General features: G+C 41.1%; 1 long non-coding RNA gene across 2 annotated transcripts; it reads left to right on the top strand.

Moving 5' to 3' along the window:
- The first annotated feature begins 34,633 nt into the window (after positions 1-34,633).
- Positions 34,634-61,174, top strand: LOC134356810 (uncharacterized). 2 transcript variants are annotated; one of them, XR_010020436.1, is made up of 4 exons: positions 34,634-35,059; positions 47,539-47,673; positions 49,799-49,857; positions 59,132-61,174. It is a non-coding gene; the product is annotated as an uncharacterized LOC134356810 (long non-coding RNA). The 2 variants fall into 2 exon arrangements; XR_010020435.1 differs by lacking the exon at positions 49,799-49,857.
- The last annotated feature ends 10,915 nt before the right edge of the window (positions 61,175-72,089 follow it).

The raw sequence follows: 72,089 nt of genomic DNA, 5'->3' as shown, positions 1-72,089 counted from the left end.
AGTTCTTCTGGTTCAACCTCTTCTTGTAAGTTCAGCAGGGCTTCAAAACTGTTGCAAACCTCTATGCTGAAAGAGATTGGTATGTCTGAGTTTGGCATATCTGACTGGTGGTTTTGCTCGTTTTACGTTCTTAACCCTGAGGTTCACCTTGGCCAACAGCAGTTGATGATCAGTATCACAGTCAGCTCACGGATATGTCCTGCATTTCAGAGTATTTGATTTCCATCTTTTATTGGTGAGGATATAGTCAATCTGGTTCCTGGTTTTACCATCAGGAGCTGTCCATGTGTATCTGCGCCGAGGGTGTTGATCAAACACTGTGTTCATTATACAGAGGTGGTTTTCTTGACAGAATTCAACTAGCCATGTGCCCATGTCCCCTGTTCATTTGGTGTTCCTAAACCGTTGTTTCTCATGACTTCCTTATTCAAAGATGTTTGACTTACTTTTGCATTGATATCACCTAAAATGAGCACAGCATCAGTTTTCGGAGTATCATCAATGAGACCTTTCAGGTTGTAGTGTCCCTCAAGCTCTCTTCCTCTGTATCGCTAGTTGGTCAGTAGTTGACAATGAGTGTGATTGGGGAAGGCTTGCATTGTATGCGGATGGACATTAGTTGTTCGTTCAATGGGTTGAGCCTAATACTGCTTTAGCTATTTCTTGATTCAAGATGAACACAACACCTGCTCTTCCTCCTTTTTCAGATCCGGAGTAGTACATTGTGTATCTGTTCTTTGTTGTAAAATGATCTCTGTCAGACCATCTGATCCCTGTTATTCCAATGATATCGCAGCCGATTCTGCCGGTTTCATCGATGAACAGGTGAAATTTCCCTGTGCTTCTTAGAGTGCGAACATTCCAAGTGCCAATATTGATATAATGTTTGTTAAGTCCGAGGGTCTTCGTTCCAGCACTGGTTGTGTCAGATTCCGGGGTTCCTGGAAGAGGATTTCCCCCAGAGCCGTCATTATGACCAGAGGTACTTGAAGTGCCGTCAGCCTCTTCCCCAGTAGCATTGTTACCATGATACAGCCTGCGGGGCCCACTGCCCACGGAATGGTTTTTGTCACTCATTGGTCCTGTCATAGAGTGAAAGTGGTTGTCTTGGAGGAAAGAGGATTCTGTGAGTGCCCCCCCCCACGTCCTTCTCACAGCGCAGTGGTTGCTCACTGACCAAATTGCACAGCCGTTGATGCCATTATGGCATTCTTCCGCCTGCGCAGTTGACATTATTGCCGTTGACCTGCTGAGTTCCTCCGCTAATGCTGTCATCCAACACCCTGCTGCCGGTGTCTTCACCGTAACCCTGGTAAGGGAGGCTGACAGGTGCTAGTCCTTGCCCAAGGGACACCTGGGAGTACCAGCGACAGTTAAGAGGCACTCCATCATCCTCATAGCCCTTGTGGACCCCTGTGCCTGGTGCAGTTTTACGTCTTGCCCAGGACAGTGCATAAAATTACATGTTTAATTGCATTGCACTTCATTAGTGAAGTATGAGTTATGTCTAATCTGTTAATTGGTGGATTTGATTTGTACTTGTACTGTTTATTTTTTCTATGTAATAGATACCTTTTATGTATAATAACTCACTGGACTATCAATGTCAGTGAATTCAGTGAAGGTCTATTAGATGTAGGAGTTGTATCAGAAAAGAGTAATCCAAATGTGTCATCAAACTAGATGTTAGCCTGTTAAATATTGACTGATCTTCCTTGCCCCTTCCAGCAAAGCCTGCCATTTACTGTTGTTCTCAAAGTGTTTTCCATTTGTTTTTATTGTAACTGTGTTCACTTTTATCGCTGTTTTCCTTCTAATGTTTTATCAGGAATTGGCTCAAATTCAGTTTCTTTTTGTCTCTCCCCACGTTTAGTATTGCTGCTATCTGCTGCTTTTATTTTAGATTACCAGTATTTCACTCTCTCCAGCTTTGCTACTTCTTGAGCTATAAGCACAATTTTACCTGATAAAACATTTGCCATTTACTTGTCCTTAAATTCTGCACTTAATATTGAAATTAAGCAAATTAAGTATTTTCACTTGTACAAAATTTATTAAACATCTCATAGCCAATGAAGTCCCTAGTTATTTTTAGATCTGATTTGTTCTATTCAGTTTGCTATAGTCACTATAATATTGTTAGGAAAGCAATATATAGCCAAAGTTGTTGAGGAAGATTGGTCTCACCAAATTGAATGCAATTTTCTAGGAGTCAACAGAATGTTTGAGTTTAGATGGAAATTATCATGGCTAAAGTTCCCACAGCACGTCATCAAGACCATCTTGAGACCAGACATGCTCCTGGTCTGAGAGGCAGCAAAATGCATCGACCTGCTGGAGGTGATAGTGTGGTGAGAGGAGCATCTGGAAGAGGCCCATGAGAGGAAGCTTGTCAGATACAAGGAACTGGTCAGCAACTGTCTGAGGCAGGGATGCAAGGCAAAGTGCATGCCTGTTGAAGTGGGCTGCCGGGGCTTCGCTGGAGAGTCTCTTCATAGAGCCCTCATTGCATTGGGCATCGCTGGCACAGGGAAGCAGAGAGCCATTGCCAACATCACCAAGGCAGCAGAGAAAGCCTCAAGATGGCTCTGGATGAAGAGAGCAAGTCCATGGGGATCTGCAGCACATGCTCCTGAACACATTGTGGCTTGATCAACCACGGCTGGATCACCTGGGTGAGGTGTCTGATACTGAAAGACCAAAAAGCCCCCAGCGACCCCAGGTTACATCACTGGTTACGTGTTCAGAGCTTTGTGAGGTGTATTCTTCAAATTAAAAAAGTAAAAGCCCATGGATCCAAGAATAAGTGTCAGATGGGACCAAAAGTGTTTAACTGACCAGGATCAGTGACATTTCATAGTTTGGAAAGTTGTTGGTGGAGTGAATCTGCACGTATAATTGCTGGCCCATTGTTTTTCATGATGTATTTCACAGATTTGGGATTGAATGTAGAAGACAGGATTGCAGTTACAAAGAAAGCATAAATTTGCTATCCCATTTCTTTTAGGCATGAAGTCAATGAGGAGGCCAGGAGAGCCTATCATATTTCCACAGTTTGTGCATGAGTATTTGGTTGGTTGCTTCACTGTATGTGGCCAGGAGAGTTGAAAAAGAGAGGGGGGAAACTGAAAAGTGGCTAGTGATTTGGTTGTTGTGGAATCAAGGAAAAAATTAAGAAAAATAAAGCATTTAGCATTAGGGACACTGAAGGATACAACCAGGAAAGTTGATGGAGGAAAGGTAGTGTATGTTCTGTACGTGGACTTTAGAAAGTCCATTGACGAGGAACCACATGGGTCAAGAAGCTTCTGTCACTTGGCATTCAGGATGAAGAAGTAAATTGAATTTAAGATTGGGGTTGCTTGAGAAGGCAGGTGGTTGCCTTTCTGACTAGAGGCTTGTGACTACTGAGGTACTGCAGGGATTGGTACTGGGTCAGTTGTTTATCTGACCCAGCACCAATCCCTGCAGTACCTCAGTAGTCTGGGTGATAATATGGTAAACTGGATCAGCAAATTTGTGGATAACACCAAGATTAGGGGTGTAGTGAACTGAATTGTATAGACTTTATTACTTACATACTTCATATACATGAGGAGCAAAAATCTTTATGTTACGTCTCCATCTAAATGTGCAATTTATAGCAATTTGTAATAGATAGTATGTACAACAGGACAGTCAATATAACATAGAAATACCATTGTATCAGCTTGAATTAATCAGTCTGATGGCCCACTGGAAGAAGCTGTCTGGGAGCCTGTTGGTCCTGGCTTTTATGCTGTGGTACTGTTTCCCAGATGACCTTTAAACCTTTCAGCGGGATCTGGACTAGCAGGGAAAAAGGACTGAAAAGTGGCAGATGGAATTTAATGCAGACAGGTGTGAGGTGATACACTTTGGAAGGGCAAACCAGGGTAGGACTTAGTGAATAGTAGGGAACTGAGGAGTGAGGTAGAACAGAGGGATTTGGGAGTACAGATACATATTTCTTTGAAAGTAGCGGCACAGGTAGATAGGGTCATAAAGAGAGCTTTTGCACATAGATCTTCAGAAATCAAAGTATTGATTTCAGGAGTTGGGGTGTTATGTTGAAACATAGAAACATCGAAAATAGGTGCAGGAGTAGGCCATTCGGCCCTTCCAGCCTGCACCGCCATTCAGTACGATCATGGCTGATTATCCAACTCAGAACCCTGTACCTGCCTTCTTTCCATACCCCCTGATCCCTTTAGCCACAAGGGCCATATCTAACTCCCTCTTAAATATAGCTAATGAACTGGCCTCAACTATTTCCTGTGGCAGAGAATTGCACAGATTCACCACTCTCTGTGTGAAGAAATTTTTCCTCATCTTGGTCCTAAAAGGCTTCCCCTTTATCCTCAAACTGTGACTCCTCGTTCTGGACTTCCCCAACATTGGGAACAATCTTCCTGCATCTAGCCTGTCCAATCCCTTTAGAATTTTATACGTTTCAATCAGATCCCCCCTCAATCTTCTAAATTCCAGAGAGTACAAGCCTAGTTGATCCAGTCTTCCATCATATGAAAGTCCTGCCATCCCAGGAATCAATCTAGTGAACCTTCTTTGTACTCCCTCTAAGGCAAGAATGTCTTTCCTCAGATTAGGGGACCAAAACTGCACACCATACTCCAGGTATTGAAGATGTTGGTGAGACAAAATTTGAAGTATTGTATGCAGTTTTGGTTACCTACTCACAGGAAATATCAATAAGATTGGCAGAGTATAGAGAGCATTTACAAGGATGTTGCCAGGACTGGAGAACCTAAGTTATAGGGAAAGACTATAGGGACTTTATTTCCTCGAGTATAGAAGATTGAGAAGAGATTTGATAGAGGTATACAAAATTATAAGGGGTTTTGATAGGGTAAATGCAAGCAGGCTTTTTCCACTGAGGTTGGGTGAGACTAGAACTAGAGATCATGGGTTAAAGTTGAAAGGTGGAATGTTTAAGGGGAATATGGGAGGATCCTCTTCACTCAGAGGGTGGTATGAGTGTAGGATGAGCTGCCAGAGGAAGTGGTGGGTGCTAGTTTAATTTCAGCATTTCGGAGATGTTTGGATAAGTACATGGATGTGAGGAGTCTGGAGGGCTGTGGTCCAGCTGCAGGCCGATGGGATTCGGCAGACTAGATGGGCCGGAAGGTCTGACTGTGTGCTGTAGTGTTCCATGATTCTGTGAAACTGGGCAAATGAGGCACATTCATGCCTCTGTCTACCACAACTAATCCGAAGGAATGATGGAAACAGTCTTATCCTCACATATTGAGTCCAACACCTGTTCAGACAACTTACTGGAGCTACTAAAATAGTCTGATCTACCATCCAGTCAGGCATCTTTCATTTTGCGTTGCAGCATAAACTATTAATCTCCAGAAATGACTCTCATTATACCAGCCCCATTTATTCCAATGAAATAGATGCAACATGGCGAAAAGCTGTATCCAACCCACTGCCCCAGTCTAGCGCTGGAGTTACCTGCCCAGCCACACTAATTTCTTATGACACAGAGGGGCAACCATCCTGACCTCCCATACCTGAGAGACTCTGATACAGTGGAGAAGATCAGTGATGATGATTGGGCTGTAGGTTGAAGATCCTGTGGCCAAACTGCTAGGACTACCATCCTGACCTTTTGACATTCTGCTGCTTTCAAAGGCTTTTAGATAGCTTTAAAAATATCTCTGATAATCAGTGGCATTTAAAACAATTCAAATGGTCTTAAATATGCACCTTGTTACTTGTTAATTTACTGGTGGTAATATTACTTTATGTGTTATGTATATTAATTATAACTACCGTATTGTGCACCGTAGTCCTGAGGAACATATGGCGGTATACAAGTGTGCGGTTGAAAGCTAATAAATGGAACTTTAAATTTTTCAGAAAATATTATAAATTTGTTATTCAGGAATGACAAATTTAATTAAAATACCTCAAAATCCAAGACAATAATTAAAAATGTTAAGAATGAGGAAAAATACCCCACTTGCACTATTTTTTATCTTGCGGTCAATGTGCCTACCCAAATTCCAGCTCCTCAGCTCGGCATTTTACTGCTTCGTCGCTGGGTTCAATGCTGAATCCAATGGTGGAACGTGAGGTCAGATGTAGCAGCATTGAAGATTCAGCTCAATGCAAACTTAATTGAACAAATCAGATTTAAAATAACTAGCAATAATTCTAATAATTTTGATTGTGTACTTGAAGAGGTTCAATTCATGAGAGACATTTATCAGTCTGAATGTATTTTAATCTCGGAAATTATTCCCCAATTAAAATTACATGCAACCAATATTTTTCATATCTCTAAACCTGTATCTGAGCAACATTTCTTTGAAGCATTTTTCTGAGTTGCAAGACTCAAGTCACATTGATTAATGAAATGAAAAAAAAGGTTGTTTGTGTTTCATTTCAGCTCACAGCATTTACTAGCTTGGTTTGACATCTCTCCAGAAATCATTCACCACTTTTCCAAAGCACTGTTTAAAACAATTGTCTCTCTTGAGGTTTGTGGAGCAATTACTGGATAAAGCACCGTGTTTTTGGAACTGAAAGCGATATCTGAGAAAAGCATGCAAAGGCCTCTTAATGGGGCCAATTCTGAGTTGAAAAGTTTCTTTCCAAGTGCTGCTTTGTTTCAGTCTGTGTGTATTTCAAGAAAATATATGATAAACCCACAAGAAAACTGATCACGTATCAGGTTGCATTAATTAAACAAAACATTATTATAATTGATTGCATTCATAGTTTTGGTAATAAAGTAAGATGGCACCATTAAGTAGCAATTGTTTGCATGCAGTTTTGATGAGAATCATCAAATATTCCTATTTAGGACTACTGCAGTTGAAATCCGTGGGTACTTCAGTAAGCAACTTTGTACCTGTCAACTGGCACAGTGTCCCTGCTTTCATTTTCTTAAAGGAGAACTTTAATTTAAGTTTAAAAAATATCTATTGATATTCAAAATCAATGAACCTCAGACAGCAGACTCAGGTCACAAGTGAAATTTCCCTTTAAGAAAACGGACATGGGAATGCCAAGTCAGTCTACAGGTACAAATGAAATGCAGAGGCCTAGACTTCCACTCCCAAATATCTAATTGGTAAATGTACAGTCTCTGGAAAATAAAATTGAAAACTTCAGAGCAAGATTGCTGTACTGAGGAACATCAGGGACTGTTATGTACTTTGCTTCATGGAAATATGGCTATCCTCTGCCATTTTGGACACAGCGCTGAAGCTCGATGGCTGTACCATTCTTTGCAATGATAGGACAGCTCAGTTGTTTAGAATCAGAGGAGGTGGAGTATGCTTTATGATTAACTCATTATGGTACACTAACGTGACACTTCTGTCTAAGTCCTGCTCTCCTGACCTGGAATATCTAGTGATCAAATGTCATACAGCTTATCTGCTGAGGAGGTTTTCCACCATCATCATGAGGCCAGTGCCAGCAGGCACTGGAGGAGCTGAGCAATGTAATCAGAAGGTCTTCCCTATCATTGCAGGTGATTTCAACCAGGCCAGCTTGAAGAAGTCGCTGAACTACTACCATGAGCGTATCACCTATGGAAACAGAGGAGCCAATGCACTTGATCACTATAACATCATCATCAAGAATACTTACCATGCAATCCTACACCAACACTTCGAAAAATCTGATAACTCCCAGTGTACAGGCAGTGACTAAAAGGCCACAGCACCAATGGTGAGGACTAAGAAGGTTTGGTCAAGGGAGGCAGAGGAGTGCTTACAAGACTACTTTGAGTCAGTGGACTGGACAATATTCAGGGATTTACCTTTGAGTCTGAATGAGAATGCCACAGTTATCACCGATTTTATCCAGGCCTGTATGGATAAGTCAGTGCCTTTCAGAACATAGCAGACATATCCAAATGAAAAGCCATGGTTGAGCCAGGAAATTCGTAATCTGTGGAGGGCTAGATCTGTGAAATTCGACTGGTGATCCAGAACTACACAAGAAGTCCAGATATGGCCTATGGAAGGCCATATTGAGGGTGATAAAGCAATTCTGATTGAGGATAGAGATGGAGTCGGATGCACATCAGCTCTGGCGATGTTTGCAGACCATTACCTCCTACAAAGTGAAACCTACTATCATCAGTGGCTGTGATGCTTCACTCCCAGATGAGATCGATTCCTTCTACACACATGTTGAAAGGGAGAATAAAACCATACCTGTGCGAATCCATGCAGCATTTGGTGACCCTATGATCTCTGTATTAGAGGCCGACGCCAAAACATTTTTCAAAAGGGTGAACTCTTGCAAGGCGTCAGGCCCTGATGGAGTACCTGGTATGGCTCTGAAAACCTGTGCCAACCATTTCATGGGAGTGTTCAAGGACATCTTCAGTCTCTTACTGCTGTAGTCAGAGGATCCACCTGTGTCAAAAAGGTGACAATCATACCAGTGCCCAGGAAGAGCAGAGTGAGCTGCCTCAATGCCCATTACCCAGTAGTACTCACATCTGCTGTGGTGAAGTGCTTTGAGAGGTTGGTCATGGCTAGAGTCAACTCCTGCCTTAGCAGGAACCTGCATCCACTGCAGTTTGCCTTTTGCCACAATAGGTCTACAGCAGATGCAGCCTCACTGGCTCTCCACTCGGCCTTGGATCACCTGGACAGAAGCAATAACTACATCAGGCTGCTACTTACTGAGTACAGCTCCACATAATCATACTCTCTGTTCTAGCCAACACGCTAAAAATCTGGACCTTTGTACCTCCTGCTGCAACTGGATCCTTGACTTACTGACTGGGAAACCATAGTCTTTGGAAATAACATCTCTTCGCTGAGGATCAACACTGGCACACCTCAAGGGTGTGTGCTTAATTCATTGTTCTACTCTCTGTACACCCATGAATGTGCGGCTAAGCACAGCCCTGTGTGACATCAATAAACTTGCCAAAGACTCAGTTGTTACTGGCAGAATTTCAGATGGTGATGAGGAGGCATGCAAGAGTGAAACAGATCAATTGGTTGAGTGGTGTCGTAGCAACAACCTTGTGCTCAATGTCAGTAAGATCGAGGAATTCATTGTGGACATAAGGAAGGGTATGACAAGGGAACACGCACCAGCCCTCATAGAAAGATCAGAAGTGGAAAGAGTGAGCAGTTTCTGGGTGTCAGCATCTCTGAAAATCTAAAGAAATACACACAAAATGGTGGAAGAACTCAACAGGTCAGGCAGCATCTACGGAAAAGAGTAAAGAGTCGGTGTTTTGGAAAAAGGTTAGATTAGATTCAACTTTATTGTCATTGTGCCGAGTACAGATACAAAGCCAATGAAGTGCATCTAGCATCTGACCAGAAATGCAAAGAATAGTGTTATTTACAAAATAACTGCAAATAAAAAAGTGCTACAGCACACAAATATAAAAGTACTGAGACAGTACAATATCGATGCAATACTGCTTAGCACTGTGATGAGAGGTTCAGCAGTGTCACAGCCTCAGGGAAGAAGCTCTTCCTGTGCCTGCTGGTGCGGGAGCGGAGGCTCCTGTAGCGCCTATCGGATGGGGGGAGAGTAAAAAGTCCATGGTTAGGGTTAGGAAAAAAGATCCTTTTTCAGGACTGAGAGGCAAGTGGGGGTGGCGGGGGGGGAATGCCTGAAATCCCCTCTCAGTCCTGAAGAAGGATCTTGACCCGAAACGTCGACTATTTACTCTTTTCAATAGATGCTGCCTGACATACTGAGTTCCTCCAGCATTTTGCGTGTGTTGCTTTGGATTTCCAGCATCTGCAGGTTTTCGAGGATCTCCAAGAATCTACCCTTGGGCCCAACATATTGACACAATTACAAAGAAGGCATTAGAGCAGCTATATTTCATTATGAGTTTGAGGATACTCGGTATGTCATCAGACACTCTCAAATTTCTACACACGTACCGTGGAGAGCATTCTAACTGGTTAGATCACCATCAGGTGTGAAGGGGCCAATGCACAGGATCAGGAAAAAGTTGTAGACTCAGCCAGCTTCATCATGGGCACTAGCCTTCGCAGCATTCAGGACACCTTCAAAAGACCAATGCCTCAAAAAAGACAGCATCCATCATTAAGGACCTCCATCTCTCAGTTCATGCTATTTTTTCATTGCTGCTGTGAAGGAGGTGGTACAAGAGCCTGAAGACACACACTCAACATTTCAGGGACGACTTCTTCGCCTCTGCCATGAAATTTCTAAATGGACAATGAACCTATGACTGCTTCCTCAGTATTTTACCCCCCCATCTTTTTGCACCACTTATTTAATTTTCTTTTTTTTAAATATATGCTTCTAATTGTAATTTATAGTTTTTATTATGTATTGCAATGTACTGCTGCCACAAATCAACAAATTTAATGATGTATGCGAATGATATTAAACCCGATCTTGATTCTAAACTCTTACCAGTAATAAAATTTCAATTTCCATGTCCCATCCCTTTCTGAAGCAAAGGATGAATGACGCAAATCTCTCATACTTTTTATGATATGGATGGAGGTCATTCAACCCATTAAGTTTACACCAGCTCGTAGAAAATTCCCATTGGTCCCATTCCCCCACTTATCTCGCTATAAACTGTTTCAAAAGGGATTAAACTCCCACTGGTTCTCCTGCCACGTCCCCTATGCTACGGATAATTGATACCAAACAAGGTAGGAGGTGGGAGAAATCTATGTAGTCACATGGAAGATATGCAAACCCATGTATACAGCACCTGAGATCAGGCTCAAAACCAAGTCTCTGCAGTCGTACACAGGGACACTAACTACTACACCTCATGTTCTAAAGCTCAGCAAGGAGAACTTCTGTCACAAATCCTCAAACTTATCTGGGAAAGGGATGGTATGTAGTTACAACAGAGAATTAGCATTATAGTAACTACAGAGGTGTTTCCTGCCACTTGTCACAAGGAAGATTGCCAGAGTCATTTTCATCCACCTCTTCCCAGCATTTGAAGAGCTATTGCATGGAGTCCAACTGGAAGTATTCTAAAATGGGTCAGCAAATTGCCATGATACACAAAAAAAAAACATATACAGTGGAATCCAGTTAATTGGGCCATCAGTTAACTGGGACAGCTCCTGAAGATCAATAACTAATTGAGAAAATAGCTGGGATTCCCTTCATTTCTTTGGGATACAGTGCTGCTTAACTGGGGTAGGAGACTATTGCTGAACAGTTTCTAATGATCATCAAATGAAAGCACTTCTGTGGCCATTAGACACTACACTATGCTTTGAGCAAACAAATTTTAAATAGCGTCACCTGCATGTGCTTGTTTTCAAAAAGCAGTGATTTTTGTCACTGATAGTTGGTGAGAAATAAGCAGTAGCCAATTCAGAATTGTTTTGCTCACTGTGATTTCAAGCAATAGACAATAGACAATAGGTGCAAAAGTAGACCATTCGGCCCTTCGAGTCTGCACCGCCATTCTGAGATCATGGCTGATCATCTACTATCAATACCCGGTTCCTGCCTTGTCCGCATAACCCTTGATTCCCCTATCCACAAGATACCTATCTAGGCATTCAGGCTTGGAGATGCCAGAAACAGCTAGGAGTGAAAATGAAACAATTTCACTTCTTCAACAAGTTAGGAACAATAAAGAATTTGAAGGTATTGACAATCATCTCGAATTTTATAATGAAAGTGAAGATTTGGAGGATGCAATCACCTAAAGGTTTGTGTGAAGGTCCAATTATGAAGATAGCATGCAGTGCCTCTTCTTCCTTATGAGTTTTTGAAGATTCAGTTTGACATCTAAAACTTTGACAAACTTCTGTAGACATATGGTGGACAGTATATTAACTGGCATCACAGCCTGGTATGGTAATACCAATGCCCTTGATGGAAAATCTTACACAAAGTAGTGGATTCAGCCCAGTCCATCATTGGCAAAGCTCTCCCCACCACTGAGCACATCTACACAAGCTGTGCTTTCTTCTCACTGCTGCCATCAGGAAGAAGGTACAGGAACCTTAGGACTCACACCACCAGGTTCAGGAACAGTCATTGTCCCTCAGCTATCAGGCTCTTGAACGAAAGGGTATAACTTCACTTGCCCCATCACTGAAATGTTCCCACAACCTATGAGGTCACTCTCAATGACTCTACATCTCATGTTATTGATATTTATTATTATTATTATTTCTTTCTTTTTGTATTTGCAGTTGGACAATGGCTGAACACCCAAGCTGATTTTATTATGGTTACTGTTCTATTGTGGATTTATTGAGTATGCCTGCAAGAAAATGAATCTCAGCTTTGATAATGGTGACATATAAATTTACTTTGAACTCAGGGACTATGCTGGTTTTGTTTATTTACATTTAATCTAAAGAACATGTTAGCATACAGGTACACGGGATGAATTTCTCCATCGATAACCATTAGGCACTAATACACAGTTTTATAGTACTGTAGCAGTATTGATAGTGTTCTAATTTGTTCTGTATTTCATTCAAATAAATAATTTGTTACACAGTTAAATGGTAGTTTGCTTTTTATACAATTTTAACTATTTCCATCAAACTTCAGCTAATTGGAGCAGCCACTTAATTGGGCCAAAATATACTGGTCTCAGTGTGTCTGAATTAACTGGAATCTACTGTAATCATTTCCATAATGGCTTCTGGTCTTCAGGATATTGCGAAAAATAAAAAATGATGAAAAAGTTGGTACAAATTACCAAGTAAAGAGAAAACAGAAGTGTCAAAGGCAGGAAATAAATGTTAAGAAATTGGACCAAGTATCACAAGTTCAGAAAAAAATTATGAAAGTTCATATATATCACCAACATACTGAGATTCATTTTCTTGCAGGCATTTACAAGAATATAAAGAAGTAGAATAGAATTTATGGAAAAATAATACATAACAATGACAAGACAACCAATGAGCAAAAGAGGACACATTGTGCCAATAATACGTAAACAAATAAATAAATAATACTGACAACATGAGTTGTAGAGTCCTTGAGAGTGAGCCTATAGGCTGTGGAAAAAGAAGAAAGGCAAATAAAACCGTAAGACAAACACAGATCATAAGGAGAGAAGAGAGAGTTTAAGTACTTACAGTTCCAGTGTGCACCACCCCTGGAGTAAAAGGTCACTCACTTCGGCTCCCTTGTTGCTTTTGCTTGGGTAAGGAGAGCGGGATTGCTTTCAATATTATGATCAATTTGCAGAAGGAGTGCAAGCTACATGGTTCAGCACACAACATAGTTTGATACCAGCTCTGTATATTTGGACTGAAACTAATACTGGGTGTTAACCTACATGCCTGGGTATGTGTTTACCATCAGGAATGATTTTCTCTAAGGCCATTTAGGAGGTGATCAATGACAAACAGGTTAGTTGCTGATTTCTGTTGTCTTTTGTTTCAATTCAATTAGAGTTCAATGCTTCTAAAATTCGCTGACAGTTGTTTAAAGAGCCAGTTGTTGGTTTTGTCTCATTCAAAACTTCTTTAATAAACTTTTGCTCTCAGTTATGGGTGCACGTGGGTTGGTGTAGCATTCTGGTTAGAAAGTGGTTGATATTATATTTACAGTATGGGAATGAAAGTTACTCAAATATACTTTTACTGAAATTTTCCTTGGGCTGTAGACTGACAGACGATGAAGGGTAGGCAAGTGTCTAGAAGAGGGAGGAGGAAAGGGAGCAGAAGGGATTTCACCAGGAACTCACTCAGGGTGTTGTAAGAATAGTTTTGTATTTGCACCTCAGCAAGCAACCACATAAATAACAACGATACTTCTTTAAGAACATTTGTCCTGGAAAATGCCATATCTCATTACGGCATCCTCATTCGCAGAGGCATTCTGGCCATGAATTTTATATGTATTAGATTCCTATCAGGCAGGAGCAATGGGTATCTGCAACATATTGTCATTCATGACCTAAAAAGGTGGAATACCTTTGTTTTATTTTTTTCAGAGGGTAGTAAGAAAAGTATTCACACAATAGGTCAGGGATTGCACGCGGCAGGGTGCTATTGATTTCATTTACGTCACTTTGAAGGCATCTCATCATAATTCAAAATTAAACCATTATTGGAAGAGATTTAAGTCCCTTAATGCCCAACTAATGCTTATGGATACTCAACCCTTCTGCAGGAACACGATTAATTCTAGAAGAATGTGCCCTCTCTTTTAAGAAAGATGAATTGAATCTGAATTGCCTATTTAAGGTGAAAGCAGAAAGTAGAGATGCAGAGTAGAGAGCAGAGAGGGAATTGCACTGCAGAACGTCAAGACAATCTGATCATAAATCTACTTTAAAAGCTATTATTGGGTGAATCATAAAAACAAGATACCAAAACATTAGTGTATTATACTTTAACTTTTCTTATCACAGAAAAAGATTAATTACTCCAATTAGTTATTAATTAAGATTATACTGATTATTGATTACCAGATTTCCTTTTCCATCAGATACTGAATGCACTATCTAATTAAAACTGGGAAAGTAATGGCCAAATCATTGAATTATAAAGGTACGAACAGATTTTTGAGTACAATTGCTAGATATACCTTGACCACATCAAAACTTCTCAGGTAAACCTACCTTCCATTGCAGAACATCCCTGGAAGTTTGGAAAACTTTAACTAGTGCAGCCTCTGTACAATATACCTCATTTGCTGCACCTCAGCTACAAGCGCTATGCCACCTTTGACAGGAATTCTCATGGTCCCCAAGTGTCCCTCCTTATGACCTTTCTTAACCTGTCAACTCCATCCATTCGGCCTTTTTTCCATAACTTGAACCCAGATAGGACTGAAAAGGAATCAACCATAATAAGAAAAAGAATCACACCTTTACTTTGATCCCCCATTATTACTGCTGTCCCATTATTCATTAGTAATTTTACATTCTTGAAAAACAGTTTTATAATTGAGAAATCTTTTGGTTCAAGCTCTTAAAATCACAGCATTTCATGCTGAACATGCTTACCCTCTACAGTACCATAGTTTATTTATGTTGAATGGAATTTGTCAATATTGTCTTTAATTCTTTAACGTCTGCCGTACGATGCTGAGGATGTTCTACGAGTCTGTAGTGGCCAGTGCTATCATGTTTGCTGTTGTGTGCTGGGGCAGCAGGCTGAGGGTAGCAGACACCAACAGAATCAACAAACTCATTCGTAAGGCCAGTGATGTTGTGGGGATGGAACTGGACTCTCTCACGGTGGTGTCTGAAAAGAGGATGCTGTCTAAGTTGCATGCTATCTTGGTCAATGTCTCCCATCCACTACATAATGTACTGGTTGGGCACAGGAGTACATTCAGCCAGAGACTCATCCCACCGAGATGCAGCACAGAGCGTCATAGGAAGTCATTCCTGCCTGTGGCCATCAAACTTTACAACTCCTCCGTTGGAGGGTCAGACACCCTGAGCCAATAGGCTGGTCCTGGACTTATTTCATAATTTACTGGCATAATTTACATATTACTATTTAACTATTTATGGTTCTATTACTATTTATTATTTATGGTGCAACTGTAACGAAAACCAATTTCCCCCCGGGATCAATAAAGTATGACTATGACTATGACTAATACATGTTGATTAGACTGTAGAGTAATCATATTATTCAAATTACAGAAAAAGTTTGTGGTGTATTTATTATTATTGAATAATTTCCATGATTATGAAACTATTTAACTCTACGATGAGTACCCTGAATTCCTTGGTGACGTAGGGAAGTCTCTGAGCACAGGAGACAAGACAAAGGAAACAGAGTAGTGTGAAAGGATAAGTTCGGACCTAGCTTGAAGCCATGTTGGCTGGTGGGAATTTGTGAGGAAAGGGCCAACCACCTCACAATTTAACTGCCCCCACTCACCATTAAAATTACTGTCAAACTCCAGCTTTCTTAAACTTATCAAATGCCTGTTCTAAAAGGTGGCAAAAGAATAATGGCTGATGAGGTGTGGTGTGCAGAGTGGACTGAACAAGAGCAACTCATACCGGAGGAGCCTTAAGTATTTTTTGCAGATTTGCTAACAGTACAGCTATTTTTCTCAGCTGCACTAGAAAGTAAAGAGCTGTAAAAATATGTTTCTCTTCAAGCCATACTACTTTTGCCTAAAGAAAACTGCACAGGTTTCCTTGATCTTTAAAACCTCAATCATGGCAGTTCAGTGTGTGGATAGTGAGTAGTGCAAGATTACGCAATTGGATCACAATTTGTCTCTTTTAAGAAAAACTCCTGCACAATTCAGGCACAAAGTGAATTTTACTAGTTGTCTCTGTTCTGTAACATGCCAAGAACAACATATACCAAAACAGCCCTCCAAATTGACGTGTTATATTATCCATTAAATAATGCCTTTTCAAATAAAATCCCATCTTTTCTGTCCTTAACAATTGTCATAAAGATGAGATCACAACTTCCATCACAAGTATGGGTTTTAATCTCTGGCGCCTGAAAGTACAAGGAGTTTTAGAACTGCTGGCTCCAGCTCTGTTGTTCAGTGTACTTGACTAATGAGAAACATTGAGGGACAGTTAATGCTTGATAACATTTTATTGAATTCAGCTAATATGCAAATATAAAAATAAACAGCAGCTTCTTGGAATGTGGATAAGCAGATGAAAGAGAAAACATTGTTACCAAAGGCTTAGTATTAAACATATCTCATTCCCTATTAAATAGCAATTGGGTGGAATAAAATAACACATTGGTAATGTTTTTGAATAATGTGAATCCATGAGTCTTCAACTGTTAAACTTACTTTATAATTATAACCAAAAACAAAGTTGCTAATTTTTAGTACCAAAGTGTATGTCTACTTTGAAGAAATCCTGAAGGACTTATTCAATGTAACATTTATTTAAAGAGGCTGGCAGTGCAGCCCTGTCTGATGTAAGTGTCACACTTTCATGCATTTAAAGGTGACCTGCTTGAAAGGGTTATAATTTCAGGTAAGATTAATTGCTGTTTACAGTGAACATTATGGTAATAACGATCAACGGATGTGACTGAATTGTTTAAAACTATGTAAATCAGTAAGTATTTAAACCATTCAAGATGCCATCAATTATACAACCTTAACTAGCATCTCATCCATCTGTGGACCAGTGAGGAAAATGTCACAATGACACATGGTTTTGAAGGCTTACACAACAGGAATGAAACCAAATTATAACAAAGCTGAGGGATGTATTTAATTTCTACCTCTGGTGTACAAAAGACAAACAAGCCTAATGCTGTCAGCAGGAAACATGCATGTGTTCAACATACAAAGACTAAGTTCTTTTTTGCAGTTGTAGAGTCTGATTTGTCATTCTGTCAATTGTGGAAAACCTTTGCTTGTTCTATGACATTCTGTTTACTTTTGTGTTCTGGGTCACAATTGCTATTCATTTGCTGTCAGAGGTCCTTCTTAAGAATAGTACTGGAATCAATCCTGCTGGCATTGCATAGGATGCACTTGGCAGGACACAACTTCCTTAGCTATGTGCAGATGACATTTTCACAGCGGTACCTAATCTATGCCAACAACCCATTAGAGGACAGATTTTATTTTTTTTTTAACCAAGAGCTCTTATAGAACAGGAATGTGCCCAGTAGGTCACTGATAATATACTGATACAATGCTACAGAGAAAGTTCTAATCTTGCTGCCTCACTGTTAGATATTATCTATCTCCATTACATTATTTTTCTCAACAGAAGGTACTGAGTATTAAACAGCCTTTTCAAAAAGTTACTCTAATTTTAGAAATGCACTGAAACACACAAGCAGAATTAATTTGTTAAACTTTTTACATCTCCACATCCGATTATTCTGTCCTTTCTTGGTGGCTTTCTGGATAGGTCATTATTTATGCCCTGCAGCTGAAATCTCATTTTTCCATAGTTATCTTGGAGTTTGAAAATGAAAACCTTATTTAGATAATAGATTAACCAGTTTAAGACAGCTTTGTGTTTGTTGAAAATTTATTAGAAATCTGTTAAATCTGGTGAAGCTGATGACAAAGGTAATGTGAAGCATTGGGACTAAAATAGGATTTAAATTTGAACAGAAATAGTTTGCTGTTCAGGTTCTTTCAAACTGCATTGAGGGTCAAGCTGATCTCAATGCTGTCAATTTGATTTTGCAACAATTGCTCCTTCATCATTTTTACTTCAAATATGTGGATTTGAGATTCAAATCTTTTCAGATGCGAGGATAATATTATTGTAAACCAGCTGGCTGAGTTTCACCATGCTAAGAAATACCTTGAATTTGAGTAGAAATGATTGCTGGACAAACAAGCACCTCCTGCAAACAGAGGCAAACATACTAGAGGTAAACTGTCCCTGGGGTTTTACCATTTACTTGAGAAATGAACAACTAATGCGAAGCATCTTTTAAAGAGGGGTAAATTATCTGCATGACTTGAAGTGGGGGAGAAAAGGCGGGGGAGAGCACCAGAGGGAGGCGATGGGCAGGCAAGGAGATAAGGTGAGAGAGGGAAAAAAAGGGATGGGGAATGGTGAAGGAGAGGCGGGTGGGCAATTAACAGAAATTCAAGAAATCGATGTTCATGCCATTAAGTTGGAGGCTACCCAGACGGAATATAGGGTGTTGCTCCTTCAATCTGAGTGTGGCCTCATCACAACAGTAGAGGAGGCCATGGATTGACACGTCGGAATGGGAATGGGAAGCGGAATGAAAATGGGTGAGTACCAGGTGTTCCCGCTTTTTCCGGCAGATGGAGCATGGGTGCTCGGCGAAGAAGTCTCCCAATCTACGTCAGGTCTCACTGACATACAGGAGGCACTCTGGGACCACTGGGCAGTGTATATGACCCCAACAGACTCACAGATACGTGTTGCCTTATCTGGATGGACTGTATGGGGCCCTAGATGGTAGTGAAAGAGGACGTGTAGGAGAAGGTGCAGCACTTGTTCTGCTTGCAAGGAGGGAGATCAGTGGGCAGGGATGAATGGACAAGGGAATCGCATAGGGAGTGATCCCTGTGGAAAGCAGGAAGTGGGGTGGAGGGCGGGGATGGAGGGAAAGATGTGCTTGGTGGTGTGATCCAGTTGGAGACAGCGTAAGTTACGAAGAATTATGTGCTGGACGCAGAGGCTGGTGAGGTGGTATGTGAGGACAAGAGGAACACTATCCCTGGTGGGATGGTGGGAAGATAGGTTGAGGACAGATGTTTGTGAATTAGTAGAGATGCAATTAAGGGCAGCATTGATGGTGGAGGAAGGGAAGCCCCTTTCCTTGAAGAAGGAGGACATCTCCTTAGTTCTAGAATGAAAAGTCTCATCCTGAGAACAGATTCGGCAGAGACAGAGGAATTGAGAGAATGGGATGGCATTTTTACAAGTAACAGGGTGGGAACAGGTATAGTCCAGGTAGCTGTGAGAGTCAGTGGATTTATAATAGATGTCAGTAGATATACTGTCTTCGGAGATAGAGACAGAGATTGAGAAAGGAGAGAGAGAGATGTCAGAAATAGATCAAGTAAATTTGAGGGAAGAGTAGAAGTTGGAGGCAAAGATGATGAAGTCAGTGAACTCCCCGTGGGTGCAGGAAGCAGCGCCAATGCGGTTATTGATGTAATGTAGGAAACGTTGGGGAGTGATACCAGTGTAAGATTTCAATATAGACTGTTTCACATTGCCAGCCAAAAGGCAGGTGTAGCTGGGACCCATGCGAGTGCCCATGGCTACATCTTTTGTTTAAAGGAAGTGGGAGGGGCCAAAGGAGAAATTATTAAGAGTAAGGAGGACAAGCTCCACCAGGCGGAGGATAGCGGTGGTGGAGGGGAAATGGTTTGGTCTGATGTCCAGAAAGAAACGGAGAGCTTTGAAGCCTTCCTAGTGGGTGAAAGAGGGACTGGACATCCATAGTGAAAATAAGATGATGGGGGCCAGGAAACTTGAAATCATTGTAAAGGTCAAGAGCTTGTGAAGTGTCACTGATATAAGTAGGAAGGGACTGAACCGGGGGAATAAAGCTAAGTTGAGATATGTAGATGTAAGTTCAGTGGGGAAGGAACAAGCAAAAACAATGGGTCTACCTGGACAAGCGGGTTTGTGGGTGATGGGTAGAAGGTAGAAAGGGAAGTGTGGGGTGAGGGCAACCCAGTAGTCACCCATTTTCATTCCACTTCCCATTCCCATGCCAACATTTCAGTCCTACTGTCGTGCTGAGGCCACACTCAGATTGGAGGAGCAACATCATATATTCCATCTGGGTAGCCCTCAATCTGATGGCATGCCCATCAATTTCTTGAACTTCCAATAATGCCCCCCACTTCACCATTCTTCATTCCCATTTTTCCTCTCTCACCTTATCTCCTTACTTGCCCATCACCTCCCTCTGGTGCTCCTCCCCCTTTTCTCTCTTCCATGGCCTTTGGTCCTCTTCTATCAGATTCCCTCTTCTCCAGCCCTGTATCTCCTCCATGTATCAACATCCTAGCTCTTTACTTCATCCCACCCTTGATTTCACCTGTCACCTTCCTCCCCTCCCCCCAGCTTCTTACTCTGACCCCTCATCTTTTTTTCTCCAGTCCTGATGAAGGGTCTCAGCCTGAAATGTCAATTGTACTCTTTTCCATAAATGCTGCCTGGCCTGCTGAGTTCCCCCAGCATTTTGTATGTGTTGCTTGAAATTTCACTAAGACAAATAGAAAATTATTTTTCAGCTGTGCAACTGAAAAGGATTTGCAAGCTTCTTTCAGCAGTATCAGACAGGGAAGTTGTTATTTTCCAGTTTTCTGTCACAGTGCCCTTGCCATCAAATTCCCAAGGATTATTTCCATATATGCCTGAAAAAATTAGGAAAAGGTAAAGGCATATGATTTAAGTCTATAACAGTGGAGAAAAAAATCCTCTTATGCATTCCTCACACAGTCTCCAAGCTCTTTTGTGCTTTTAACACTTTTCAGCAGGTTTGTGGAAAAGGAGGGAGTGCAGAAGCACCTTCAGTCTTGGGAACTGCTCTCAGGAACTGGAGATTATGGCAGTAGAGCCAATGATAAAAGAAACACAAAGCTGAGAGAGGTTAAATAAACTTTTTTGGTAGAACATACAAAACAAGTATATCAGTCATTTTTGCCTTTAATCTTCTTCACTTTGTTAATTTATGGACTGCCTAAATCTTCATCCCCTTTGAGAAGGTGGTGCTAAACTGTCTTCTTTCTGGTGACGATAATCCCACAATGCTGGTGACTAGAGGGTTCTAATTTAGACCCAGCAGCAATAAAGAAACATGAACACCTTTCCATATTAGGAAGGTGCATGGGGCTGAAGACCTACACTCAATGATTTAGGAACAGCATCTTCCCCTTCGTCATCAGATTTGCAAACAGTCCCTGAATCCATGAACACCTATTCCTTATATTTGTTCTACTTATTTTTATAATTTATAGTAATTTTAATGACATTGCACTCTACGGCTGCTTCGATCTACAGGCTGATGAGTTGATCTAGTGCTTTGCTGTCTCCGAGATGGACCCACGAGGCTCCAACCAAGGCCTGTGGCATGGAGGCCAGGAGGTCTGCAGATGGGGTGTGGATCATTGAGGCAGGTGCAGAGGGCGAGCAAGTGTTCAGCGTTGCCTACCAGTGTCTCGCTTACTGCTTCTGCGGAAGGTGTCTGCTTGTAATGGTCTCTCACTCCCCTGCTCCTGAGGAAAAGTCCTTGCAATTGAGTGATCTGTCTCACTCCCCTGATGCTGTTGGCTGTAGCAAGTTTTGATCGATGTGGATTGTAGATTTGGACTCTCAGGTTTATGATGTGTTCTAGTTCTGGCCACTCTTTTTTTTTGCTACTACCTTTGGGAGATTTTTGAATCAGGGCAGCCTGCAGAAAATGAACACTGAGATGAACGGTACTGAAAAATGCCTTTTGATTTTGTATTTTATATTCTCTACTTTTGCTTGTTATTTTCGTTGCCTTTTGCATGATTTAGTTTGCTCAGGTGGGGGGAGGGAGTTCGATGGCTTTCTTTGGGCAGATTGGTTCTATGGTTCTTCTTTGCTTCATGACTGTCTATGGGCAAGGCAAATTTCAGGGTTGTATATTGTGTACGTACTTTGATAATAATTTAATTTTGAACTTTGGACTTTGAAATTAACAAATTTGACATTATATAAGTCAGTTTTAATAAACTGTTTCTGATTTTGATTCTGAACTTGAAGAGAAATCCGTGGGTGATGGTGCTCCCAAGACTCAATGACTGTGGTCCAGCAGTAATTACATCCACTGTGATGAAGTGTTATGAGAGGACGGTCATGACGCAGATCAACTCCTGCCTGGGGAGTGACCGAGATCCTCTCCAATTTGCCTCCTATCTCAACATGTCAACAGCACTCAGCTCTGGGATAACTAGATAATGAAGGTGCACGTGTCAGGATGCTTTTCACTGACCGTCCAGTGTCAAACGCTATTATCTCCTTGAAACTCATCATTAAGTGTGACGGTGGATAAGTGTGTATGGAACCAGAGGAGATAGCAGAGGTACTTAATGAATACTTTGCTTCAGTATTCACTGCAGAAAAGGATCTTGGCGATTGTAGGGATGACTTACAGCAGACTGAAAAGCCTGAGCATATAGACATTAAGAAAGAGGATGTGTTGGAGCTTTTGGAAAGCAACAAGTTGGATGTCATCTGGACTGGACGAGATGTACCCCAGACTACTGCGGGAGATGAGGGAGGAGATTGCTGAGCCTCTGGCAATGATGTTTGCATCATCAGTGGGGACAGGAGAGGTTCTGGAGGATTGGAGGGTTGCAGATGTTTTTCCCTTATTCAAGAAAGGGAGTAGGGATAGCCCAGGAAATTACAGACTGGTGAGTCTTACTTCAGTAGTGGGCAAGTTGTTGGAGAAGATCGTGAGAGGCAGGATTTATGAACATTTGGAGAGGCATAATATGATTAGGAATAGCATGGCTTTGTCAAAGGCAGGTCATGCCTTACGAGTCTGATTGAATTTCTTGAGGATGTGACTAAACACATTGATGGAGGTAGAGCAGTAGATGTAGTGTATATTGATTTCAGCAAGGCATTTAACAAGATACCCCATGCAAGGCTTATTGAGAAAGTAAGGAGGCATGGGATCCAAGGGGACATTGCTTTGTGGATCCAGAACTGGCTTGCCCACAGAAGGCAAAGAGTGGTTGTAGACGGGTCATATTCTGCATGGAGTTTAGTGACCAGTGGTGTGCCTCAGGGATCTGTTCTGGGGTCCCTACTCATCATGATTTTTATAAATGACCTGGATGAGGAAGTGGAGAGATGGATTAGTAAATTTGCTGATGACACAGGGGTTGGAGGTGTTGTGGATAGTCTGGAAGGCTGTCAGAGGTTACAGCAGGACATTGATAGGATGCAAAACTGGACTGAGAAGTTACAGATGGAGTTCAACCCAGATAAGTGTGAGATGGTTCATTTTGGTAGGTCAAGTATGATGGCAGAATATAGTATTAATGGTAAGACTCTTGGCAGTGTGGAGGATCGGAGGGATCTTGGGGTCCGAGTCCACAGGACACTTCTAGCTGCTGTGCATGTTGACTCTGTGGTTAAGAACGCACACGATGCATTGGTTTTACCAACCGTGGGATTGAGCTTAAGAGCCGAGAGATAATGTTACAGCTATAAAGACTCTGGTCAGACCCCACTTGGAGTAATGTGCTCAGTTCTGGTCACTTCACTACAGGAAGAATGTGGTGCAGAGGAGATTTACAAGAATGGGGAGAATGTCTTATGAGAATAGATTGAGTGAACTTGGTCTTTTCTCCTTGGAGCGATGGAGGATGAGAGGTGACCTGATAGAGGTGTATAAGATGATGAGAGGCATTGATCATGTGGATAGTCACAGCTTTTTCCCAGGGCTGAAATGTCTAACACGAACAGACACAGTTTTAAGGTGCTTGGAAGTAGGTACAGAGGAGCTGTCAAGGGTAAGTTTTGTACACAGAGAGTGGTGAGTGTGTGGAATGGGCTGCTGGTGACAGTGGTGGAGGCAGATACGATAGGGTCTTTTAAGTGACTCCTGGATAGGTACATGGAGCTTAGAAAAATAGACAGCTATGGGTAATTCTAAGTAATTTCCAAAGTACGTTTGGCACAGCATTGTGGGCTGAAGGGCCTGTATTGTGCTGTAAGTTTTCTATGTTTCTATGTGTACTGCCCCCGCAGTACGGATATACAAATCTACGCAGTGAGTTAAACACCTTCTGAAAAATCACCCGAGTCAGAAGCTTCCTTCATATTCTTAATGAGATTTTACTTGTGAAATGATAATTGCTTTTTCAAGGATCGATAAAAGTGGATGTCTTTCAACCGTGTGCTTCAAGTTGAAATCTAAGTTAACCTGTGCAGGTGAAGATGTAAGAAACAGGTTTCGTACTGGAAGTGATGTTAATACAAAATGACCTGTGCCTCTAGAGGCCAGAACACTCCCTGTATATCAAATTAACTACTGAAACTAAAAGTCAAATGATCATTTCATTAAATTTTTGACAAAAGAAGGGTAGTCTTAGAGACTAGTCTTGAACACGGTCTTACTATACAGCCTTCAGCCATTCTTGTTTTGAAAATGTTGGCCTTGATGACACACTTGCTTGTGCTATTTTCTAATGAACAGAGAGGTGAAAATGCTGGTTACCTGGAAAGATAGCTGGGTGAGTTACCTTTGAAGTGAGTGGTGCCCTCTTAATACATCATCGAACTCACAGTAGCCCTTCAGTCAAGAAAGGGGAGAGTAACTTTGGATTGGAAGAAGTCCCTGCTTTGTGAGGCACTGCACTTCCTCTGCATTTACCTTTCTTTGAACAACAAGGAGAATTCTAACCTTTTCCCGATTAAGTTGCTCTGCACTGAGAGGTTGCTTACAAATGTGCCAGGCATTGCAAACTGTCATTGGCTACTCCTGTAAAGGAATTAACATTATGTGAGAGCTGGACAATTGCTCTGGTCGGCAACTTCCAGCTTGAAAAATGCTGTAAGTGTGCACTGCCAATTTGGAATGGTGATAATTGAGTGATAATAGTCAAAACTTGATATATTTCTACATCTGCCTTAGGGTGTGATAAATCAAAAACTTCCTGCTGAATATGTTCTTTTTGGGAATCTGATGGAGGCGCTAACTTAGCATAATTGTTCTTAAAGAGTCTCCCATGAACTATGTGTAATGATCTTATATTTCTGCTTTCCTTCTCAATGTGCGACTAAGGGACATAAATTGATGAAGGGCCTTCTCTCTATTGTTTCGTAGGAGTTGTCATAGAGAGTAGAAAGGAAAGGGGGCTTCCCAACTCTTTGACTCATCTTTCTTCATGATTCGAAGGAAGACTTCATCTTCACTGGAAGATGCCAGCTTACAATCATCTTCCGAGTGACAGAAGATCAGCTTGCCTAAATTTGGTATGACAGGGCACTTGACCTGACTTCCAGGGCTTGGAAGCTAACGTTGTCATGTACAGCAATTAATTGTGTCTCCAATGCACTGGCGATGCTTTTAAAGATGAGTTAACTTTTCACTCTACTGCCCTCGCAGTGCATGTGTAAAAAAACTAGGCAGGGGTTTAAACACCTTCTCAAAACTCACCTGAGCCAGAAGTTTTCTTCAGGGTTCAAAAAGATATTTCTGTTTCAAGGGAAAATAAAGAGTGGACGGAGATAAATGTCTTTCCACCGTGTGCTTCAAGTCGAAATCCAAATTAACCCATGCAGGAAAAGGTGTAAAAAGAAGCTTATGTACAGAAAGTGACATTCTGCAAAACAGCCTGCCCCTCTAGAGACCAGAACACTATGATTGTTTGGCTAAGAATATTTCCATTGCTGTATTTAATTTGCAATGATACCACTGTCTTTGGCCGAATTAATGATGGTGTATATCAGCATGTAAGAGGGAGACTGAAAATCTGGTTGAACAGAGCTACAACAACAACCTTTCACCTAATGTCAGCAAAACCAAAGAGCTGATTATTGAATACAGGAGGAAGGAGCTGGAGGTCCCCGAACCAATCCTCATGAGGGGATCAGAGGTGAAGAGGGTCAGTCGCTTTCAATTCCTTGGCATTAACATATATAAGAGGAACTGCCCTGGGACCAGCATTTAAGTACCATTCCAAAGAAGGCACAACAGTGCCCGTATTTTCTTGAAGTTTGCATAGATTTGGCATGTCATCAAAAAAATTTGACAAACTTCTAAAGAAGCACAGTGGAGAGTATATCAATTGGCCTGGTATGGAAGCGCCAATGCCCAGGAATGAAACAAAAACCACCAGAAAACAACCGATACAGCCCAGCCCATCAGGAAAAGCCCCAGTCATTGAGTACACTTACATGGAGCACTGCCACAAGGAAGCAGTATTCATCTTCAAAGACCCCAGCACCCTAGTCGTGCTCTTTTCATGTACTGCAGCTGTAGGCCACACGCTACCAGGTTCGGGAACTAGAAGTTTACTTTCAAGGGCTCTTTACAAGACATGTTTGTTCTCTGTGTTCTCTGTATTTTTTTATTTATACAATTTGTTTTACACACTGGTTGGTTGTGAGTCTTTGTTTGGTTTTTCGTAGATTTGATTGTATTCCTTTATTTTTCCTGTACGTACCTGTAAGATAATGAATCTCAAGGTAGTATATGGTAACAAATGTCTACTTTGATAATAAATTAACTTGATCTTTGAAAATCAGCTTGCCTTGTCCTCTCTAGTGGTAACATTCACACTTCAAAATCAGAGTCAGTTTCCAGGTTTAATATCACTGGCATATGTCATGTAATTTTTTGTTTTGTAGCAGAGGTACATTACAATACATAATAAAAGCTGTAAATTACAATAAGAAGTCTATATAAAAAAATTAAATTAAGTAAGTAGTGCAAAAACAGAGGGAAAAGTACTGAGGTAGTGTTCATGGGTTCATTGTCCAATCAGATTTCTGATGGCAGAGGAGAAGAAGTTGTTAATAAGATGTTGAGTATGTGTCTTCAGGCTTCTGTACCTCTTCCTTGATGGTATGTGTTAAGTTTTGTAATTCCAAAACATAAAACTAATTGAAAGAAAAACACAGAGCTGGGGATAACTCAGGTACTTTTTGTTTTTCATTTAGTGAGGCGTGCACTAATGACCTGGTGGTCTAATAACGTATGCCATTCATGTACGTTTATATATAACCCATAATTATGTAAACAGCGAAAAATGCTTAATCAAACAATATATTTACAATATTACTCAAATATTACTGAAATATTAAATACCTAACACACCTCCCTGATTAGCTATAAACACCAACTCAATATAGAATGCATCCCAATTCAAATATGTAGTGTATTCCCTAGTGGAAGTTTTCTTACTCTTGTTGAATAACGTCTTTCCCTGCGAGAGAGGGGGGTGGGAATCACTCTGCCAGAATAGTGCAGGTCGTTCCCAGTGAGGGAAAGATGCTGCTCTTGGCCTCACTGGATGCGTTGGCATCTGGAACAGTCCAATCTGCTGATCCATCCCAGGCCACCTGACAAAGCTTGGAGCCAATGCTTTCATTTTGACGTAATGACTGGTATGTAGTTTCTCCAACACTATAGCTCTCAGCCTTGATGGTATAACAACTCTAAATCCCCACTTAAGACAACCCTCCATCAAGGGCAAGTTCAATCTGGCGCCGATAGGAAAAAGGGGGAATCCAAGTTTCTACTTCATTTCACCTATTGTGGGTTGCCACGTAGACCTGAGGCAGTGTGGTGTCTTTTCTGGTTTCCCTTTGGATTATCTATGCCATAATAGGGAGATTTTAAATTTGTATTAGGGGGAATATGTTAAGAGGAGTGTCCTTTTTTGTAAATTTTTCAGGTATTTCCTTTCCAAGGGTAAATGTGACGATCCATCGGCATTTCTGTGATTAGTCGTACTCTTGAATTCGATCTTGTAGTTGTGTCCTCCAAGAAACAAGGTCATCTCTGCATCTGTGTTCCTGCTGTTAGTGGAACACCCTTCTGTGGATTGAAAATGGGCACTAGTGGTTGATGATCAGCAATGAGAGTAAACTGTCTCTTAAACAATTACTGGTTTAAATGTTTTACACCCCAAACTAGACTCAAAGTCTCTGGGTCAATCTGTGTGTATTGTTTCTCGGCAACGGTAAGGGAACGTGATACAAAGGCTCTGGGGTGCTCACATCCATCACTCATAGCACGCGGCATGACTGTACCTATACCATAAGGCAAGGCGTGACAGACAAACTTCACTGGATGATGTGGGTCATAATGTGTAATTACAATGTCTGATGTCACCATATCCTTTATCTTTTGGAAAGCTACTTTACACTGCTTTGCCCATTGCCATTTCTTCCCAATCTGTAGTAATGAGTCCAAGCGGTGGAGCACAGTAGCCACATTTAGCAGGAACCTTTTATAGTAATTAACAAATCCTAGAAAGGACCACAACTGTGACATGCCCTTTGGCCTTAGGGCATCCACCACTGCATGAATATCCTCAGCACACTTGTGTAAATCTTGTGCGTCATTGGGGTGACCACAATAAGAAATGCTTGGTTTAAAGAATTCACACTTGTTGCGTTTAGCCCATAATCTTCTGATTTTTATTTTGAGATTTTGGAAATGTTCCTTGTCATCCTTACTGGTAGCAATGATGGCATCCAGGTAACACTGTGTACCTTACAACACCAAGTCTATAGCTTTCTGCCAGAGTACAGGAGCAGATGCTGCTCCAAACATTAGCCTATTATAGCGATAAATCCCTTCATGAGTGTTTATGGTGAGAAACACTTTGGACTCTTCTTCCATCTTCTTCTATCGGTCAGCCTCAGCGAAGGCCACTTTGCTGAAGTGTTTTCCTCCAGAAAGATTCGCAAAGACGTCCACTATACAGGGCAGAGGGTTTTGATCTACTTTCAGTACTGGGTGGGTGATGATCTTAAGATCACCACAGATCCTGACCAATCCATTCTTCTTGGCTACTGAGACCGTTGGAATTGCCCATAGGCTCCACTCAACTTTGCAAAGAATTCCTTCGGCCTCTATGTGATCTAGCTCACTGGCTACTTTGTCATGGATGGTATAAGGAACTGGACGGGCTTTGTAAAACTTGAGTGTGGCATTTTCATTTAACACTACTGTACCCTTGGTACGTTTGGGCTTTCCAATGCTATTCTTAACCACCACTGTGACATCATTTTGTACCATTGTTAACTTGCTTTCAGTTGACTCTATTGCATGGGATGTGGCATGCAAATTGTGGATGGATCTCCAATTAAATTGTGGTTGTCTCAGCCAATCATGTCTTCACAATGCTGACTCTCCTGTTTTTACCACATACAAGTCCAATGTGGCTTGTTGACTGTTGTATTTCACTGTTACAAGTGTCATTCCCAGTTTTCTCCAGTATAAGTTCTTAGTTGGATATCTGCAGGCTTCAGTTCAGTGTCTTTGAAATGCCATTCAAACTCATTTTCTGGAATGACTGAAACAGCCGAGCCAATGCCCAATTCCATTTTATTTAATTTCTAAGCAGACTAAACAATCTCTGTACATCACTAAGCCCATTACTAAACTTGCAATGCTCAGACAATTTCTTCATTTCAGCCACATAAATTGAAGTGGACTCCACTGCCTTTTGATCCCACTTATGAAACTGAAAGCGTTCTGCAATCAGCAGTGGTTTTGGTTCTAAATGTCTCTGCTTTACATTTTGGCTGGTTTGGTTGAAGCAGTCAAACTTCCAAGCAAACCATATGCTTTTCTACCTTATACACTCAGTCACCCTGGAACTCGCTTTTCATTGGCTATTTCACTTGCTTCAAAATACTGCTTAATTTGTTCAGGGTACTTACTCCAGTTATGTTGTGGGCAATCAAAGACTTTCCAATGTAGCTTGCCATTTCTGCTTTTCTAAGTTTATGATTAATATCACAAGGAATTTACTGTTCATGAACCCATGAATTTAATTGGTTTACTCCTTTTTTTTTAACTCAACTGTCTTTCTCTGCCCCTTCCAAAGAAAAAAAATATGCTGCATGTATTTTTAACTCAAATGTTGCTTTCTCTGCTTCTGAAGAAAAAAACATTCTGCATTTCTTTTTGATTCAAATGTCTCACTAGATAGTCATCTCAGATTCATTTTAAAACTTCTTCATCACCACTGTTATATTTGTAACTCCAAAACTCCAAAACCATGTCTATGCCCACCTGGACAAGCCAGCGAGCACTGTGAGGGTCATGTTTTTTGACTTCTCCAGTGCATCCAACACAATCTGCCCTGCCCTGCTGGGGGAGAAGCTGACAGCGATGCAGGTGGATGCTTTCCTGGTGTCATGGATTCTTGATTACCTGACTGGCAGACCACAGTACGTGTGCTTGCAACACTGTGTGTCCAACAGAGTGATCAGCAGCACTGGGGCTCCACAGGGGACTGTCTTGTCTCCCTTTCTCTTCACCATTTACACCTCGGCCTTCAACTACTGCAGAGAATCTGGTCATCTTCAGAAGTTTTCTGATGACTCTGCCATAGTTGGATGCATCAGCAAGGGAGATGAGGCTGAGTACAGGGCTACGGTAGGAAACTTTGTCACATGGTGTGAGCAGAATTATCTGCAGCTTAATGTGAAAAAGACTAAGGAGCTGGTGGTGGACCTGAGGAGGGCTAAGGCACCGGTGACTCCTGTTTCCATCAAGGGGGTCAGTGTGGACATGGTGGAGGATTACAAATACCTGGGGATACGAATTAACAATAAACTGGACTGGTCAAAGAACACTGAGGCTGTCTACAAGAAGGGTCAGAGCCGTCTCTATTTCCTGAGGAGACTGAGGTCCTTTAACATCTGTCGGACGATGCTGAGGATGTTCTACAAGTCTGTGGTGGCCAGTGTGATCATGTTTGCTGTTGTGTGCTGGGGCAGCAGGCTGAGGGTAGCAGACACCAACAGAATCAACAAACTCATTCGTAAAACCAGTGATGTTGTGGGGATGGAACTGGACTCTCTGACGGTGGTGTCTGAAAAGAGGATGCTGTCCAAGTTGCATGCCATCTTAGACAATGTCTCCCATCCACTACATAATGTACTGGTTGGGCACAGGAGTACATTCAGCCAGAGACTCATTCCACCGAGATGCAACACAGAGCGTCATAGGAAGTCATTCTTGCCTGTGGCCATCAAACTTTACAACTCCTCCCTTGGAGGGTCAGACACCCTGAGCCAATAGGCTGGTCCTGGACTTATTTCCTGGCATGATTTACATTATACTATTTAATTATTTATGGCTTTATTATTATTTAATTATTTATGGTGCAACTGTAACAAAAATCAATTTCCCCCGGGATCAATAAAATATGACTATAACTATGACTTTGATTATGGCTATAAAACTAATTGAAAGAAAAACACTATGCTGGGGATAACTCATGTATGTTTAGGTTTTAACTTTAGTGACACATGCACTGAAGACATAGTTGGACGTATGCCATTCATGTACTTTTACATATAGCCACATAATAAGTTATGTGAACAACAAAGAATGCTTAATCAAACACTATATTTATAATATTACTCAAGTATTACTGAAATATTAAATACACAATGGTAGTTAAGAGAGAAGGGCACAACCTGGGTGATGGGGTCCTTAATGATGGATGTTGTCTGTTTGAAGCATCGCCTTTTGAAGGTGTCCTGGATGCTGGGGAGCCTAGTGTCAATGATGGAGCTGGCTGAGTGTACATCTTTCTGCAGCTTTTTTATGATCCTGAGCAGTGGCCCCTCCATACCAGACAATAATGCAACCAGTTAAAATGCTCTCCACCGTAGAAATTTGTGTATGTCTTTGATGACATACCAATTCTCCTCAAATTCCTAATGAAATATTGCTGCTGTCATGCCTTCTTTGTACGTAATATATTCAATATGTTGAGCCCAGGATAGAACCTCAGAAATTTTGACACCCAGCAACTTGAAACTGCTCACCTATTTCACTTCTGATCCCTTGATGAGGACCAATGTGTGTTCCCTCAAATTCCCTTTCTTGAAGTCCACAATCACAGTGAGGTTGCATCTGCTGTTGATTTATTGTGGCAATAGGCAAATTGCAGTGGGTCCAGGTTCTTGCTCAGGCAGAAATTGATTCTAGCCATGGACTAAAGGTTAACCTTAAGGGAGTCCTTGTGCAGGATACCCTTAAGGTTAACCTCCAGGTTGAGTCGCTGGTGAAGAAGGCGAATGCAATGTTGGCATTCATTTCTAGAGAATAGAGTATAGGAGCAGGGATGTGATGTTGAGGCTCTATAATGCACTGGTAAGACCTCACTTGGAGTACTGCGTGCAGTTTTGGGCTCCTTATTTAAGAAAGAATGTGCTGATGTTGGAAGGGTTCAGGGAAGATTGACTAGAATGATTCCAGGAATGAGAGGGTTAACATATGAGGAATGTTTGACTGCTGTTGGACTGTAGTCCTTGGAGTTTAGAAGAATGAGGGGGGACCTTGTAGAAACATTTTGAATGTTGAAAGGCATGGACAGAGTGGATGTGGCAAAGTCGTTTTCCCATGGTGGGGGAGTCTAGTACGAGAGGGCATGATTTAAGGATTGAAGGGCGCCCATTCAGAACAGAGATGCGAAGAAAATTTTCAGCCAGAGGGTCGTGAATCTGTGGAATTTCTTGCCATGGGCGGCAGTGGAGGTCAAGTCATTGGGTGTATTTAAGGCAGAGATTGATAGGTATCTGAGTAGCCAGGGCATCAAAGGTTATGGTGAGAAGGCGGGGGAGTGGGACTAAATGGGAGATTGGATCAGCTCATGATAGAATGGTGGAGTGGGCCGAATGGCCAACTTCTGCTCCTCTGTCTTATGGTCTTATGGTCTAAAGGACTTCATCACAGTAGGTGTGAGTGATAGTCATTGAGGCAGCTCACCCGGCTCTTCTTGGGCACTGGTATGATTGTCACCCTTTTGAAGCAGGTAGGAACCTCGAACTGCAGCAGTGAAAGATTTCTGATGTCCTTGAACACTCCCGGCTGTTGGTTGGCACAGGCTTTCAGAGCCCGATCACATACTCCATCAGGTTCTGACCCCTTATAGGGGTTAACCCTCTTGAAATATGTTTTGATCTCAGCCTCCATGACAGAGGTCACAGGGTCATCAAATACTGCAGGAGTTTGCACAGGTGTAGTTTTATTCTACCTTTCAAAGCGTGCATAAAAAGTATTAAGCTCAGCTGGGAGTGAAGCATCACAGACAGTCATGATGGTAGGTTTTGCTTTGTAAGTTGGCTGCAATGCTGATGTGCATCCCATTCCGTCTCTAACCTCAATCTACTTTCTGTAGGTTCTAACTGGACCTCTTATATATTACTGAATTAGTGGTCTTGAAGGCCACAGATCTAGCCCTCACTAGACTACAAATCCTCTGGTTCATCCATGGCGCATACATACTAGCATACTAAAAATATCAAGATTCTTTGCTTTTAATGAGATTGAAATTATGCCCAATCACAAGAGTGAATGCATGCATAAAAAAGAGAATATTACATATGGAAAAAAAAGGACTAAACCTAAAGTTTCTTCATATTTTCTTGTATCATAATCTTTTAAGGCATTCAGTAATCAGGCATTTTATATATTGATTTATTAGCGCTGTGAATTTTATTTAAACCATAGAGAGAATTCTACTTGTTCTGAACTACCCTGACCATTTCTGTGCTTCTGTTGTTTAGTCATGTGCTCTGCTCCATGACTTTTGCCCTAGATGTATTGTGAGTCAGGCTCCTAATTCATCTTCTCACAAGAATTTTAAATGGATCAAAGGAAATAATATATTTGGAGATGTGGAAACTATATATCCTTGTGTGAGCTCATTATACGAGTTCTTTTTATACTGTGACACTGAGATGTCATTTATGATTGCAAATGTGTCAGCTTAGTTTTGAAAGGTGAATAGAAAGTGCAGGGAGATTTTATTAGCTATTGAAAAGTGACTAGAGATTCTCCCAATTCTTTTTTCTACAGCTACACCATAATCTCTCTGAGGCAATAATTATGACTGATCATTTGCAATGGTGAAATATGTTCTACAGGTTCTATTAAAATGGCTTTCAGATGCATATATCTTGCCATAAGAAGGTGATCATAAATTTTGCAAAAGCAGTGAGGTGGAATAAATAATATTTAAGTTACTTTATTTATAATCGTCAAAATGCAACTTCCTCATTTGCATGCACAAAATGTCTTAGCAACTTGCATAGGAATATATTTATCATTGATTTTGCAAAGTAACTTGTATAAGAATATATATCTCATTAAGTTTGCAGTAGGGTATATTTTCACTAGGTCTTTTGCAATGAGAATAAGAATTGGAAAAGTCTTAATAGTCAACATTAATGAAGGTGGAATCAAAGAAAATATCGCTATAACTATATGAACTGTGCATTATTGCAATAGTTCAAAATCAGCAAAACTTTGCCTTTTTAAATGTATGTTTTTTTTCTTTCTTCTTCTATATCCTGTTATCTATTCTTCTGTATCTTATCTGATTCTGTTTTGACTATGTGTGTGATCTGTCTCAGTATTTTGTGGAGCAGCAGGAGAGAACACATTCTGGCAGAATAAATTTAGAGCTGTAGTTGGTCAGGAAGAGAGAACTGGTTAGGACAAAGGCTAGAGCTGGTTGGGGGAGGCTCTCCAAGGGGGCATAGAACATCTACTTGAGTAGGAGGCAAAGTAAAACACCACTAAACAATCAGATACAACAGGGAGCACGTGGAAATCTGTATAAAGATAGGAACCTGGAAACAAAAGCCATTTTACAGAAATGAATTAAGTATGACCTGGCTGGTGGCGAAGTGGCATCAGCGTCGGACTTCGGGACGAAAGGTCCCGGGTTTGAATCCAGCCAGCCGGCTCACAAGCTGGTGATCTCTTTGGAAACTCACCCGGCAGAAGGCAATGGCAAACGACTGCTGTAACTTGCCTCGTACGCGAATCCCTACTACATCAGAGAGGTGTGGAGGGAAATCGTCCGCTAACCGGAGAAACTCCGGATGCAATGTACCTTTCCTTTCCTATATAAAACAAAGGTAACACATTCATGTTTGTAAGTTGATTGTTAATGTACTAATATGGATGTGAACTGTCTGTTTTCCAGGAACTAAAGACGACAAGTTTTTTATGGTATTAAACATGAACAAGGTGCAATGATTCATTTAGTTACTAAATGACCTTGTGTGAGTAAATTTAGTGATTGATTTATTATATGCAAAGTATTTGATTTGAACTATATTCAGTCAGAAGATCTAAGATTACTTAAAATGTCTTTATATGTATTTCCAGTGTATTTGAAAAACAAACAACTTTACAAGGCATAAAAGAACATCTATCTTAAACTGAAATGGTTGTGCAAACAAACTGTTTGAGCTGGAACACACTGGGAAAAGATCTTGCTTATTGGCCTGTCTACAAATAGGCCTGAGATTTTACAACCTGCCCATAAATTCTCATGCTATCTACAGCTGTACAAGTGTTCTTAAGCAATGTGGACTGGTAGCTATCAGAGTAACAGCATTTGTGATGGTGATCTCTGCCGGTAAATTATGCATAAGTTTTCCTTCTGGCTCAATGTTATTTTTCAAAACGAGCAAGCCAGCTGTCAAATATTGCAACAAAATTTAATCTTTTTCCAGCGATGTACGGCTCAGTCAATCTCACAGTTTAAAAGACATTGATTGAAAAATGAATGACAGCATAACAGATCAATCGAGCAGATTAAACCTCATAACCATGTTTCTGTTCCTTCTATAACTTGCAAACTCATCGGAAACTTGTTCTGAAGAAATTTATTGTCATTGAATACTGGGAATTGATAGCCAAACTGAAGTTAAAATTTGTGGAAATATCTCCTTGAAATCATCTTGTATTACTTATAATTATGTAATTGACTTATTCTCTCCTTGCTTATTTTAATCCGTATTGAATTTACATGTTTGCCACAATGTGAAACCTAGCATTAACTAATTCAAAATGTGTGTTTATTTAATTTTCCATTTTTCTGCCTTTACCCTGTAGAGGTGCTACTTTTGCAGTTGACTTTTTAAAAAAACCACTTAAATGTTTTTCAACAGTAGTGTACAGCTCTTTTTGAAGGCGATCACGTTGACAACCTGAGGCCATTAGCATGAGCCTCGAAGTCCCAGACTTCCTGAGAGGTCCTGCTCACTGTCATTCTGATGGTGTTCCTTGATTTCAGTGTCAGACAGCTAACTTCCTGCAGCTGCACTGGGAAGTCTGGGCTCTGCATCCTCGTCAGGTTAGACCTGGTGAAAATCCAATGCCTCCATTCATTTCAATGAAGATAAACACCTCTGGGGAAAGTTGCAAGAATTTATTTTTTTAATTTATTGAGTCAATTTAAATATATAATAGTTGATTCAAAAGTATTTAATTACTTTTTAGAGTTTTCTAATGCTTTAATCTCTGAGTTTTAGAAGAAATGCTTGATATGTGATTAATTTTAACTTGTATATTTTCAAGGTTTATAAATTTCAGACACATTTATAGAGATTCAAAGTCCTGCGATAACTTAGGGAGCCAGTAAAACTCAAGTATGTGTAATAATCCAGTCAAAAACAAGAGAAAATCTGCAGATGCTGGAAATCCGAGCAACACGCACAAAATGCTTGAGGAACTCAGCAGGCCAGGCAGCATCTAGGAAAAGAGTACAGTCAACACTTCGGGCCGAAACCCTTTGGCAGGACTGCTGAAGGTTTTGGCCCGAACCGTCGACTGGTTATTGTTTGGGAGGTTGCTTCTGGAAGAGTTGATGTAAGTAACTAGAGGGCATATTGTAGATAAAACATGCTACAATAACCATGTGAAATGAATAAATGTTGATGTTGGTTGATGAGGTACGAGCCAGAGGTTGTTTTGTCCAGGATGGTGTCCAAGATCATGACAATTATCCAGGTAAGTGGGGATTTCCATGTTCAATATAACCGAAAGAATAAATATATTCTCTTACATCTACCAAGGAATCACTCGTAGTGAGGTGGCAGGTAAAATTCTTTAACCTTTCACTCCATGTCCATCCTCAGAGTTCAGGCATCAGATTCCCCTAATGCCTAATGCTGGATGGATCTGCCCCAGAGCACTCTTAATTGACCTACAGCGGCACCTGGAACAAGCTGCTTCGTCCAGCAAGGACTATCTGAGCTGCTCAGCAAGGCCAAGCACAGTACTACAAGCATGTGGACAGCTATGCATTCAGAAAGGCCTTGCGGTCCCATCACCTGTCTCACACCGATCACTATTCCAAAGGTGTTGAACTGAGCAAGAGGTTGTATGAGCCACTATCTGATGTCCAGTACATTCCATAATTTTGTGGTGTGGTGTCAGGATCATATACCTGGGAAATTCTGCAGTGAATACAGCAGCCATCTGTGGAACCATGGCCATCAATGTGCTCCCACCCATTGTCTGACACGAAACCACCTTAGATCTATACCTACTGGTCTGTGTAACCCCTGCATTCATAGAACAAAGGCAGTAACTTTTTAAAATTTCCTTTTTCGTTGAATTTGTAGGAACAGCTTTGAATGACTAGCTCTCCCTGGCTAACACTCTTTTGTAAAAAGTTATTGACTTCTCCCAGACACCATCCTACAGTCATGCAGTTCTCTTTGGGTGAGCACCGTCTTGGGGTATGAAACCCCACTTTCTGAGATGCTGGACCAATGTTTCAGCAGCACTGGGACAAGTTTAATTGTTCACTCAAATGCAAAATCTATTGACTAAATATATTTTTGTCATAAGAAGATAATGCCATCCCTGCAACCATTATCTGGATGGAAACAAAATGCTTGTTACATATTGTGTTCGCCTTTCACCTATGTGGCGCTGTTACAGCTCAGGGCGTTCGGGAATTCTGAGTTCAATTCTGAGGCCCTTCTGTAAGCAGTCTCTGTACATCCTCCCTAAGGAATATGTGGTTTTTCTCTGGGTCCTCCAGTTTTCTCCCACTTTCCAAAGGCATGCTGAGTAGGTTAATTGGTGTACACACAAACACTGGGTATTAGGTGAATCTGATGCCTGAACGCTTGAGAATGGACATGAAGTGAAAGCTTAAGGAATTTTGCCTGCCCCTCAAGCTTTCCAGTGATTCTTTGGTAAATGTAAGGAACAAGGGCCACACCTACCCCTACACCTCCTCCCTCATTACCATTCAGGGCCCTAAAACAGTATAGCCAGGTGAGGTGACACTTCACTTCTGAATCTGTTGGGGTCATCTACTGTATCCGGTGCTTTTAGTACGCCCAGTGTGGCCTCCTGTATATCAGTGAGACCTGATGAAGATTGGGAAACTGCTTCGCTGAGCACCTACCCTCCATCCACCATAAAAAGCGGGATCTCCCAATGGCCACCAGTTTCAATTCTACTTCTCATTCCCATTCTGACATGTCAGTCTCTGGCCTCCTCTGCTGTCGCAATGAGCCCACACTCAAGTTAAAGGAGCAACACCTTATATTCCATTTGGGTAGCCTCCAACCTGATGGTATGAACATTGATTTCTTGAACTTCCAGTAATTGCCCCCACTTTTCTTCTCCTTCACCATTTCCCATTTCCATTTCCTTCTCTTACCTTATGTCCTAACCTGCCCATCCCCTTCCTGTGGTGGTCCTCCCCCTTCCCTTTCTTCGATGGCCTTCTTTTCTGTCCTATCAGGTTCCCTCTTGTCCAGTCCTTTACCTCTTTCACCAATCAACTTCCCAGCTCTTTGCTTCACCACTCCCCCTCTCCAGATTGCACCTATTACCTACTACTTTATACTTCTTCCTCCCTTCCCCCTCACCTTCTTACTCTGATCTCTCATCTCTGCTGAAGGATTTCGGCCCGAAACGTCGACTGTTTACTCTTTTCCTTAGCTGCCGCTGGGCTGCGAGTCCCTGAGCTACTTTCATTTCCAGCACCTGCAGATTTTCTCTTGTTTGAGGTTAATTGGTGATCGTAAAGTTGTGTGGGAACTTGCATCTTACTAGACATGAGCTCTTGAACATTAAAGCAAGATTCTAAAAGGGTAACTGTGATATTTACCTTTTAACTCTCTCCTGTTTGTATTCAATTAATGATAGCAGAGGGATCATAATATTATCAATTCCATTATTATCAAAAACAAACTTAATTATTACTCCTTTGTGTATACCTACTCAATGAATTTTATATGTTTGAGCACATTCCAAAGTTTTAAGTATTAGTTTAATTCATCTTTCAGGTACATCTAATTTACACCAGTTATTACATCAGTAGAGATTTCATATTTTATTAGACTTAATCATTTGATTTTGGTCTAATGAACTATGTCTCTCACCTTTCTGTACTCTGCAATGATACTGGATTTTTTTTTGATACAGGGTGTCCAAATATGGGCAGGTGAAATCCGTCTCTTCATATGCAATTAAAAATTTCTAGAAAATTGTGCAATTTCCTCAGAAATAATCTTTGAGTTTACAAATATCTTTTAGCAATAGATATTTTTCCTTACAACCAGGAATTATATCCTTTAAGTATTTCTTATTCCTGTTATGATATTTGTGCTTTGTTTGATATGTTCTTCTCCAGATCTGTACTTACTGGCTAAGTCCATTTCCTAATATTTCTTGCATGAAGTCATTCAAATTGTACTGCATTATAAATGGAAAAAAATTCCTGAGTGTTTTGTTCTACCTTGATAAACATTTTATGCATGTGAAACCTGATGGAGAATGACAACAGCCTATTTGAGGTAGGGGGTTTGAGCCGTGCCTAATCTTGTTCTTATCTGACATGCACACACAGACACTTCAAGGAGAGGTTATTGGCTAGTGATCAGAAGCAAGAGATTCAGCTGACCTTCCATTTCCCTTCCTTAACAGAGGGCCATGAGGCTAATTGTAGTGTCTCTGTCAGCATCTTAAATGACATCAGTTAATTCAATATGAAGCTTGGGGCATGGGAAACATGGCTCATTTATAGAGTCGTTGATAATCTCATTGAAGCATCAAGTTAGCAAAGCCTCATTTTAAGGCTTTGCATTTACAAGGAAAGCCATTCACAGACCCTTATAGTAAATTAACTGGTTTTCACTTTATTTGGAGTCATAGGGCTGTTACAGCAAAGGAAGGAGGCCATTTGGCCCACTGATTTATAGTACCCCTCTGCAAGGGCATCTGAGTTAATCCATTTTCTCACTCTTTGTAGCCCTGAAAAATTTTCTTCTTTGATCATGTATTCAAATGGAGATGACTGAGTGATCTTCCACACCGTTTCAGGCAAGTTGCCCTCAAGGTCAAAGGAACAGGCTCCCAGAAATAACTTGGGAATGGGATTGATGGGATTTCTGACAGCCATCATAGACTTCATGGGCAGGATGGCTTCTTTCAATGTCATAGAAAGTATAAATCCCTTTGTTCTTATGTCAATCACATTAAATCTTTCCAAACATTGTATGTGTGCCAGTTGTTTTTTTTATTTGCTATTTTAAATGAATGCATGTTAAAGAAGTACCACTTAATTGAATTTCTCTCATTGTTATCCCCTATGTGTGCAAATATCTTATGGAATCTTAACATTTGCAACAGCAAATTCTATGCACCACAGTTCCTGAGGAGATGTTGGATTGTGTGTAGCCAGAGACAAATTTCAAATGAAGCAAGCAGGAGAAGGCAGAATATTCTGTATACCACAATTCCCAAGGAGATGTTGGATTGTGCGTAACTAGGCACTCAACGAGGGCCAATAGAAAAAAGTTAGGTTTAAGCAGAGCAGCCATTGTGTGAGTGAGTAGGAAGAGTAACAAGGTCCTTCCAAGTGAGTGCTAAGTTAAAGGATAGGATCTCCAGGATTATGCCACGTGTTAGTGAGGCCAGAAATAGGGAGATAATATAGTTTAATACATGGCTAAGGAAATGGTGGAGGACGGTGTGCTTCAAAGTTTTGGATCATTGGGCTCTTATAGGAAAGGTGAGGAGTTTACAGAAGGGACAATTTGCAGCTGGACAGGAGAGGGACTAATACCCTTGTGGGAAGGTTTGCTGGTCCTGCATGAGGGGTGGATTAAACTAGAGTTGTAGGGGAATGTGAACCAGAGAGCCAGAGAAGATAATGGAGTGGTGCGGGGAATCAAAAGATTGAGCATGGTTAATATCCTGAATTGTGTATATTTCAATACAAATAGTATTGAAGGAAAGTTGGATTAACATAGGGCATGGATCAACATGTGGAATTATGACATTGTGGCCATTAGTGAGATTTGGCTGCGGGAGGGGCAGGACTGGCAGCTCAGTGTTCCAGGGATCCGTTGTTTTAGACGTGATGGAGCGGGAGGGATTAAAGGGGGAGTGGTGGCATTACTAGTCAGAGGAAATGTCACGGCAGTGTTCTAGCTGGACAGACTGGAGAGCTCGTCTACTGAGGCTGTATTGGTGGAACTGAGGAAAAAGAAAGGAATTACCATGTTAATGGGATAAAATTATAGACCACCTAAAATCAGTGGGTTTTAGAGGAGCAAATTTGTAGAAAGATGGCAGATTGTTGCAAGAAGCATAAGGTTGTAATAATAGGTAAATTTACTTCCAACGTATTGACATACTGTAAAAGGGCTAGACGGTGTAGAGTTTGGCAAATGTGTTCAGGAAAATTTAATCAATCAATACATAGAGTTTCCATCTAGAGGGAGTGCGATACTAGATCTCCTATTAGGGAATCAGTCAGTGCAGGTCAGATGTTTGTAGGGGAATACCTTGTATCTAGTGATCATAATGCTACTGATTTCAAGATAATTATGGAGAAGGATAAGTCTGGTCCTTGGGTTGGCCTTCTAACTTGGAAAAATGTGAATTTTGATAGAATCAGCAAGGATCTGGCAAGTGTGGATTGGGACAGGTTGTTTTCTGGCAAAGGTGTGCTTCGTAAGTGGGAGGCCTTCAAAAGTGAAATTTTGAGAGTACAAAGCTTGTATATGCCTGTCAGAGTAAAAAGCAAGGATAACAGGTTTAGGGAGCTTGTTTCTCAAGAGATATTGAGGCCCTGGTTAAAGAAAAACAGGAGGTGCATAGCAGGTACTTCAAGAACAAATGAGGTACTTGAAGAATATAAGAAATGCAAGAGAATACTTAAGAAAGACATCAGGAGGGCTAAAAGAAGGCATGTGGTTACTCTAGTAAAAAAGGTGAAGGAGAATCCCAAGGGCTTTTTAGAACATAGAACATAGTACAGCACAGTACAGGCCCTTCGGCCCACAATGTTGTGCCGACCCTCAAACCCTTCCTCCCATATAAGCCCCCTACTTAAATTTTTCCATATACCTGTCCAGTAGTTTCTTAAACTTCACTAGTGTATCTGCCTCCACCACTGACTCAGGCAGTGCATGCCACTTACCAATGACTCTCTGAGTAAAAGACCTTCCTCTAATATCCCCCTTGAACTTCCCACCCCTTACGTTAAAGTCATGTCCTCTTGTATTGAGCAGTGGTGCCCTGGGGAAGAGGCGCTGGCTATCCACTCTATCTATTCCTCTTATTATCTTGTACACCTCTATCATGTCTCCTCTCATCCTCCTTCTCTCCAAAGAATAAAGCCCTAGCTCCCTTAATCTCTGATCATAATGCATACTTTCTAAACAAGGCAGCATCCTGGTAAATCTCCTCTGTACCCTTTCCAATACTTCCACATCCTTCCTATAGTGAGGCAACCAGAAATGGACACAATACTCCCAAGTGTGGCCGAACCAGAGTTTTATAGAGCTGCATCATTACATCGCGACTCTTAAACTCTATCCCTCGACTTATGAAAGCTAACACTCCATAAGCTTTCTTAACTACTGTATCCACCTGTGAGGCAACTTTCAGGGATCTGTGGACACGTACCTCCAGATCCCTCTGCTCCTCCACACTACCAAGTATCCTGCCATTTACTTTGTACTCTGCCTTGGAGTTTGTCCTTCAAAAGTGTACGACCTCACACTTCTCCGGGTTGAACTCCATCTGCCACTTCTCAGCCCACTTCTGCATCCTACCAATGTCTCTCTGCAATCTTTGACAATCCTCTACACTATCCACAACACCACCAACCTTTGTCGTCTGCAAACTTGCCAACCCACCTTTCTACCCCAACATCCAGGTCGTTAATAAAAATCACGAAAAGTTCAGGTCCCAGAACCGATCCTTGTAGGACACCACACATCACAATCCTCCAATCTGAATGTACTCCCTCCACCACGACCCTCTGCCTTCTGCAGGCAAGCGAATTCTGAATCCACCTGGCCAAACTTCCCTGGATCCCATGCCTTCTGACTTTCTGAATAAGCCTACGGTGTGGAACCTTGTCAAATGCCTTACTAAAATCCATATAGATCACATCCACTGCACTGCCCTCATCTATTTGCCTGGTCACCTCCTCAAAGAACTCTATCAGGCTTGTTAGACACGATCTGCCCTTCACAAAGCCATGCTGACTGTCCCTGATCAGACCACGATTCTCTAAGTGTCCAGAGATCCTATCTCTAAGAATCTTTTCCAACAGCTTTCCCACCACAGACGTAAGGCTCACTGGTCTGTAATTACCCGGACTATCCCTACTACCTTTTTCGAACAAGGGGACAACATTCGCCTCCCTCCAATCCTCCGGTACCATTCCCATGGACAACGAGGACATAAAGATCCTAGCCAGAGGCTCAGCAATCTCTTCCCTTGCCCTGTGGAGCAGCCTGGGGAATATTCCGTCAGGCCCCGGGGACTTATCAGCCCTAATGTATTTTAACAACTCCAACGCCTCCTCTCCTTTAATATCAACATGCTCCAGAACATCAACCTCACTCATATTGTCCTCACCATCATCAAGTTCCCTCTCATTGGTGAATACCGAAGAGAAGTATTCATTGAGGACCTCGCTCACTTCCACAGCCTCCAGGCACATCTTCCCACCTTTATCTCTAATCGATCCTACCTTCACTCCTGTCATCCTTTTTTTCTTCACATAATTGAATGCCTTGGGGTTTTGCTTTACCCTACTCGCCAAGGCCTTCTGATGCCCCTTTCTTGCTCTTCTCAGTCCCTTCTTAAGCTCCTTTCTTGCTTCCCTATATTCCTCAATAGATCCTTCTGATCCTTGCTTCCTAAACCTCATGTATGCTGCCTTCTTCCACCAGACTAGATTTTCCACCTCACTTGTCACCCATGGTTCCTTCACCCTACCATTCTTTATCTTCCTCACCGGGACAAATTTATCCCTAACATCCCGCAAGAGATCTCTAAACATCGACCACATGTCCATAGTACATTTCCCTGCAAAAACATCATCCCAATTCACACCTGCAAGTTCGAGCCTCATAGCCTCATAATTTGCCCTTCCCCAATTAAAAATGTTCCTGTTCTCTCTGATTCTATCCTTTTCCATGATAATGCCAAGGCCAGGGAGTGGTGGTCACTGTCTCCCAGATGCTCACCCACTGAGAGATCTGTGACCTGACCCAGTTCATTACGTAGTACTAGATCTAGTATGGCATTCCCCCTAGTCAGCCTGTCCACATACTGTGACAGGAATCTGTTCTGGACACACTTAACAAACTCTGCCCCATCTAAACCCTTGGAACTAATCAGGTGCCAATCAATATTAGGGAAGTTAAAGTCACCCATGATAACAACCCTGTTATTTTTGCACCTTTCCAAAATCTGCCTCCCAATCTGCTCCTCTGTATCTCTGCTGCTACCAGGGGGCCTATAGAATACCCCCAATAGAGTAACTGCTCCCTTCCCGTTTCTGACTTCCACCCATATTGACTCAAAAGAGGATCCTGCTACATTACCCACCCTTTCTGTAGCTGTAATAGTATCCCTGACCAGTAATACCACCCCTCCCCCCCTTTTCCCGCCCTCTCTATACCTTTTAAAGCACTGAAATCCAGGAATATTGAGAATCCATTCCTGCCCTGGTGCCAGCCAAGTCTCTGTAATGGCCACCACATCATAATTCCATGTATGTATCCAAGCACTCAGTTCATCACCTTTGTTTCTGATGCTTCTTGCATTGAGGTACACACGTTTCAGCCCTTCTACCTTACTGTCTTTACACCGTTCATTCTGCTTCTCTTTCCTCAAAGCCTCTCTATATGTTAGATCTGGCTTTACTCCATGCACTTCTTTCACTGCTCTATCACTCTGAGTCCCATCCCCCTTGAAAATTAGTTTAAGCCCTCCTGAACCATGCTAGCAAACCTACCTGCAAGGATATTGGTCCCCCTCGAGTTCAGGTGAAATCCATCCAATCTGTACAGATCCCACCTTCCCCAGAAGAGATCCCAATGGTCCAAAAATCTAAAACCCTGCTCCCTGCACCAACTCCTCAGCCAGGCATTCAACTGCCATGTCCTCCAATTCTTACCATCACTGTCACGTAGCACTGGCAGCAATCCTGAGAACGCCACCCTTGAAGTCCTGTTCTTCAACCTTCTGCCTAGTTCCCGAAACTCACATTTCAGGACCTCATCCCTCTTCCTGCCTATGGCGTTGGTTGCAACATGTATCATGACTTCTGGTTGCTTTCCCTCTCATACCAGGATGTTGTTCACCCGGTCAGAGACATCCCAGACCCTGGCACCTGGGAGGCAACAAACCATGCGGGTGTCCTTCTCACATCCACAAAATCTCCTGTCTGCTCCCCTGACTATAGAGTCTCCAATGTCGACAGCTCTCCTCTTCTCCGTCCCACCCTTCTGCACCACAGGGTCAGACTCAGTGCCGGAGGCCCTGCCACCATGGCTCACACTTGGTCCATCGTCCCCGCCAACAGTATCCAGGACGGTAAACTTATTATTCAGGGGAATGGCTACAGGGGTGCTCTGCACTACCTGTCTGCTCACCTTGACTTTCCCCCTCTGACTGTCACCCAATGACCTGCTTCCAACAGCCTAGGTGTGACTACCTCCCTGTAGCTCTCATCTATGACTGCCTCATTCTCCCTTATAAGTCGAAGGTCATCCAGCTGCTGCTCCAGATTCCTTACACAGTCTTCCAGATCGCCCAGCCGTATGCACTTCTGGCAGATGTGACTTTGCGGGAGAGGGGCGCTCCCCCAAGACTGCCACATCTCACATGAGAGGCACGTCACTGTCTCAGGAGGCATTGTAAAAACTAACTGCGAGCTAGCTTGTCCTCCGCCTCTTCTCGTCGAAGTCTCTCAAGTCAAAGCCTCAAAGCTCCACTCCTTCACTGGCCCCCTCACTCACTGGCCACTTTCCACAGGCCGCTTTGCTTGAGCTAACCCTCTATTTATCTGTTTGAGCTTTTCAAAATGCTTGGTCACCTGACCTTGATTGCCCAATCAGCTGCTTTCTGCTGAGTCTGAGCTATTCAAATCTTGACTGTCTAATCAACGGCTTTCTGCTGATCTATTCAAATCTTGATTGACTTGATCACAAAGACCAACTGCCAAAACTGCCAGAATCTCTCGAGTCAAAGCCTCAAAGCTCCACTCCTTCACTGGACCACTCACTCACTGGCCACTTTCCACAGCGATGGAATATTAAGATATATTAAGAGCAAAAGGATAGGAAAGGACAAAAATTGTCCTCTGGAATATCAGGGTGGTCATCTATGCATGGAACCGAAAGAAATGGGGAGATCTTAAATAGATTTTTTTTCATCTGTGTTGTTTCGGGAGATGGATACAGATTCTATGAAACTGAGGCAAAACTGCACATAAAAATTACAGAGGAGGAGGCATTTGCTGTTTTGAGGCACATTAGGGTGGATAAATTCCAGAGCCCCACGGTGTGTTCCCTTGGACCCTGTGGAAGGCAAGTGCAGAAATTGCAGGAGCCTTTTAAAATAGATTAACATTTATGAAGATAGATTAGAAAACACTTCTTTTTACACAAAGTGTTATTTAAAGCATGAAATGATCTGGTGCATGGGGAAAAATTGAATACATTTCTGAAGCAGATAAAATCAATTCTACAGTATGGGATAAAGAGTGGTGATAATTATGCATTGCTCCAGCAAAGAACTTTTAAATTCACAGATGATGTAACCTTAAGTGGCTGAGATTTCTAAGATACCAACAGGTTAACAATGGAATGGAACTCACAATACGCTGGAGGAACTCAACAGGTTGGGCAGCATCAATGGAAACGATGAGACGTCAGGACGAAGGGTTCCGGCCCGAAATGTCGACTCGTTTCCACTGATGCTGCCCGACCTGCTGAGTTCCTCCAGCGTACTGTGAGTGTTACTTTGATCCTAGCATCTGCAGATTATTTTGTGTTAACAATGTAGTGGGAATGCCTGTTGGCCACATGGTTCTTGTTGTGGCTCTGAGGCTTTTATATGGCGTGCAGTCTGGGCATGTAATAGTTCTAGTCTGAGTTTGAAAGGTTTACTGGTGAAAAGAGAAATACAATTCTGAAACAGATCAGCAAGTCATCAGGAAACATCTCGATTTTCTCAGAATATCTGAAGTACTGGTCTTAAATAGAGTATGAGCAGCTGGAAAGGGCTTTGAGATCCTAAAATGTGCCTTTCTCTTTTTGGACAGGTTCTGCAACATCAAGGCTGACTTGCATGCACTCTGATTTTTATGGGTTCTGAGGTGACTAATAAAGCTGATGTAAGTAATGCAGACACCTGCCCACAAGGGAATTTAAGAACTGGACTGGTACTTCTTTTCAAGGTGAGAGAATACCGGCAAGAAACTTGCTTCCGGGACATAGGTTATCACCAGTCTCTAATCCAGAGTTAGGCGGGGCTGGGTAGGTTCATGGGTGGTTGACAGTCAGCTTGCCAGCTCTCAACCTTACCCAACAGGGGGAATAACTAATAGATTAGGAGCACGACCAAGCAATTTATGCAAAGAGTAAACACACTGTGAACGTGAAGTGATAGAAAGGATTTTTGGAATGTTTAGCATTTTTCGAATGTGTATGCATGAAATAAATAGTGTACACATTGCCAATGATTTCTGTACAAGCTTAAGGCTTCGGAGTGATAGTGATAGCGAAATGTTAGCCTACATCTTGTGAAGGAATTCATCTGACATTTTTCTCAAGAGTGAGGGACATTGAAAAAATCCGTGTGAAAAATAGACACCTGTGGTGCAATTTCATTGGAGAGTATCAGTGTGATTGTTAAAGGCCCTTCTTGATGTTCCCTCCACTTTTCTCCTTCCTGTGCATCACCTAGTGCCGTCCAAATCCTCTTCATTATCATTGTCGACAGTCTCCAGCAGTGGTATTCTTTTCTCCACGATAAAACTGTGAAATGGGCAACAGGCAACAAACAATTTTGGAGCAATGTTCCATAATTTTTATTAGAAGTAGAAATAAATGCTGCCCTGTGATATATGTATCTTTTATATGTATATTTGTTATATATGTTCATCTTAATATATTTGTCTCAGCTGTATTATTATCATTAGCCAGGAGTGGAGATGGTAGCTTAATACCAATTAGCTATTCAGTTACTTAGCCTAAAACATTCCAGTACCTTGAAGCACTCCACCACTTTTCCTGACCACTGTACAACTCTTTTATCTTGCTCCTTGTTCAACATCCATCATTGAATGTATAGACATTCCCTCAATTAAATTCTGAAGAATTTCAGATCCCATTACCATCCCCATCCATTGGCCTGACAACACTGAAGGTAAACCAGACTGTTTGAAACTATGGCAATTCATTTTTCCATGACTGATCTCTGATTTCCTTCACTGAGGCTGACTGAACGTTGTTAATGGTGAGGATGTCATGGTCATGTCGGCTTTCAAAATCCAATTGTCATTGAAGATGACGTGTCAGAAGGTGTGGCTGGTTTTGTTCACTCAATTTGAAAATTTGAGTTAATTCAGAACAATTCAGCTGCCTGTATCTGAACTCACTCAGAGTGCTGCTCACTCCACTCCTGTGTTCCCATCTCTGGTGGTTTCTGGCCTGTCAACTATACCCTCTAAAAGTCTCATTGCTATTTCAGATCTTGCAAAGTATGGTGGCCCCATAATGAGTGAACTGAAGGAAATGTGGGGATGCCATCATGTTTTCATATAGTTCCCTATTGCCACCATGAAATATAATACATCAGTGCCATAAAGACTGTAATACTGTATGTGAGTGTGAGTGTGTGTGTGCAGACATGCATCCGTGTGCATACGTATGCATGCTGTGTGCACGAAGTGACAATATGTTGGTGGGGGACGGGAGTAGCATTCCATTGTAGAATGCATATCTGTAACTGTTTAGGAATATGTTTCCCTGTAAAGATGCTTCCCTAAAAAGTCTGTGAAGTATAAAATTACTGAAACTGTACAAAATTTGAGTGTTTTCCACAGTTTTAATTTAAGTTTAAAATAAATCATTTACTGAAGCTTATCACTAGACTGTGTAACCTTACATATTCCCCTCTATGCTCAGGATTTTCATCTACTGAGTCCCAGTCCTTCCACAGGCCAATTTTGAATTTTATTTTCATAATTTATAATCTTCATAAATCAATAAAATGCTGCAAAGAAAAATAAATCTGAAATTTTGATTTTAAGACATTAAATATAATAAATGTAACATACATTACAAAGCATAAACCCCCTAGAAAGGTTAGGAGGCCAAAGTGCATGTGAAAATAAAAGTGTTACAGTAGAAATGAGTGGCAATATCTCGATTTGTAGATTTTATCCTCATGGCTGGCCAGAAATAACTTGGTTCTTCCACTCTTTGGCAATAAAATATACGGTCTATTCAACAGCAGTTTAAAACACCATTATTAATAATTGAAAACCCATTTCACAAAGGATTTTTTTTTTCCTTTAGGGAACTATAAATACTAAGAAAAAGAGTGGATTATTTCCATCATTCTGACATAACTTTAGGTAAGAGATATGGAGAAAGGTGGAACAGGGAGCTGAGGTACTGTGAAAGTTAAGAAACATTGGTAATTTGTTAACTAATGCTCATAAGTTCCCACATCTACAAGTAATGGATTATAATTATCTTACAAATAGGAGAAAGAAATAAGTGTACAATCTAATTTGTGATGTAAAAGTCTAAAAAGATATTGCAACTATCACAACATGATTTGATCTGAACATTTTGACAAAAGCTTTCAATAGTTGGGAGTCTAGCAATGCACTTCCAGGATGCAGTGTGTTTTTTAATCAGACTGTTTACATTTGATTGTTTGCAAGGGCAACGAGATATAGAAGTTCAAATGATTCAAAGTTGTGATGTATTCATCAGTTCTTGAAGCGTAAAATACATGAAGGAAAGGGGAATAACTATATATATGGTGTTCTCAAAGGAAAAACTTCCACAGACTGCTGTGAGCTGTGAAATCATAAATTCACATCCAAGAAAGCCACTTATAATTTCATTGCAAATATTAAATTGAGGAAATCTTCTCCACGGGAGTTTATTTGGGCTATTCGTTGTTCATTACCTTTGGCTCCAGTAAGTCTCTGTATACTGCAAATCACAACCACAGACTTTCACACCATTGCCCTTAGAGCTGTTTCCCCACCACTGAGGCAGTAAAGATATGGAACTGGAATCAAAAAAGAATGGAGACAGCTTTAGGTCAACTTTCAAGGACTTTACAACTCATGCTGTCTGCAATTTGTTATTATTTGTTCTTTTATATTTGCACAGTTTGTCTCTTTTTGCGCATTGTTTATTTGCTATTCTTTATCTATGTGCAGTTTCTCATTGATTCTATTGAATATCTTTGTTCTACACTGAATGCCTGCAAGGAAATGAATCTCGGGGTAGTATATGGTGACATATGCATACTTCGGTAATAAATTTACTTTGAACTTTGAACTTTAATGATGGCACTAATGCTGATCTCTCAACTGACACTCCCAAGCACTCTTCATCTCATGTTATAGCAATATTTATTGCTGATTTAGTTTTTATTAATATTACTTCTTTCTTTTTATATTTGCACAGTTTTGTTGTCTTTTGTGCGCTGGTTGAATTCCCAAGTTGGTGCAGTCATTCATTGATTCTGTTATAGTTGTTATGCTATGGATTCATTGAGTATGTCCACAAAAATGAATCTCAGGGTTGTATATGGTAACATACATGTACTTTGATAATACATTTTCTTGGAAGTTTGACACCAGATTGATTATGCCATAAGACCATAAGACTACCCGGACCAGGGGTAGAATTAAGCCATTTGGCTCATCATGACTGTTCCACCATTCGATCATGGCTCTTTTTATTCAATCCCCATTACCCCATAAACCCTCAACCTCTTTACCAATCATAAACCTATCAACCTCTGCCTTAAATATACCCAATAACTTAGTCTGCATAGACCTATGTGGCAACAAAACCCACAGATGCGCCAAGAATTTCAAATCATCCTTGAGCTGCCATGGAACACATGGGTTGTTGAGATCACAAACATTTTGCTAAAGTTGCAAACATGAGCGATTCTGCAGATGCTGAAAATCCAAAGCAACACACACGAATGCTGGAGGAGCTCAGCAGGTCAGGCAGCACCTATGGAAATGAATAAACAGTCGATGTTTTGGGCTGTCCCTTTTTGAAGAATGGAAATGAAGGGGAGAAGATGGTAGAATAAAAAGGTGGGGGGAGGGGAAGGAGGATAGCTGGAAGGTGATAAGGTGAAGCCAGGTGAGTGGGAAAGGTCAAGGGCTAGAAAAGAAGAAATCTGATAGGGGAGAAGAGTGGACTGTATGAGACAGGGAAGGAGGAGGAGCACCATGGAGGAAGCGGGGGGGGGGGCGTGGTGATAGGCAGGTGAGAAGGGGTAAGAGGCCAGAGTGTGGAATAAAAGAGGGGAGGGAGAGGAAAATGTTTTTTTACTGGAAAGAGAAATTGATATACAAGCCATCAGTTTGGAGGCTACCCAGACAGAAAATAAAGTGCTGCTATCCACTCTGAGGGTGGCTGCATCATGGCACAAGGGGAGGCTATATACTGAGATGTCAGAATAGGAATGGGAATTCGAGTGAAAATGTTTGGCCACCAGGAAACTCCACTTCTGGTGGATAGAATGGCCAAAATTGTCAAGATTGTTTTCTTTCCCTTTTCCTTTTATAAATGGAAAATGTGAAAAACAGACATCTACACCCAACCCCTGCCTTGAAAGGTACCCATATAACAAGCATTGGGTTATTATATTGGGATTAAAAACAAATAAATGCTACTTGATCTGGTCCTAATATGTATGAACATGAGTGTGCTGTATTTTCAGATATGCGCCTGAAGGTTCAAAGCAAGTAATGGGAAGTAGTACAATTAAAGAAGGTATAGAAGTGGGAAGTGTTGGGTTCCGGCACTATGAGATTAGAGGCTGTGGAGGGCAGATCTGAGGTACTGAGATCTGTAACAGTACGAGGGATGACGGCCCTGTATTTATTGGTTGGGTCATGGTCCAAGGGTTGGTAAGAGGATGTATCCAAGTGCTGTTGTTTGACTTCTGCAAAATAGAGCTCAGTCCACCAGATTACAATGCTACCATCCTTGTCTGCAGGTTTGATGCAGGAAAAGAAGAGACAGCACTGGAATTGCACTGTCAATCTCATACTTTCCCAAAGATGCTGCTCACCCATTGAGTTCCCCAAGCAGATTGTTTGCTGCAGTAGGAAGTAGGGTCCCAGCTTGTAACAACATTAGGAAAACATAGTTGTTCTCGAGGCAAAGCATCTGCTGAGGATAATGTGCAGTAATTTCCCCTGCAGTGTTCCAAGAGGACCATTGTACTTAGAATTGGCACAACACATATTGGGGAGAACTTGGTTGCAATTCCTTTGTTACAGAAAATGATGCAGAAGTATTTGGCATTCTGTTTATGTTATTTTCAATCACATGGTACTAAAATATCAAAACTCCATGAACTTTATAAGCAATGATGTTTATAGCCTCTCCTTAGGCTTTTAAACTCAAGCAAAACTAGTGAAGTTTATGTAACCCCTATTCATAACTGAACCCTTGAGGCTTGCCATCACAATGATGAATGAATCTTCATGGTGTTCCTTTCCAGGTCACTCTATCTGTCTGCAGTGCTGTGGCCAAATCTGAAGAGAATGCTCACCAGTCTGACCAGCCCAAAGCAAAATTTGAATTTGCGGCTTACTTTAGAGAGCCACAACATGTCACATTATCACCATGCTGTCACATAATGTTTCAGGAGTACATAAATCATGCAGCATACTTTTATTGCCCTCTCCCACCCCATTTAGTGGCAGAAGAGTTTTGAGTCCTGTGGAAACATAAGCAGTGATCAGCCTTGTATTTTATATTGACAATTTGATTTTATTTGTTCTGCTGATTTATCTTTCTAAACTTTACCCAGCAATTAGGACAGAAATAATCTTCTTACTTTCTAATGTTACTTATTTCTTTGCCAGTGTTCTTATAATCTACTGGAAATCCATTCAGCGAAAACTTATTACTAGCAAGCTAAGTGCTTTCCTTGATGTCTCACTTATTTTTGAAAGACTGAACAGGTTAAGGCACAAGGCAAAATTTACAGATGACAAACTGTACAGCAACAGAGGATCACTTTGGACACCGACAGTAGGTTGATAATCTGGTTTCAAGCACAGTAATAATTAATAATGGCATCTTTTATCAGCGCTACCAAGTAAGCTTGGAGACATTGTGAACCTCTTTTACATTTAAGAGTGGTGGTTAGATGATTTAGGCATGTTAATTTTACATTACGTTTTTCCCAATTAATTCTTCAAATTAGTCGGGTGGTTTTCCACAAAACTTTTTTTCTGTTTTTAGAGGTTACAAAGTCGAGACATCATTCAGATCTGTTAAATTCGTTGCAACACTATGTGCTTGATTTGGATGAACTGACATTTTATTTAGATGCTATATTACAACAAGCTTTTTTGGCTGGCATTGGGTGCTGGTCGCACACATTCGTGTCAAGCTGAAGCCATGACTGGAATGTCCTGTAAATAATAAATACATTCTAGCATTTTTACCCACGCTGTTTGTCTTTATTAAGAACAAACATAATACTTACCTGATGAAGGTAAACTGATGAGTCCTGTTGATGGGTCTCAAGTCTGAAACGTCGACTGTTTACTCTTTTCCATAAATGCTGCCCGGCCTGCTGAGTTCCTCCAGCATTTTGGGTGTGATGCTTGGATTCCCAGTATCTGCAGATTCTCTCTTATTTGTGATTTAACTGTGCCTGCATTTTGGCAAGATGGATCACCCGGCTATACTTCTACTCTCAACATATAGGCAGAGACTGAGGTCCACAGTATTAGTGCATGGGCCACAAAGGGAGGCAGGGCAGCATGTACGGGAATGCATTGAATTGATATACGGAACCATGTTCAGATATTCATCTTCAAATTTGAATGAACATGCCACGGCCATAACCGACTTCATCAAGACCTGAGTGGATAAGTTTGTGCCTTTGAGAACATACCGAGTTTTCCCAAACCTGAGGCCTTGGATGAACCAAGAGACTCACAGTTTGCTGAGGCTAGATCTATGGTGTTCAAAATTGGTGATCTTGAACCCTACATGAAATCCAGATGTGACCTATGGAGGTCTATTGTGAGACCAAGAAAGGCGGTTCCGTGTGATAGTGCTCCTGAGTGTCAGTATCTCAAAGGACCTCTCCTGGGCTCAACACGTTGTTGCAATCATGAAGAAGGCACACGAGCAGTTATGCTTTCTCAGGAGTTGGTACTTCATTGGGGGTTTGAGGAGAATTGCTAAATCAGTAAACACTCTAGCAACATTCGCACATGTATAATGCACTTCTGACTGGTTGCATCACAGCCTGATATGAAGGTTTCAGTGCATAGTTTCACAAGATGCAGCAGAGGGTTGTAAAGCCAGCCAGCTCAAACATGGGCACAGCCCTCCCCAAGCATCAAGGACATATTCAAGAGGTGAGGCCTCAAAAAGGCTGCAGCCGTCACTAAGGACCCTCACTAACCAGACCTGTTCCCCTTTCATTACGACCATCAGGGAGGAGGTGCAGGAGCATGAAGATACACACTCAACAGTTTCTTTTCCCTCCACCATCAGATTATCAAATTGTCCATGAATCCATGAATATTACCTTATTATTCATTTTTGTTTGCACTATTTATTTACTTGTAATTTACCTTTGTGCTGCTGCCATAAAACAAATTTGACATCATATAAGACAGTGATAATAAGCCTGATTCTAATCTGGAATCCTGGCCTGTGACCACTCAGGATGGAGAAGGAACATCTAGGAAGGCACTTTGTCCCTCAAATCTCTCCAAAAAGGAAAACATGGGAGATCAGCGAAAGGGATGGAAGGACTACAGGATCCCCAAAACAATCAACCTTCTAAAAGCATCTTCACACCCACCTATGTCAGGACCTGTGGGCATTGGAGCAGAAACAAATCATCTTTGACTGTTGAGAAGAATGTTTGGGCAATATGTTAATGCAAGCTTCGAAAGCTGATTTGAAAAAATAACATCAAAACATCATGTGAATGGCATTTCCATGATATACAAATGTGCAAAAAGTAGTGGATGTAGGTAAAGCCATCCCCACCATTGAGGACATCTGCTCGGTGCTGTCGCAGAAAATCAGCATCCATCATCAAGGACCCCCACTGTCGTCTTGCTGCAGCCATCAGGAAGAAGGTACAGGAGCCTCAGGACCCAAACCACCAGTTGCAGAAACATTTATTGCCTTTTAATCATCCGGATCTTGAACCAGAGGGATAACTTCACTCAACTTCACTCGCCCCATCACTGAACTACTCCCGCAACCTATGGACTCACTTTCAAGGCCTCTACATCTCCTGTTCTAGATATTTAGTCATAGTCATATTCATACTTTACTGATCCCGGGGGAAATTGGTTATTTATAGTTGAATATTTATAGTTTATTTATGATATTTTTCTTTCTGTATTTGCACAATTAGCTGTCTTTTGCACATTGGTCACGTGTGTCCTGTGCAGTCTTTCATTGATTCTATTGTGTTTAATGTATTTACTGTGAATGCCTGCAAGAAAGTAAATCTCAGCGATGAATATAGTGACATATATGTACTTTGACAATAAAATCACTCTGAACTTTGAAGTTTGAGAAAATCATTATATCAATGTTAATTATTATGAGTGCCTTCAATAAAATCTATAGTTAGTCTTAACTGTGGTCTGAAATTTAAGAACATAAATTAACACATTTCAATGTTTCAATGAAGAGTTAAGATCCGATGTTTTCCACTGTCCTGTTTTAAATATGTGAACTAGACACACAGATAAATTGCTTATTAAAGAGCTGAAAGAACATGCGGGCTAGGATGATATAGAAAGTCTCAATCCCTAAGGGAAATCTATCTTTAAATAAATGTATATTTACAATTACTGTCCCTCTTCATTTCTCATCTGGAGTTTCTGAAAGTTAAAGGAGAAGGATATTAGCTTCAATAGCAGTGCAGCGGTTAGTCGAGAGATTACTTGAATACTGCTGATGAACTGATGCCCGCAGATGACTTTTTGAAAGAGTGCATATCAATCAATATAACAAATGAAACCATCTTTAATTTTTTTATGAATTCTATGTCAACTACTAACAGTTATCTCGAAGAGAGCATCAGTCCATAATCTGTTACCAAAGCAAATTGTTAGTTTTGCATCACACATCAGTGTCTGCAAGACAAATATTGAAAGAAAAATATTGTGGTACTATTCCAGTGTAAAAGACATCAGGCAACAAACATTTCTGCATCGGAATATTTTAATAACTAGGACATATTGCACAGTTCTTTTTAGATTGTGGTGATGGATCTTGTTCCCTCAACAGGCAAGGAAATCAGAGAGGGATACAAATTTAAAGTATGCATGGTTTGAACTTTTATTTGATATGAAGCAAGTGATCCCTAATGTCTTCAAAAATATAACTTTACAGTCTTTTGTGAGATCAGGAATAGTGAAAAGAATAAAAATTATCATTTTCTTTCCACTGGGAGTAGCGTTAATTTAACAATGGAAACAATTGGGAGCTTTATTACACTTCAAGTGGAGAGGTGGGGAAGGCCAAGACTATTGTGATGAACAACTGTGTGACTGGTGGGAAAATACTGGTGGGAAACCAAACGCATTGAGCGAGAAGGAAGTTTGAGGTGGTGAGATGGGAGAAGGTAAGTACACTTCAGAGAAAATTAAACTGAAAGGTTGATTTTAATCCTGTTCATGTTGAAATTCAGGTGGGAATCAAGGCAAAATCTCCTGTAGATTTACTCATCCATTCTGGTGAGTTTTAAATTAACCTTCTTGGTGGTGAGGCTTAGTAGGATCATTAGACACTCTGTGCCCATTGTGTGTAGTTGAATGATAGAATACAAGGAGAGTTGATGGGATATGTGGAGAGAAATTCAAAGTTCAAAGTAAATTTATTATCAGAGTATGCATATGTCAACATATACAACCCTGGAGTTCATTTTCTTATAGCCATCACAGTAGAACAAAGAAATACAATCAAATAAAGAAAACTACACACAGAGACTGCCGAGCGACCAGTGTGCAAAAGAAGACAGACGGTGCAAGTACAAAAAGAAACCAATAATAATAATGATAAGTAAATAGGTGAGAAGAAGTACTGAGAACATGAGTTGTAGAGTCTTTGAAAGTGAGTCCATAGGTTGAGTTGAATCATCAGTTCAGTGATGTGGTGAGTGAAATTGTCCACACAGGTTCAGGAGCCTGATCGTTGAATGGTAATAATTGTTCCTGAACCTGGTGGAATGAGACCTAAGGCTCCTATGCCTCCTTCCTGCTGATGGTAGAATATGACTTGGATGATGGGCGTCCTTGAAAATGGATGCTGCTTTTCTGTGGCAGCATTCTTATAGATGTGCTCAATGGTGAGGAGGGCTTTTCCTGTGATGAACTGGTCTGTATCCACTATCCTTTGTAAAATTTTCGATTACTGAGTACCGGTGTCCATACTAGGCCATGATGTAACCATACTGTGTGTCTATTGAAATTTGTCGGAGTTTTAGATATCATGCTGAATATGTGCAAACTAAGAAAATAGAGGCACCACTGTGCTTTCTTCGAAATGCCAATTACGTGCTGGTCCCAGGACAGATATTCTGATATGATAATGTTCAGGAATTTAAAGTTCTGACCCTCTGTACCTACGATCCCCAAATGAGGACTGACTCGTGGACCCCAATTTCTTCCTCCTGTCATCACTAATCAGCTCTTTGGTTTTGCTAACATTGAGTAGGAGGTTGTCGTGACACCACCTAACTGTATTTTCAATCTCCCTCCTATGTGCCAATTTGTCCCCAGCCTTGACTCAGCCGGCAACAGTGGTATCATCACCAGACTTAAATAGGGCATTGGAGTTGTATGTACCCTAACAATCATAAGTATGAAGTGAGTAGGGCAGGGGGCTAAGCACACAGCCTTATGGTACACCTGAGCTGATGGAGATTGTGGAGATGTTGTTACCAATCCAAATTGACAGGAGTTTGCAAGTGAGGAAATTGATGATCCAGTTGCAGGAGGTATTGTGGCCTAGAACTTGAAGCTTATTGATTAGTTTTGAGGGGACGTTAGTGTTAAATACTGAGCTGCAGTCAGTGAAGAACAATGCAATGCATGCATTTTCACTGTCCAGATGTTCCAGAGCTGAGTGGAAAGCCAATGAAATGTGCTTTTGACCTGTTGTAGTGGTAGGCAAATTGGAGTGGATCCAAGTTACTTATCATGCAGGAGATAATATGTTTCATCACCAACCTCTCAGAGCACTTCATCCCAGTGGACATAAGTGCGACTGGATAATAGTCTTTGAGGCTCGTTACTACATTCTTCTTGGGCATCGGTATAAATGAAACCTGCTTGAAGCAGGTGGGTACCCCAGATTGCCAAAGCGTGAAGTTATAAACACTCCAGCCAGCTGATTAACACAGGTCTTCAGTACTCAGCCAGGTAGATCATCTGGGCCAGATGCTTTTTGAGAGTTCAGCTTCCTGAAGCTCTCACATCTGCCTCAGAGACTGAAATCACAGGGTCGTCAAGGGCCGTGGGACTTCATGAAGGTGTGTCCATGTTTTGTTATTCATTGCAACCATAAAAGTCATTGAGCTCACCTGCGTCCAAAACTTTAAAGTCATTGATGTTGCTTGGTTTTGCTTTGTAGGAGGTGATGGCGTTCAAGCACTGCTACAGCTTTCAAGCATCTTTCTGTGCTTCACGTTTGGTCTGGATTTGCATCTTCACATGCGAGATGGCTTTCTGGAGGCCATACTTGGATCTTTTGTACTTTCCTGGGCCATCGGACTTAGATGCCTCCTATCTAGCCCTCAGCAGATTGTAAATCTCTTGGTTCATCTAAGGCTTCTGGTTCGGGAAGACTCTGAAGGACTTTGTGGTACACACTCATCCATGAGTGACTTTATGAAAACCGTTACAGCCATGGTGTGTTCATTCAGATCCTTTGATGAGTCCCTGAGCATGGCCCAGTCTACTGACTGGAAGCAATCTCCTAGCCACTCCTCTGCCTCCCCTGACCACCTCTTTGTTGTCCTCACTTCTGGCACCTTCCCCTTTAGCGTCTGCCTGTATGCTATTAGGAGAAGGATAGCCAAATAATCAGATTTCCCAAGATACAGTCTAGGGAACATTCCCTATCGATTATAGGGAAAATATATGGGAAAATCAGATTACTCTGTGGATCAAACTTGAAGGGTCAAAATGGCCTCCCTCTATGTCATAAAAATGTGAAAGAACAGCTAGCTCCCAAAATTGCAAAGCCATGCTGAACTCTGGCTCTGTCACTTAACAATGGTTCTTTCAGGGAACCAGGGTTAAAGGTGAAATATTTAAGGGGAAACTGAGGGGGAAGTTTTCACTCAGAAGGTAGTAAGAGTATGGAATGAGCTGCCAGATGGATGTGGGTTCGATTTCAGAACTTGGATAAGTAGACGGGTGGGAGTGCTATGTCCAGGTGCAGGTCGATAGGGCTGGGCAGATTAAACGTTGGACACAGACTCTTTCTATGTTGTAGTGCTGTATGACTCTATAATTCTAACCATGTCACAACCTTTTCCATTAGTAGCACTGATGGCTTCTTTGGGTTCTTGCAGTGACAAAGTGCTGCTTAACCTTGCTGAATTAACACCTTACATTGTCCAGGTAGGGATAATTTCTTGCTTTCCATTCCCTGACCACATGAAAGCTAGAAATAAAGCACTGAAATATTGAATTTACAGATTTTAAGGGTGTAAGGGGAGGGGAATAATTAAGATAATGGAAAGGGGAAAAACAAAACTGTTTGATGAGAGCAGCCAAAGATGAATTTTAAGAGTCTGACATAATTAAAAATAACAGGTTCGTATATGAAAATGTTTTGAGAGACAAGTGCGGGGCTGGATTTTTGGTAGGATGACAGCCATGAGACCTCATTTCAGCTCAAAATGATTATTACTTTCTGTTATATGCTGTATTTGCAGAAGTGGGAGGTAATATTTAGCCCCAAGACTGTAAATGCAATAGAACTATAATTACTGTGACCATCTATTATGGAACTTATTGAGATTTTAGTAAGTGAAAGAATAAAGAAATGCAGCAATCTCCAAAAGTAGAAGGGAGATTTCATTTGTCAGAACTCATCAAACCAACGGCAATCTGGGATGCAATAAATTGGTAATATGGGTATTAAATTTTTTAGAATATTCCGCTGCATAAAAACATAACCCAGTTAGCTTAATTCTTATATTGCTGTATGTTAAACCATTGAACAGAATGCTCCATCTCTCTCCTTTATCAACATCTGTTCTTACACATTTTAAAACAGGATCAGCAATGTTGTTCTGGTCACAGTATTTCTGCTGGTCTGGAAAACAAGTGCTTTTGGCATTTTCTGCAAACAGGAAGCAGCAAGTCAGTGGGCTCACCAAATACGAATGCCCTGCCACACACTGGAAAGAAGTCATTTGTAAAAAAAAATAAATTACATTATGTATTTTCTTTGACTGTTTCTTTTAATTCCCTTTGTAATGTTATACTTTTTCCACATATCATGGTGTATCATTTCATGCTTTGATTTGCACTTCTTAAAAACTGAAGTGTCACTTGGACAATGTGCAGACAACTATTTGGCTTGAGAAAACATTATGCTGTTTCTTTTCCAAATCCCTTTTATTTGAACATTTTTTCCTCAATACAATCCATCATTCTTGTGACAAATTTGTGGGTAATCTACCAGCTTTCAGTCCCGTGCCACTGTCTGTTGTGCAGGGCATCTCAGGACCCTGGACCACGCAATGTTCTTGTGGAAGAATACCAACCAAGCAATGAATGTAAGCAGTGTCAGTGATAACTCTGCCAATTAATGAGTAAAATGCAGGGCAGGGCATGTCACTGGTCTCATATCAAACAGTCCACCGAAGGTCCAACAAAGTCAGTTTATGGAGGAAACAGAGTTTGTGGTAGAACCCAAATCACCTCCTGACCTATGCAGGGTAATTTTACAAGAAAAAGAATTTCTCGAGGATGGTTATTTGTAGGGCTGCATTTTGTGATAATGCTCCAGTCATCCAGAGTGGAATTGATTGAATAATTCCCCCTTCAATGGGGCTCAGTACGTATCCTGCTGAGAGTGACAATGATAAGAATATTAATTGAATAACTCAGCAAATTTTATGCTATGAGTAGTTGATCTAAACGGAACTGCAAGTAGAACTGCTACCACTAATCTTTAATTAAAAATCTACAAAATCAGCTTGATTGGCATGGGTTTTTCATTGCAGATACGGATGCCTATTTCCTCCCAGTTTCAATAATGAATGCACCTTTCATTGACTCAGTCTATTGGGCAAATTGGATAGCAGTGTAGTATGTGCTAAACAGTATTATGCAAATGGTAAAAAAGGAATCTAAGGTGAGAGAGGGAATATCTTACTGACCTCGAAGGAAATAAGGAAAAAGCATGAGATTAATGGTGTTGCCTACAAAATGTCATCAGGGATCTGTTGGGTCAAATGGTCTCCTTCTTTATCATCGTAAGTAAGTCGGCAGAACACAGTGCTTCTGATGGTTTTGCTAATGCAGCTTTAATTTGCTGCCTGTTCTGCTTGGATAACCTTTACAAAAGGTGTAGATTGCACCTGAACTAGAGGTTGATCAGTATGCTTAAAGGAAGGTATGCTGCTGGTACTTGGGAGGGGTTAAATAGTGAGGTAGTGGATGTCTGATCCAGACTGATGGTGTAGCAGGTGGGGAGGCTGACTTGAACATATAAAATAAAGCAGGCAAGTCCAATGGGAAGAGCTGACACAGAAAGGGAACCACGAAAGAGTCAGTAGGCTTAACTACATTTACTTTAATGCAAGGAGTCTCATAGGTACGGTTGATGAGCTGACGGTATGGATCAGAACATTGGACTATGATTTTGTTTCAGTTATGGAAACATTGTTGAGGGAAGGACAGCACACACAAAATGCTGGAGGAACTCAGCAGGCCAGGCAGCATCAATGGAAAAGAGTACAGTCAACTTTTTGGGCCAAGACTGTATTCCTTTCTATAGATGCTGCCTGGCCTGCTGAGTTCCTCCAGCATTTTGTGTGCGTTGCTTGGATTTCCAGCATCTGCAGATTTTCTCTTGTTTGTGAGCAGAGGGCAGGAATGGATGCTAAAGAATCAGAATCAGGTTTATTATCACTGATATATATCGTGAAATTTGTTGTCGTGTACTGTGCAAGTCATAAAAATTACTGTCAGATACAAAAATCAATACAAATGCAAAAAAGGAATAGCAAGGTAGTGTTCATGGAATAATGGACCATTCAGAAATTGGATGGTGGAGGGGAAGAAACTGTTTCTATAGAGTTTAGTGTTGGTTTTCAGTGGGGATGGGGGGAGTGTTGCATTGCTGATCAGAAGCATTTCAGCGGGAAGGCCATCCTGCAGGAATTGACCAATGTGTTTATTTATGTGGAACTATGCTGTAAGAATGGAGCAATAACTTCAGTGGGCCTCCCAAAGAACAGATATGTAGGCAGATCACAGAAGTCTGTAAAAATAATAGGACTGCAGTGGTGGAGGATTTTAACTTTCCCACCAGTATTGACGAGGATTACTTTAATGCTAGAGGCTTAGATGGGGTGAGAGCTACAAATGCATCCATTTTGAAGCAGTATGTAGAGTCCGAGAAGGGAGGGGGCTGTACAAAACTTATCTTAGAAAATGAAGAATGCCAAGTGTGTGTGTGTGTGTGTGTGTGTGTGTGTGTATGCGTGTCTGCAGGAACTCTTTAAAAAACAGTGGCCATCGTTCAGTGAGCTTCAAGGTAGTCATAGATAAAATCAGCTCAAAGTAGGGAATGGCAGATTTGAATGATGTAAGACAGGACCTGGCAGAAACAGAATAGGAGCAGAGGGGAACACAACATCTGATAAGTTGAAGGCATTTAAAAGCGAGATAGTAAGACTTCAGAGTCAACATGTCCCTGTGAGGATAAGAAGCATAGATAGTAAGATTAACTTTGGTTAACAAAGGATGTTGAAGATCTGATCAGGGAAAATAGGAAGCGTATGTCAGAAATGGGAAATTGGTATCTCCTGAGTCCTTGGAAATTTAAAGGGGATATGCAGCAGGAGCAAATAAGAAAATACGTTAGGAGGGCAAAAAGGGCCATGAAATAACCTTAGCAAGGAGAACTGAAGAATCTTAAAAACCTTGAAGCACCTTAGAATAAAGAGGTTAGCTAAGGAAAGTCTAGATCTCCTCAGAGATTAAAAGGATAATCTATGTGTGGAGCCAAGAATCTAAATGGTATTCGCTGCAGAAGAGTAAAGGGTGGAGATTTAAGAGAAGGGTGTACTGATAATCTGGAGCATGTTCCTATTGGAGGGAGAAATGGTTTGAAATATAAGAGGTGAATAAATCTTCAGGGCCTTTAGAATTTATTTTAAAATGCTAAGGGAAGCGAGGGGACATATTGCTGGGGCTCTAACAGAGATGGTTGCATCTTTGTTAGTACCTGTACTAGATAGCTAAAGGATTACTAAGGTTATTCCCTGATTTTGAATGGATAATAAGGATAAGCCGGGAATCTTCTAGCCTTACATCTGCAATAGGAAGTCTATTGGAGAAGATTCTGTTGAATAGGATTTTCATTTACTTGAAAAAGCAGGTACTGATTTGGAAGAGCCAGCATGATCTTGAGCAAGGAAAATCACATCTCACACATCTGATAGAATTTTCTTTTGAGGAGGTACTAAGAATATTGATGAAGGCTGTGTGGTAAACAAGGTAACATGGATTTCACTCAGGCTTTTGGCAAGGTCTGCATGGTAGGGTGGATCAGAAGGTGGAGACACAAGGGATCTGAGGTGCATTGACAAACTGCTTCCAAAACTGGTATGGTAAAGGAGGCAGAAGTTAGAGGTTGATAGGTGTTTTTTTCTGAGTGGAAGTCTGTAATAATTTGTGTATCACAGGGGGCAGTGTTGAGACCTTTAGATAACAGAATGTAGATAGTCTTTTGAGTAAATTTGCAATTTATATGAAAATTGCTAGAATCATAGATAGTAAGGAAAGTTGCCTCCGGAAATAGATCAGCTGGAAAATTGGGCAAAGCAGTGGCTGAGGGAAATTAGCCCAGGCAAGCGTGAGGTAATACACTTCATAACGTGAAATTCTGGTCAGACATGGAGAAAAATTGGCAGATCTAGGATCACTAATGTGCATCGGGTGAAAGCCCACAGCGTGTTGAAAATGGCGACACAAGTGGATAGATGAAACAGGCATTGGTTATGCTTGTTTTCATAGGAGAAGACATTGCAGATATGGGTTAGAAACTGTGCAAAACATTGTTTAGGCTGCATTCTGAGTATTGTTTACATTTCTGGTTACCAGACTGCAAAATGTGGTAATAATAACAGTGCAGAGGGATTCACCAGGGTGTTGCCTGGAATGGAGGGTTGTATTATAAGGAGGGATTGGCGAAACTGGATTTATTCTCATTACAGCGTAGGAGGCTAAATGGGAATCTTACGTTGGTGGCATTTCTTTTCTCTCTCTTCACTGTCCCGTACAATTTGTGAGTAATCTATCTATAATTTTTATTCAGTGCATTGTTTATCCTTCCGTGTCTGTGACACTGCTGCATGCAAGTTTTTCATTGTACATGTACCTCACTGTACTTGTGCATGTGACGATAAACTCAATTTGATTTGAGATGTAATGATGTCTACAAAGACCTCAACAATGCATACAAGGTCATTAAACTTATTCAAGGAGAAAAACCCCAATCTTCATTGTTTACTGATAATTGTGACTTCTTAATTCTCCTATTATCCTTCTAGCTCTTTTGAGCTAATTTTCCAGTACTTCTATCCTTTTTATGTTTCGTGACAATCAGAATATTATACTGTTCTTTAAGTGGAAATGACTGTTAGTTCACATCCAGGACTATATCCCTAATCAATGCATCTTGAGTCCAACAAAGGGCATTTACTCTTTCTTAATTTAGTTTAGTGAATATGAAAATTTAATTCTACTGGCTGAAGAATCAATTTGGCAGTCAATAAAGCCTTGCATCCTCAGGCATTATGAAAATCAGTGAATCTTCAAGGGGGTAGAATAGAGGAAATAGGATCCATTTACAGGTTTACTAATCACATTATAGGTTTTACAAGTTCCCATTCTTGTGCCTTAGCTTTCTCATCTCTGAGCACTAGAGGTGCGGATTCATCGAACTGTAGAACATTACAGCACAGAAACAGGCCTTTTGGCCCTTCTTGGCTGTGCCAAACCATTTTTCTACCTAGTCTCACTGACCTGCACCTGGACCATATCCCTCCATACACCTCTGATCCATGAACCTGTCCAAGTTTTTCTTAAATGTTAAAAGTGAGCCCACATTTACCACTTCATCTGGCAGCTCATTCCACACTCCCACCACTCTCTGTGTGAAGAAGCCCCCCCTAATGTTCCCTTTAAACTTTTCCCCCTTCACCCTTAACCCATGTCCTCTGGTTTTTTTCTCCCCTAGCCTCAGTGGAAAAAGCCTGCTTGCATTCACTCATCTATACCCATCATAATTTTATATACCTCTGTCAAATCTCCCCTCATTCTTCTACGCTCCAGGGAATAAAGTCCTAACCTATTCAACCTTTCTCTGTAACTCAGTTTCTCAAGACCCGGCAACATCCTTGTAAACCTTCTCTGCACTCTTTCAAACTTATTAATATCCTTACTGTAATTTGGTGACCAAAACTGCACACAATATTTTGCACCAGAAACTTCAGAACACAAACTCAGAATTATACTAGGAGTTTGTATTCTTCTGCAGGATGGTGAGGATTTTGCAGTCAAAAGTGCCAACTAATTGATAGGATGTTTAACCAAATCTGCATTCTCTGAGATGCATTGTTCAAGGACACCATTTCTTTTACAAAAAAAAAGCAGTCTTGGTTTTCTTACCAATGTTAATCCCCCAGCCAATGTGACCAAAACATATGATTGCAAATTATCTGATTGCTGATGCTATGCATTAAAAAAGCATGTCAAAACCATTTGGGGACAGCTTAATCTTGTGTGAGTTTCCATAGATATGCCAATTCCTTCTATCTTTTTCAAAACCAGAAAATTCAAAAATGCATTTCTGAACTTCAGAGGTGCTGGATCCCAGCCAAGTATTTAAAAGCTTCTGTGGTGATTAAGGCAAAAAGCAAATAGATCTTTAATGTTGAAAGCCTTTCTTCACTTATCACTTGTGATATTCTCTCCACACACCATCTGCTTCTTGCGGGATCACAACAGAAAATTTAATATGCTTGTTACCAGAAGCCATTGAAGATGCAGGTGGGCATGATCACCACTAGAGATAAGTAAATTATTATTAGATTAAAAAAAGTCAGAATCCAACAGAACTCACACTAATAAAATGCTTAGAAGTCTACTTCTAAGAACTGAATGTGCCCTATTGCTGGTTGTTTCATGTATTGCACTGATTTGATGAAATAAAGAAAAGGATGCTGGAGGCACTTAGAAAGTCAGGGAGCATCAATGGAAAGAGAACCAATGCTAATGTTTCTGAAACTTTGTCAGAACAGGGAAACAGAAAGCAAATTAGTTTTAACTTGCAGAGAGGGTGAGTGCGATGTGTAGAGCCAGAAATGCTGTGGTGATGAGCTGATGATTATTGAGGGTAGTTACTAAGAGAGGATATGAGCAAATGAATACGTAACAGCTGTTGGAAATCTCCAAGATCAGGGAGTGTAAACAGAGAAAGAAAGAAATGTAAATATTATAATGGATAACACAGCAGAACATAGAAGATAGACTGCTACAGCACATTCCATATCAGGCGATTCCAACCTTGTTTATGCTATGGACCCTACCATTAACTGAGAGGTCTGTGGATCTCAGGTTGGGAACCCCTGGACTATATAAACCTACTTCACTATCAATATAATTACACATCCCATAATTCTTCATTTTTCTAGTACCCACGTGCCTAGCTATGTCCCTATTGTGACAGCTGTTACCACAACCCTGGCAGTATATCACAGTCACTCACCATTCCCTGTGTAAAAATCTACCTTGACATCTGCAGGATTCTTTCCTCCATTCACTTTAAATGGATGTCCTCTAGAATTCGGCATTGCCACCCTACGAAGAAGGTGCTAGTTGTCCACTTAGTCTATGCTTCTCATAATCTTATACATATCTATCGACTCACCTATCATCCTTTGCTTTGAAAGAAATGTTTTAGCTTATGCAATTTTTCCTTGTAAGATATGTTCTGTTAATCCAGACAGCATCTTGACAAATCGCTTCTGCACCCTCTGTAAAGCTTCCATATCCTTCCTATAATGAGTCAACGAGAACTGAACACACTGTTAAGTCTGGTCTAACCAGAGTTTTATTGAGCTGCAACATTACCTCATAGCTCTTGAACTCAGTTCCCCATCAAATGAAAGGGAAAACACCATATGCCTCCTTAATCAACTTGCACAGCGACTTTGAGGAATCTATGGACTTGGACTCCAAGATCCCACTGTTCCTCCACACGCTAAAAATTGTGCCGTTAATCTTCTACTCCATTTTCAAGTTCTATCTGCCAAAGTATTTCACTTCAAACTTTTTGGATTGAACTCCATCAGCCACTTCTCCGTCCAGCTGTGAATCTTGTCTCTATCCAATTGTAACCTATGGCAACATTCTACACTATCCCCAACAACAGGGTTGAGCTGGGCAAAGAGCCATTACAGAAGTAAAAGAATTGGTTTCTCCTGATAGAGCAAACATGATCGGTGGGACAGAATTGTTGGTGAGTGTTACATGGGTGGTCTCAGATATTTGCCTTAAATATGAAATGAGTGAAAGTTCAGGAGTGAAACTGCTCCTGAAAACAAATGATGTTGCCATGATCCTGGAGAAGGAAGGACACAGTATGGCTAAGACAGCCATAGGAAAAACAAAGAAGGTGATTTTGTTATTGGTAGCAGGGCAAATGAAACAGAAGCCATAGTGAGCCTAGCAGCTAGCTAGTCTATATGCTAGCCAATAATTTTCAAGAGGATAACAAAAGTTTCTTCAGATACATAAAATGTAAAAGAGCGATATGGGTGGATATCGGACCCCTTGAAAATGATGCTGGAGGGGTAGTAATGGGGAACAAGGAAATGGCAGACAAAATGAATAAGTATTTTGCATCATTCTTCACTATGGAAGACACTAGCAGTACATGGAAGTTCGAGGTGTCAGGGGACATGAAGTGTGTGAAGCTACCATAACTAGAGAGAAGATTCTTGGGAAACTGAAAGGTCTGAAGATAGGTAAGTCAGCTGGACCAGATGATGTACACCCCAGGGTTCTGAATGAGGTGGCTGAAGAGATTGTGGAAGCATTAGTAATGATCTTCCAAGAATCACTAGATTCTGGAATGGTTCTGGAAGACTGGAAAATTGCAAATGTCATTTCACTCTTCAAAAAGGTAGAGAAGCAGAAGAAAGGAAACTATATGCCAGTTAGACTGACCTCAGTGGTCGGGAAGATATTTGAGTTGATTATTAAAAATGACGTCTCAGGGTACTGGGAGGCACATGATAAAATAACCCATAGTCAGCATAGTTTCTTCAAGGGAAAATCTTGCTTGACAAATTTGTTTGAATACTTTGAAGAAATAACAAGCAGGATAGACGAAGGTGAATCAGTTGATGTTGTGTACTTGGATAAACAGAAGGCCTTTGACAAGGTGCCGTACATGAGGCTGCTTAACAAGCTACAAGTCAACAGTATTACAGGATTCTAGCATGGATAAAGCAATGGCTGATTGGTAGAAGGCAAAGAGTGGGAATAAAGGGAGGTTTTTCTGGTTGGCTGCCAGTGACTAGTGATGTTCCACAGGGGTCTGTGTTGGGACCAGTTCTTTTTACATCAAATGTCAATGGTTTGGATGATGAAATTGATGGTTGTGATGCGAAGTTTCTAGATGATATGAAGATATGTGAAGGGGCAGGTATTTTGAGGAAGTAGAGAGGCTACTGAAGAACTTAGACAGATTAGGAGAATGGGCAAAGAAATGATAGATGGATACAGTGTTGGGAAGTGTGTGGTCATGCACTTTGGTAGAAGAAATGAAAGGGTTGACTGTTTTCTAAGTGGAGAGAAAATACAAAAAACTGAGGCACAATTGGACTTGGGAGTCTTGTGTAGAATTCCTTAAAGGTTAATTTGCAGGTTGAGTCTGTGGTGAAGAAGGCAAATGCAATGTTAGCATTCATTTCAAGAAGACTAGAATATAATAGCAAGGATGTAATGTTGAAACTTTACAAAGCACTGGTGAGGCCTCACTTGGAGTGTTGTGAGCAGTTTTGGACACCTACAGTATCTTCAAAAAGATCTGATGAAACTGGAGAGTGTTCAAGGAAGGTTAACAAAAGTGAATCCAGGATTGAATGGCTTGTCATAAGAAGAGTGTTTGATGGTGCTGGGCCTGTATTCACTGGAATTCAGAAGGATGAGGGGTGACCTCATTGAAACCTACTCAATGGTGGAAGTCCTTGTTAGAGTGGATGTGGAGAGGATATTTCCTATGGTGGGAGAGTCTAAGACCAAAGGACATGGCCTCAGAATAGAGGGGTGTCCTTTTTAGAATGAGGAAGACTTTCATTAGCCAGAGTGGTGAATCTGTGGAATTCTTTGCCGCAGACAGCTGTGGAGATCAAATCTTTATGTATATTTAAGGCAGAGGTTGATAGATTATTGATTGGTCAGGGCATGAAGGGATACAGGGAGAAGGAAGGAGTTTTGGGCTGAGAGAAAACTTGGATCAGTCGTGATGAAATAGCTGAGCAGCCTCAATGGGCTAAGTGGCGTAATTCTGCTTCTATATCATATGGTCTTATGGTCTTATACAGTAAGTAGATATCGTAAACCATTGACAGAGCATTTCAATGTTGTCAAAGGTTTTCAACAGTAACAAATTGTAATGTATGTCTCTTGGGAAGTGAAGAGTAGCAAATAAAAGCTCTGATCACTGGGTTAACATTTAAGAAAACATCAAGAATAGCTTCTAGTTTAGGAATCATGCTTAAAATGTGAGGCAGTGAAATATGAGTCTCAGGTGTAGGACGAAAACAAGATACAGAAATGATAATGATAATGTGGTCCTCTTCACAATACGTGCACACTACAAGACCCATGTGTAAAAGGATGGAAGCTTTATTATGAATACTACAGGAGCCATCCACCTTCACAGAGCCCTTTCAAGACAGCCTGATGCTACTTTTGAGACAGGGCAAAGTATATTGCACATGGTTAAAAGTATAAAGAACAGAGAGAAAGTACTAGCTTGTCCTGATAACAAGAAGGAGCCAGAATGGAAAATGCTCCTGAGGTACCATAGACAAATTAGCATCAGAGGTGGAAATGGGAATATTGAATCGCATTTATTACATATTCAAGGAGGATGATAAGAGAGGTACATTTATGATTAGATTAGATTAGATTATGAGGACACACAGTCCTCTTTTATTGTCATTTAGTAATGCATGCATTAAGAAATTATACAATGTTCCTCTGGTGTGAAATCGCAGAAACACAAAGCAGACCAAGACTGAAAAACTGACAAAAACCACATAATTATAACATATAGTTACAACAGTGCAAGCAATACCGTAACTTAATGAAGAACAGACCATGTAAAAAAAAAGTCTCAAAGTCTCTCAAAAGTCCCATCATCTCACGCAGATGGTTGAAGGAAGAAAAACTCTCCCTGCCATGAGCTTCCAGCGCCGCAAACTTGCCGATGCGGCATCCTGGAAGCACCCGACCACAGTCCGACTCTGAGTCCGTCCGAAAACTTCGAGCCTCCGACCAGCCCTCTGACACCGAGCACCGAGCACCATCTCTGCTGAGTGCTTCGACTCCAGCCCTGGCTGTCAGCAACAGGCAAAGCCGAGGATTGGGGCCTTCCCTCCGGAGATTCTCGATCGCACAGCAGTAGCGGCAGCGAACCGGGCATTACAGAAGTTTCTCCAGATGTTCCTCTGTGCTTCTCACATCTGTCTTCATCAAATCAGAATTGTGCACAGCCGCTATTTAGCAAATATGATATAATTCACCGGAGAGGCCGTGCGCGCTGTGTCGCACCGCCATCTTCCCCTCCCGATTACATTATTAAGGAAAGAAAAAGTAAAACATGCTCATTGATATTGTGGTAAACTGGTCTACTATAGGCCAGGGTGTGTTTCTAAAGTACCATGAACATTTTCTATCAAGCACATGGAGTTTCTCTGACCTGTTGGGTTGCAGTGGAACAGATGGGTTCAGTTGTCTATCATAGTTAAAAATCCAAGAATATATATCAGCAATCATGGGAATTGACTCGACTGTGTCACTCAGATTAAGAAAATGTATGCAATACACACAAAATGCTGGAGCCCTGATGAAGGGTCTTGGCCCGAAGTGTCGAATGTTTGTTTTTCCATGGATGCTGCCTGGCCTGCTGAGTCCCTTCAGCAATTTGTGTGTAGTGCTTTGGTTTCCAGCATCCTGCCTGTTTTCTCTCATTTAAGAAAATATATGGCCACAGAAACATCTGTGCATTAAGCTGTACTGCCCAACCAAACTGGCCAATAGTC

This window comes from Mobula hypostoma, chromosome 15, assembly GCF_963921235.1.
Source record: "Mobula hypostoma chromosome 15, sMobHyp1.1, whole genome shotgun sequence".
Lineage (NCBI taxonomy): Eukaryota > Metazoa > Chordata > Chondrichthyes > Myliobatiformes > Myliobatidae > Mobula > Mobula hypostoma.
The sequence above is the reverse complement of the archived record's forward strand: the minus strand, read 5'-3'. Positions and strand labels throughout refer to the sequence as shown.